Source organism: Sus scrofa, chromosome 2 (assembly GCF_000003025.6).
Source record: "Sus scrofa isolate TJ Tabasco breed Duroc chromosome 2, Sscrofa11.1, whole genome shotgun sequence".
Taxonomy (NCBI): domain Eukaryota; kingdom Metazoa; phylum Chordata; class Mammalia; order Artiodactyla; family Suidae; genus Sus; species Sus scrofa.
In genome coordinates, this window is record NC_010444.4 from 6803375 (window position 1) to 6862976 (window position 59602).

Consider the following 59602-nt stretch of genomic DNA (forward strand, 5'->3'; position numbering starts at 1 on the left):
ATTTGGCAACATTTTCTTGGACATGACACCAAAAGCACAGGTAACAAAAGTAAAAACAGATAAACTGAATTACATCGAAATTAAAAGCATCAAAAGACACAATCAATAGTGAAAAGGCAACTCTGAAATGGAAACAATTTTTGTAAACCACTTATCTAATGAAGGGTTAGTATCAGAATATATAAATAACTCCCACAAATCAAAACCCAAAAAACCTGTTTTGTTTTTTTTGTAATGGGCAAAAGACCTGAAGAGGCATTTCTTCAAAGCTGATACACAAATGACCAACTAGCATTTGGAAAGATGTTCAACACCACTAATTATGAGGGAAGTTCAAAGCAAAACCACCATGAAATCCTTCATACCCATCAGGCTGCTATAAAGAAACAAGCACTGGTGAAGAAGCGGAAAATGGGAACCCTTGTCAACTGTTGGGAGGAGGGTAAAATGGTGTAGCTGTTATGGAAAACAGTATGGCAGTTCCCTCCAAAATGCAGCAATACCACCTATATACCCCCAAAGAACTGAAAGCAGTGTCTCCAAAAGGTATTTGTACACCCATGTTCATAAGCGCATTATTCACAGTAACAGAAGTGGAACAAGCCAGGTGCTCACGGATGGCTGAATGGATCGATAAGACGTGGCGCGCGTACCACGGGACGCTCTTCTACAAAGGGAAGCATCTTGATATGTGGAATAACACACACGAACCTAGAGGAGATCACGGAGTAAAATAAGCCAGTGCCGACAAGACAAACACTATATGGTTCCACTTAATAAGAGGTGCCTAAAGTTGTCGAACCCATAGAAACAGAGAAGTAGAATGGTGGCCGCCAGGGCTGGGGGAGAAGGGAATGAGGAGTTTCAGGGGCACAGAGGTTTCAATTTTGCAAGCTGAGAAAGTTTCGGGGATTGGTTATATTCACAACAACGTGAATAAACTTAACGCTACTGAATTGTACACGTTAAAATGGTTAAGATGGTGACATTTGTGTTGTGTGTATTTTACCATACAATAAATAAAACAGAAAAACCTCACATAGGCAGTTATGAAGGGAAACAGATATTCTCACAAGAGCAAGTGCAAGGTTTCTAGAGCAGCTGCGAGGCTGTGGCAAGAGTTCTAAGACCACACATGCTCAGTGACCAGGCAAGGCCCCCTTAGGGAACAGGCAGGATGTATGTATTTGTACCAATACATATTTAGATATTTTCACAAAATTTAGAGAGATGCACAATCACAGCAGCACAAGTGAAAACAGTCAAAACACTTTACACCTTAAGAAATCAGTTCAACATCCCACAGTGTAAGCGCAACGGATACAGTAACACAATTGTTTATTGGTGATATCGAGGTCTTGGACCCCTTCAGCAAGCTTATGCTTTCCATCCACAGGGAAAAAAATATTATATATATATATATAATATACATACACACATATACACACACACAGTTTCAAGCACTTACAGGCCTCTGGAAGCCTTCCATGGAATTCCCGCGGAAGAATTAACAGCCCTAAGAGCCATTTTCAATGCATTTGTGGACTCCGCTGATACCGGAAAATGTGAATGGAAACAAAACTGAGAGTAAAACCGGAAGAGGCCAGGACAGGCCCACAGACTCCCACTACCTCAAAGGCCCAGAGCAAGGCAGACAGGCCACTAGAGGCTGGGGAGAGGGACCCGGGAGGAAGCGGCTGGGTCTGAGGCTGGCCAGTGAGGGAGAGGAAGCATCGCTGCGACACTGAGTGAGCAGTCGCTGTGCACCAGATACACGACCTTCACCCCCACTTCCCGGGCGTGGCCAGGCTCAGTCATTTGCTCCCAGTCGTAAAGCTCCCCAGGCAGGAGTGGAACCAGATCTGTCCGTCTGCCCCTGCTCTTGGCCACCCGCCCTCGACCAGGGCTGCCTGATGGTCTCAAACGTTAAGATGAGGTGGGTGCCTGGAGAAAGCAGGCTCAGGGGTTCTGAGGGGGCATCAGGCCTCCCCAGCCACACACACAGGCTGCACTACAAACTCCAGGTGGATTGTGTGTTTAAATGTTAACAAACTGGACCGTACAAGTGTCACAAAATAATACAGAGTAAGATTAACACACTTCGGGGGTGAGTGATCTAAGCATAGCACGAGCACAGAAAGCATAAAGAACAACTTCAGAAAAAAGTAACTTTTGTTATGTTTGAAACACAATACACCAATGAAAAGGCAATCTGTAAACTGCAAAAAATACCTGCATCAACCATAATGCACTGTTAATACATATGCTTTCACAGATTAATAGAAAAATGAGCCATTAAGAAGTGGAAAGGCACACAGGTGCACAAACAACACTGCAGATGTTCAGGTCACAGCTGTGCCCACACCCACGGGTAACGCCTGGACCCACCCAGGGAGCAAAGGTTCTTAGCGCGCTACCCAGGCTGAGGAACGGGGAGACAGCGCTGGGTTCACCCCAACAGTGAGAAGCTCCCTGAGAAAACCCCTCCCAGGAGGACAGTTTAACAATATGAACTAAAGTCTTAAGAAGGTGGACAAGGCAACTCACATGCAGAAATGCATTCATGTCGCCCAAAGAAAGATCACCCGGTGTGATACAGTTTGAGCTACAGGAACAGTCAGAAAGCCTTACTTCCTAAGGGGGCAAAAAAAAAAACTGGAAAATGACTTGTCTGTCATCTAAACAAGATTGTTTAAATGGATACAATGGAATATTACGACACCACAAGAGATGTTTCCAGCAACAAGATACTCATTGTACATTAAGAGGAATTGCAAAACAATTTACAGCAGAATTCCTTTTTTGTTTAAAAAGGCATATAACCTATGCATAGGAAGAAAACTCTAGAAGCAAATATGCCAAAACAATTGTCAATGGAAGATTACTGAGGATTTTGCTTATAAGTTTTCTTATTCGTAAACCTCACAATAAACTTCCTTCACAACAAGAGAACTTAACTGAGAGTTATTTAAAAGAAAAGAGCTTCGGCGGTACAGAGCTGCGGGGCTCGGAGGGCTTCCAGCAGTGTCCTACCTGGCCAACCAGGTGGTCAAGGCCACACTCCCTGAGACACACAGCTTCACATCTTCCTGATTTGGGGTTATTTTGGTATCTTCCTCTTGCCACTTCCAGACTGCATCACTCTATTTTTGTGTTAAATATGAACACATAACACATACCACACACATCTGAAGCCTCATTTGGCCTTTCATTTAATATCAGCACAGCACAAAAACAAGCACTGCTCAAGGCGAGAGGTTAACATGTCCTCCAGAAACTTGATCTGTAGAGAGAGAAGAGGTCCTAGGAGGCCCCGGCCATGGTCAGTCAGACAAACCAGGAGCAGTCAATAGGGTGTGTGTGGTGGGGCCGTTACCGTCCAATCCCTTCTGTAACACAGGCCATTTCTGCAGTTTCTACCCATGGCTACAACCCCCCCTCACTGAATTTCACCGCACCATCCGCCGCCTCTGGGAGTTGAGAGGAAAGGCTGGATTCAGATCGACGCGTGAGCAAGCACGCTGCTTAGCAAGGGCCCACACAGCCAACACCTGCTACCTGAGGATAAGTGGGGGTGAAGACCGGGCAGAGGCCTGGAGGGCGCACATGCAGCTCTCAACTACCTGCCCTGGTCCTGTTAGCAGCCCCGTGTTATAAGCCCTTCCAATGACAAACATTTACACCCCTGCTGGGAAATTCTTTTCTCACTGAACACACGCAGTCCCTAGGAGACGGCACACAGATGTTTGTAGCAGTGTCCGTCAAGGTTGGAAGCAAGAGTTTAGGAATCACTGTATCAGGACCAGGGGAGAAACAAGCTCTGAAAAGAGGGCCAGGCAGGTGGAAGGCTGGGCAAAAGGCAAAAAGGTAAAGGACGCAGGAAAGGAAGCCTTCAACTGTGCTGGGGATCAAGGGACGGGCCTGCGAGCACGGAGGGGCTCCCGGGACCTGGCCAGCGGCACCCACTCCCAGCAGAGCCACGCACCCTGACAGGCAGCTTGCTGGTGGGCACCCAAGTCATTTCTCAGCAGCAAACACATGAGGGCTCACGAGGACCGAGGAGGCCGACAAACAGGAGGGAGTGAGGCCGACAGCGCTCTCCCACCTCCTTGGGGTGGTCACGCCTGGCTCATGTCAGGTCTTTCTTCCCCTTCCCACGCCCTTGGAAACAAGCCTTCTCAGCAGAGGCTGCCAGTGGGTTTTCTTCTGAGCCCTAAGTTGGTCACCTTACAGCCCTAAAGAACTGCAGCAGAAGAGCTCCCAGGACGCAGGATCAATCTGGTCCAAGTGCTTCTACTCACACCCTCTTGGCCAGCTTAGCACAACAGTTACACAACTGAACCCAACCCCTGCATCACTCACCCAAAAAAACTTAAGCCCAATCCTTCAGTAAAATGAGAATTATGTGCTTAAACCCAAACCCCAGGTACATGGTAGGCTCCCCAAAGACAAATATAAGTATTATATTGTCCTTCCTACTCCTTGAAGCCAACAGGAATAGAGGTCCTCCTTCGGACGATACCACCTGGAAATATGACCCGGTGGAACTCCAGGCCACTAGAAAGTGCCCCCCACCCTGACAGGCCCCTCATTGGCTTGGCGGGGTGACGTCACATCCTGCAGAATCTTCACACACCCGCAGTGAGCAGAGCTCCCTCCCCACCCGCCCGTTTACAGACCTTTCAGAACACACCAGCTCTGCTGGAGGTTCCCACACTCCATTGAATGACCTCAACCTGGAGCTACTAAAAAGTGAATCCAGGCCTAAAGCTATATTAATATGAAGATACGTTCAATTCACGATGAAGGCAACTTGATACACAGACAAGATCAAGGTGGAAAAATATAACATAGGGATACAATGCCAATGAGTTTAGAACTCAAACCTTTATTTGTGCTGTGAAGGGGAAGAAAAATGATTAGTCATCATACATGATGCAACAGGACTGGTTCTCACCACACAGAGCAACAGAGACGTGATTTTCACCACCTACTTTTACAGTTTCGATTTCACAACAGCATAACGCAACATATTTCCCGACACGCGTGACTGGTGCTCTTCAAATTCCAATGAGTCACCGCATCATGCCCAAGTCACAGGTTAAGAATTGAACTACATGTCAACATATTTTTAAACATCACCAAAGAACCCAGAAGACGTAACTCCCAAGGGTAATAAGTAGTGGGGATTTAAAATTTTCAAAGTAAATTTAAGGGGAAAAGGGAGATGATAAAAAGCCACAGCTGTTACTTTACCAATTAAATAGGTGCATCTCAGAAACAAGTATCATAAGAGTTCAGATCTTCCCCTGGATTTTTACAGACCGTATCTAAAGCACTTGCCCAGCCCTAGTTTTGTTCTCATTTCCAAAACTGATTTTGGTTTAATAGTTTCCCACATGAAGTACTGGGTCACTTAAAAAGCACAAACATTCAAACTAAAGATACAGCGGATTATGAACTGAAACCTTATCAAGGATACATGGACTATTTGCTACCAAACATACAGTGACGACAGCGGTCACAAGGTTACTACGTTCTTCTTGTCACAACAAGGACAAAAAGGTTAACAGGAAAAACTTCTGCTGGTACTAGTACCAATCACAAAGACAAGAGATGTGTTTAATAAGGCAGGAGATGACATGCGGAATTCCTCTAGAAACCATTTTCACTCTGCTCAAGTTTTCAATTGCAAAACCTCAGCTAAGATGTTACAAACCCAGAAAAGTCCATCTGACCATCTTTTAAGTGCACACCAAAATCTGAAACATAATACTTCAAAAGCCCCCAATTTGGGTATTTAGAGTCTTAAGACTGCTCGGGATTCTGCACACATTCAGATAAACCACTTTGAAGTTTGCAAAGCGGTGAAAGATGTTAATCTGCTGATGCAAGTTCCTGACACCAGTCTTTCAAGTGACTGATAACCAGGCTGTTACCTTTCCCAGTCCTCCCCATCTTGCAAAGCAAAACAATTTTGCTTTCCTTCCTGCAATTAAGAGTTCTAAGCATTTTAGAAAATTTGCAAGCAACTTTTGCGCTTCCAAGCAACAACTAGTGTTAACAATTTACTATTAACTAACATTTTCTTCTCCCACGAGCTCTACGTAACTCCCCAGAGCTCTGCCTATTGATATTTTCTCCAGAAAATTCCCTCCGACCCACACTCCCAACCACTCCCACCCTACAGAACCCACATCTAATCGCAACCCTCTCCCTTTCTTTCCCCCCCTCCCCGTCCCCAGCGCCAGGGCCAAATCATCCCCTCCCTCCCAATCCCTCACCTCCGGGTCCCCTCATTTGAAGACTAAAATTACTTTGAAATCTAATCAAATAAAATTCAAGTTAAAAAGTATATAGGCCAAGATGGAGCAGAGATCACTATCAGTACCCTGACCACACCCTTCTTGTAGTAGGGATGCCCAAACCAGACCTGCATTTCCATCCCCACTTAGGCAGCACCACCTTGTACCCTCCCAGACCACAGCACAACACAATGACCCCCTCAGTTTGCCAGGTGGCTTCCTGTGAGTATTGGCCTAAGGCGTTTCAACAGTAAACACTTTCTGGACACACAGGTTACATCATCACACTAAGAATTCCTCCGACCGAGGCTGGGGCAGGCAGGTGAGTAGATGACAGGGTCCCTGGGCTCCATCTGCAAGCTCCATCTACCAGGCATCACTCTGCGTTGAGGCATCAGCGTTAAAATGTTCTACATCTTAAGAGTCTTCTGGAGGCAAGGTTCGTAGCACAGAACTAGCATGACAGGAAGCATTAGAAGACGCAGCCATCGGAAAACCTCCACCCCCGAACAGGAGAGGTGCCTGCTGGCATTCAACGTGCCCAGAGGTTGGTGCTCCGGATCAAACACTCAACACATCTGCTGACGACCCCGGATGCATCTGCTTGGGACTTGGAACCATCACCCTCTCACAAGCTCAATGACACCCTTAAAGGGTGGCCTCCTGAATACAGGGCTTCCTGAGCCAAGGCCTGGACACGGGACATTGGAGAACTTCCTCCTCCTAAGCCTCTGGAAATTCAATCTGCAGACATCAATTTAGGCGGGCTCTCTCCTCCAGGGTCTCCCCTCCTGCACTGCTAGGACTCACACTGGCCAGGGGCTCCATCCTCCTGGTGCCATCAGCTCGCCATGATGAACACTACAGCAACAAACCACCATCTATGAGGGCATTTGCGTAGCTTTCAGCTGGTACCATGGCCGCGGGCCCACCCGGGGGGTGCACATCCACGCCCCACCCCCTCCACCTGCAAGCCACCCACCCACCCAGAGTCTCAACAGGGGAGGCCTCTCCTCCTTCAGGATTACCAGCAGTACCGACTCCAACAGGGACTGGAGCAACTTCCCGGGCTTACCAGATTACCAGAAGCAACGCTTAAGCCAATGGGGAACCTCGAGGGAGTTAAAGGGAGGAGGAGGAGGAGGAGGGGCAGAGTGAGCTCACAGAAGAGGTTAGCACGGAACCTACAGGAAAAGTCCAAAAGGGAGCACTGCCACCTGGAAAATAAAGCGTGGGTCAATTTTGTCCACCTCCAGCCCCTGCCTGTCAAGACACACACGAGGCGCCACCGCTCAGCATGGCACCTTACCTCCTCACGCAGTCCCTAGACCCCCCTCGCACCCAGACCTGGCCTCCGCCAGGTTGGGCCTGGCTGGACCCTGTCCCAGGTCGAGCCAGAATTACATACCGCCCTGGGCCGGAGCTGTCAGCCCCGCGAAGCTAAGGTCAGTTGCCACCACACCAGGCCTCATCCCCAGGCGGGCTCACACCCCTTTGTCTGGAAAAAAAGGGGGCGGCTGGTATTGACAAGTTCAAGTGCTGCCTTCCCAGCCTAACTGCGACCCCGCACCCCACGGCCTGCCTTCTTGCTCATGTTCAGGGCATCGACGGCCAGATATCGCCTCCAGCAAGGGTGGCGAGACCCTCAGCCTCCTCCAGTCTCTGCCTCCCTCCTTCAGACAAAGCAGGGCACAGGGGGCCGCCCAGCCTACGCAGAAGCGGCCCCCTCCCAGGGGTCAAGTTCCCCTTCTCCAGCGGGCAGCAGCGACAGCCAGGCCTGGAGTCTGCTCCTCTCCCTGGGTTCCTGCGGGCCCTTTCGAGGCAGCTCTGCCCTGCAAGACTTCCCTAAGGTCTAGTCTCCCCTCTAACCTGCCTCCAGCAGGCACACTCCCACCCCCAGCCCGCCAGTATCTTCTGACTCTGTCACCGCCCCCATCTGTCCCCTGAGGCCCTAAACTGCCACCTCCTCCCCCACAACTCAGCCCGGGCCCGCGGCCCTCCCTGTGGCTAACTCCTGCTGGACGGGCCACAACTTTTGCTTTTATAGCCCCGGCCGCGTCACCCGGGGCATTGCTCAACGGGACGATTCCTCCACCGCCACCGGAAAAAAAGTCCCTCCCTGACCCTGTCTGAGGAGACGCCTCGGGGTGGCACCGGGTGTCCCGGGCTGTCCGCCCTCTCAGACGCCCCAGTTATCCCCGCCCCCCTTAGCAGTGCTTCCTGAGATCCACGACCCATCTCAAGGTCCCCTTTGGGAGGTGGATTCCAGGGGGAAAAGGGGAGACGTCCCCTTTTCTTTCACGGGCCCGGGGAATTAGGGGATGGGTAGGGGAGGTGGCTTGGGAGCTGCCCTCTCAAGAAGAAGGGACCGCCCGGGGTTGCCTCAGGTCACCCTTTCCCGAGAAATCCGAAAGAAGGGCCGGCAGAGCGTCTGGAAAATTCCAGGCGGCGGCGGCGGCGGAGGGATCTCTGCAGAGGACGCATCACTCCCGGGAGAGGGGGTGGGGGGGCGCGTGACTCCTCGTGATCGCAGGTGACGTCAGCGCCAAGGCGCGCGGGCGGGGGCGGGGCGGCGTCAGGCCCGCCAGGCTGGAGCCGGGGCCCCTCCGGAGGGGAGTGGGCACTGTTGGCAGGTTGGCAGCTGGGCTGCCTGTGGAGAACCGCACCCGCAGCTGTGCTTAGTGTCTGTCTCTGGTTAAGAAGCCCTGTTGTGATTTTTATTTTTAAAAGTTAATTAAAACGTTACATTTCCCCCCCCATTGCCTTTTGATAACTTGAGGGGCATGTATCATGGCTTTGTTATTCTCAGTTAACCAAGGCCTTGGAGGTTTGAAATGTTTCATCAGAAAAGATGTTCTTGTTGGGACAGAATACTTTATGATTATTCATTATGTAATAAATGGAAAAAGGCAGTTGCAAAGTAATGAAAAGCAAGATCTTGTTTGTGCAGAAAACAACACACGTGTCATTTCTTGGCCATCTGTTCCCAAGGGTAGAGATAGACATTCAATCCCGCTTTACTTCTGGATTGGGAAGTGGGGAAAAAGAGTTTTTGGAAAAACTAGTTTGTCCAGGCCAGTTTGCAGTCTGTGATGGGGGCCTGTTTGAGGACTGCTGCTGGGGAAGCTGCCTGCTGTCTGCCCCCAGGGAGTAGGCCCCCAGGCTGGGTCTCCTAAAATAAGGCAAAAGCAAGCCAGGCACGCTCTGATCCCCTCAGGCCCTCCCCAAGGGCCTGAGCGCTTGGGGAGAATTTCAGAATTGGTAGTTGGCATTTCCTGTGCCAGTGTGGGGCTAGAAGAAAGAGGAAGGACAGCTCCCCTCCCACCCCCCGTATGGCCTCCTTTCAGCCCTGGGCCCCTTCAGCAGGGCGTTGGAAGGACAGTGGTCAGAGTAACCAGAACTGGGAATGGCTTCTCTGACCAACTCCTGCCAGAGGTCGCCTCCCAGAATACCCTCCCACACCCCAGCAAACTGCCTGTGATGACAGGCTCCCTTGGCAACAAGGGGAAGATTTTTTTTCCCCCCTTGCCTCTGCAAGATGGCATCTGCGGGTGGGGCAGGCCAGCTGCCACACCCGCCCTGTGTTCTCAGAAAACTGGTGACTCTCATGTGACCCTCCTCCCAGAAGGTCAAGTAGGTGACAAGCCAGGGCTTGTTCACAGGACTGCTCAGGGAAAGATTCTGGCAGTTTGCTCTTCCCCAAGATCTTCCTCATCCGTCTCATCCTGGCAACATGTCCAGGGGTGGGTCGAGGAGACTGGGCCTGAAAGAACAGTGTGGAAAGAAGGACTTGCCTGTCAGAATGTTCTAGAAAGGCTGGGAGGTGTGTGTAATCCCAAGCAAATGCCTTCCCTGCTGTGTCATAGTGCCAAGCTGTGGGCTCAGCCCTTTATTTATCTCCTAGGCGCCTGAGAGGAGGTAGTCACTGCGGAGTGGCTTGCTACTTTTTTTGGCCACGTCTGCAGCAGGCAGAAATAGCTGGGTCAGGGAGTGAACCTGAGCCAGGGCAGTGACAACGCCGGATCCCTAACCCACTGTGCCACAAGAGAACTCCTGTAGCTTGCTTTTTTCTCTCTCTGGTCTAATTACCTTCCTCATCCACACGTCATTCCCAAATCCCAGGAACAAACTGTATTAGATTGTATTTTTCAAAAGAGCAGGAGTAGGTGGAATTAGCAATGCACAAAGCATTAGGATTCTGCGCTGCTTAGGACTCTCCAACACGAAAGGAACTAAGGCCTTCCTTTGTGCCCCTGTGTCTGGAGGGGTCCCACCACCCACTCCATTTTCAAGGATAAATTGGCACAGTGTCCATGGGCCCTGGCTTAGAAGCTCTCCGGGCAGCATGGCTAGCTTTTGTTGGAGCTGGATTGTCTCTGAGGAGGAATGAGGGTAGAAAGCCACACAGGGACCTCTCTGTCCGGCCTTTGGGGCCAAGGCTGTCCTTACAGTGAGATGGACAAATGGAAGGCTCGGGTCCTGCCTCTTTCTGCAAATAAGGCTGAAAATACCTCGGGAGTATTTTTACAGAGAGGAGGGCAGGGCAGCCAGTGCGTCAGCAGATTTCTCCTGAGCAAAACAAGCTGTTCCAGGAAACGGCAGTAAACAAGAGAACTTTGGTCCCTGGGTGGGGCTGGGTGATGAGAGGCCTGCCCCACCCGGGGGGTGGTTGAGACCTGCTCTTCCTGGGGCAGTGCCCTGAGGGGCTCATGGCTGGGGGGACGGGGGGGGGGGAGGACCCCTTGGGCAACATCCGGATTTCAGGGTCAGGGCCAGGGCTCCAAGTCCTTTCTCACAGCCAGGATTGCCTTCCCTTCTCGTTCTGAAGCCTGCTTAGTTTTGTTTTCCTGAAAACACATCAGCCCAGGACGGGTCCCAGGAGAGAGAAGAGGGGCGAGAAAGGGCTGGTGCTTTAGGGTCAAGATGGGTAGGAGGGTGATGATATTGCTGCCACCACTAGAGAATGTGCCAGAACCCTGCTCCCGTCTCTCACAGGCCCAGTACTAGAGCTGTGGCCTCCTGGGTCACCTTGGACTTGTAACGGAGCAGGACCCTGGGAGGCCTTCCCAGAATAGACCCCCACTCATCTCCTCCGCTTGCCTTTTTAGCTATAGAAAAACTTGAACGAACCAATTTAATCAGGGAATGAAAAAAAAAAAAAAAAAAAAACAAAGAAAACAGTAATAACAGCTCAGCCATTCAACAAAGTCAAGGACCTTCAGTTCCTCAGAGACTTTAGATAGGAGTTCCTATTGTGGCTCAGCAGGTCAACAACCAACTAGTACCCAGGAGGATGCAGGTTCAATCCCTGACCCCGAGCAGTGGGTTAAGGACGTGGCATTGCCGTGAGCTGTGGCTGAGGTCACAGACTTGGCTCAGATCTGGCGTGGCTGTGGCTGTGGTGTGGGCCAGTGGCTGCAGCTCTGATTTGACCCCTAGACCGGGAACTTCCATATGCTGTGGGTGCAGCCTTAAAAAGAAATTAAAAAAAAAAGAAAGATAAAGAAAGAAAACCAAAGCCTATAGATAATATTTTGAGCCATGACCCTGGAGCTGTTTTGCAGGTGCTGAAGCTCCCACCGTTTGGAAGAAACCACCTAACTCGATGCTGCCCACAGCACGTAGACCCCAGACCCGATGGAACCAGCACGTTAAAGCTGCCGACTCCCAATGACCTCCCCACCCACCAATCAGGAGCATGTCCAGGAGCTGACCACGGCCGGCTCCTCGGACACTGTAGGACTCCTCACAGTCCCCTCCGAGGGCGGCACCAGCCTGCTGTGTGTTCCCTCTTTGCCTGGCAGTTAAAGCTGCTTTTTCTGCTTCCTCCAACTGTCTCCGTGCTTCTGTCTGGCACTGGTGCCGAGATTTCGACTCTCCCCCTCCCAGGAGCCCCTCGGCCTGGGCCTCTCCCTTCAGAGCCCCAGGGCCCGGGTTTCAGGGCCTGGGTAAGGAAGTGCACAGTCACTGCGTGCTGGCCGGGAGCCCTTCCTGCCCTGGCTCGCCTCCCAGCGGCCCAGCGGGAACAACCCGGACCTCCGCCCAGCCCCCACTGGCCTCTCCTGCCCTGGCAGGAAGCTGGGCCCCAGCCTGGTCTGGCCCACCCTGCTGCAGGCCCCCGGGCAGGCCCTTCGTCAGCTCTCCAGCCGGCTTTCCCTGTTCTCACCTCCTCGCTTTAACAAAAGAGTCTGCCTGGAAGCACTTAACCCAGTGGCTCTGCCTGGAGGTCACCTTCCCAGTGAGACTCCATCCCCACCCCGTCCTGCTGGGACGTGAGCTCCTCAAGGGAGGGCCTTCCGTCTGTTTGTCCTCCCCTGGGCCTCTGAGCTGGCAGTCCCCGAGACGGCCCTGGCGTGGAGCGGATCTTGATAAATGTGTTGACCAAACAGTTGTGCCCACTGTGAGGCTCTCGGTCAATATTTGTGATGTTTCTGGGCTGATCGGAGGAAGGAAATGAGTTCCCAGGTCAACAGCAGGCCCACAAAACAGGTGGCGGGCCCGGATCTGGGGTCCCGTCCACCCCGGACTCCCAAGTCAGGACATATGGAGAGGGTGGTGGGGTCGGGGTGGGGGGACTGCTGTTCCCTGTGGCCGGGGGCCCAGCAGCTCCCAGGAAATGGCTGGTGCAGCTCAGGGAGACAGGGGAGCCTCTCTTGGCGGACGTGGCAGAAGGCGTTTGAGGGGGAGGGTGTCAGGGGTTGGTTCTCCCGGTTTATAAGGCAGAGGAGGAAGTGGGCCAGTCCACCTGCATTTCCTGCTCTCATTTTGGGAGCCCATGTGTGTCCAAAAGAGAGAGGGACAGGAGTTCCCGCTGTGGCACAACGGGATCCGGCAGTGTCTTGGGAGCACTGGGTCTCAGGTTCCATCCTGGCGCAGTGGGTTAAGGATCCAGCATTGTTGCAGCGCAATTTATGCTGTGACTGCATCTTGGATCCGATGCTCCCTGGCCTGGGAACTCCATGTGCCTTGGGGAGGCTGGAAAAGGAAAAAAAGAAAAGGCGGGACAGGCAGGGAGGTGATCCTGTTAGGAGGGGGCTCTCATATGTGTGACCTATGCCTCCTCTGGGGTTCCAAGGGCCCCCCAACTGGGAGCCCCCTGCTTCTAGCGCCAGGCCTTGGGCGAGCCGTGGCTCCAGGAACTAACTGCAACGCCATCAGTCGCCTTCATCCAGCTCTTTGGGACGCTCTGCCGTGTACAGAGGCATCAGGGGGGCCCTGGTGCCCAGCCCCGCTCCCCAGCCTTGCACGAGCCGGCCTGCTGCCTGGAGCTCACGTTGCCCTTTTCCTGCCAACTCCTTCACTGGCTCATGGTCGCCTCCCTGTGTCCAGAAAGCCCTGCTCACCAGACTCTCTTGTCCCCCCTCCCGAGTGCCAAGCACCGACGGGGAGCAGCAGGAAGGCCTGTGGAATGAGGTACCCGGTCCCACAAGCCTTGCCTCCCTGGACCACTGTCGCCCCACCAGTGGCCCCAGACGTCCTCGGGCAGGCCCCCTGTTGCTGACGGAGCAAGTCCCAGCTTTGGGGGGCCCCACCCTTTGGCCCGTGTCCATCTCACCAGCCTCGCCGCAAGCCTCACCCACCAGGAACCTTGGTGACAGCTCCTCTGGGTGAGCAACCTGGTGGTGCTGAAAGCCGCCCCTTCCCAGGCCTAGGTCTGCACAGCCCCCCCAGGGACCCTCTCCTCCCAGGCTGCCTGCAGCCCCCCACCGGAGCTCACTTCTGCTGGTGTCCCTGAGGCTGGAAAGGTCCCCAGGCCTGAGCCTCTCTCGCCCCCACAGTGACCCCACTGGAGCACGGGTTGTTCAGACCACCCTTGAACCTCTGCCCTTTTCTGTTCTGACTCCCCTAGACCTGCCCAAGTGGCACCTGTGAGAGACCCAGGTGGTGCCGGGGCTTCTGTGGGCAGCGTGAACCCCTGAGGGGTTCATGTGCCCCTGGAGGCTGCCGACCTTGAAGCTGTGGGGGAGGCCTTTGCTCCTACCAGCCCGGAGCGTCAGCGGTCACCACCCCCTCTCCACCAAATGCCAAGATCAAACAGGCCGGCGACATGGAAGTCCTGGGAAGAGCTGGGACTGTTATTATTCTCCCACTTGCACATTATACCCGTGACGAGTAGAGTGAAATAGCTGCGGGGAAGGGGAGGATAAATGAGGAGTCTGGGATTAACATATACGCACTCCTATATGTAAAACAGAGAACCAACAAGGACCTGCTGTATGGCACGGGGGCCATGCTCAATATTTTGTAGTAATCTAGAAGGGAAGAGAATTCGAAAAAAAATATATACATAATAATATTATACATAAACTATATATATTATAAATACATAAGTTATATTATACATGGGGAGTTCCCGTTGTGGCTCAGCAGTTAACAAACCTGGCTAGTATCCATGAGGACGCGGGTTCGATCCTTGTTCTTGCCCAGTGGGTTAAGGATCCGGTTGTTGCCATGAGCTGTGGTGTAGTTCGCAGATGCAGCTCGGATCTGGTGTTGCTGTGGCTGTGGCATAGACCAGCAGCTACAGCTCTGATCAGACCCCTTGCCTGGGAATCTCCATATGCCACGGGTGCAGCTCTGAAAAGCAAAAAACAAAACAAAAATAATAATAATAGCTGGGAGTTCCCGTCCTGGCTCAGCAGTAACGAGCCTGACTACTATCCGTGAGGATGCAGGTTCTATCCCTGGCCTTGCTCAGTGGGTTAAGGATCAGGCCTTGCCTGAGCCACGGTGTAGGTCGCAGATGCGGCTCAGGTCTGGTATTGCTGTGGCTGTGGTGTAGGCCGACAGCTGCAGCTCCCATTCAACCCCTAGCCTGGGAATTTCCTTATGTCTCGGATGTGGGGGGTGGGTGGAAATAGCTGGAGGGGTCCGTATGGGTGGGGGAGGGGAGGTGCTGGAAGAACTGGACTGCTGGGCAGGGGGAGGGGCCTGTTGGCAGGGGCCTGGGACTGTCAGCTCCTGTGGGCAAGGGGCAGAGCAGGAGAGAGAGGAGTAGCTCCAAGGGTCTACCCACTCCACTCAGTGGATTCCCCCCAACAGCCCTAGGTTTTTAATTTTTTTGGGGGTGCAACATGAAGAAGTTCCCCTGGCCATGGATTGATCCGGAGCCATAGCAGTGATAAGGACAGATCCGTTTTCTTCTTTTTTCTTTTTTTTAGGGCTGCACCTACAGCATGTGGAAGTTCCCAGACTATGGGTTGAATTGGAGCGGCAGCTGCCAGCCTATGCCACAGCCAGAGCAACTCGGGATCCAAGCTGCATCTGCGACCTATGTCACAGCTCACGGCAACACTGGATCCTTAACCCACTGAACGAGGCCAGGATTGAGCCTGCATCTTCATGGATACTAGTCCGGTTCTCAACCTACTGAGCCACAACAGGAACTCCAAGAACAGATCCCTAACCTGCCAAACCACCAGGAATTTCCCACCCCTAGTTTTAAATATTTTGACTTGGTTGTCATTTCACAAAGCCCCTCCCCCCAAAAAAAATTCCAAAGCAGAATCTGTTTTGGGAACATGGATTCTGATCTTTGGAAAAAGTGGATCCTCTCGTCAACTGGGAATGGGGCGGGGGAGGCAGGTGCTTTCGGAGGTTCAGGACCCCCGATCATGGCCCAGAGGCGGGTGGTAGTGGTCAGGAGCCAAGGCACCCGCTCTGAGAGGGGGGTGGGCATGTAGTGCCAGCCGCCAGCCCCCCTGACTCTGCCCTGGTTCATGGCTGCATAGATCCGGGCAGGATCACAACCTCTGCAGCTAAGCTGGAGGAGAAAAGGGCAGGCTCGACTGCCCCCTGCCGGCCACAGCTGGACCCACAACCTGTGGGCAGTGACTTGCACTAACTCCCAAATCAAACCCCGCCCTCCCTCCCCCTTTGAAAGGCCGGGAGCCACGGGGCACCAGGCTTGCTATTTAAAACAGAAGTCCTGGAGTTGCCTGGTGGCTCAGCGAGTTAAGGATCTAGCATATCGCTGCTGTGCCACACGTTCAATCCCTGGCCCAGAAACTTCTGCATGTTATAGCTACAGCCAAAAAAAAAAAAAAAAAAAAAAAACACATTCCCGGGCCCTGATCCAGGCCCCAGCACCCCAGTTCTGGGTGATGTTGGGTAACCTGCCTCCCTTCTCTGGAATGAGTTGATTTTTGTCAGGGAGAAAGTGCTGGATGGATCTGAAGCATCCTTCTGGCCTGGGAGAAGGAGGAGCAGTGAAAGTCTGTTCTGAGGTCTGCACTTCCTTGGCTTGGGGCTTTCGGTGACCATCAAGATCAAGGTCACGGTCAGGCTTTGCTTGGCTCCCGTGTTCTACCCCTTGCCATCTCACTCTGCTCCACTTGTCTCTATCCTATCGAACCACTCAGGCCCCCTCCCCCAGGAAGCCTTCCTTGATCTCTGGCTGCCACCCCATCTGTTGTCTGTTCCCCTTTGTCTCATGTTAGGTGTGGCCTGCACAGCTGTCAGGGCCATTGTGTATGTGCCAAGTAGCTTGATTTCCTGCCCTTTGTGTTTCCACCCCCAGTGTCCCCTTGAAAAGCTGACTGGACTCTTGAGCAACTTGGTCCTGAATTCTGCAACTCCCTGTGCAGGGGCTTGGAGAACTTCTCACCAACACTTGTCAGAGGTCCCTGGCACCGTCACTCCAGCCCTCTCCTTCCCGAGCTTTATCTGATCTTGTCCCTTGGGCTGTTGTTTTTTCATACTGAGGGCATAACCTCCCTGGGTTCCCCAGCTGCAGCCTTTCTGGATCCAGTGGGACTCTGGCCTCCCTGGATCTCCCAGCGTGCCAGCAGCTCCTGGGCCACGCAGCACGAAGTGCCAAGCCCTCCTCCTGTGGGTGGCTCTGAGTTGGCCTCCTTTGTGTGTGTGTGTGTGTGTTTTCTAGGGCCACACCCACGGCATATGGAGGTTCCCAGGCTAGGGGTCTAATCAGAGACGTAGCCTCTGGCTTATGCAAGAGCCACAGCAACGCAGGATCTGAGCCAAGTCTGCAACCTACACCACAGCTCACGGCAATGCCGGATCCTTAACCCACTGAGCGAGGCCAGGGATCAAACCCGCAACCTCATGGTTCCCAGTTGGATTTGTCAACCACTGAGCCACGACGGGAACTCCTCTGAGCTGGTCTCCTGATGGGCTGCAGTGTGGCCTGAGCCGCCTGTGCCAGCTTGCCCAGAGGCCGGGGTTGGGAAGGCCTATGGGCGTGTCCCAGAGGCTGTAAGTGGTGGTGAATGACCCAGAAATACCCCAGCTTCAGAAGGAACAATGGGACCGCCTGTGGTGATTGTTCTAGTGAGCTCTGAAGTTAGGGGGTGTCTGGGGACTATGAACACCAGACCCTGTCTCACTGCCCTGGGACAGTGGGCATCTCCGCTGGGCGTCCTCTTCTGGTCTGGGGGCCACTGGAGCCAGTGCTGGTGGAGACAGGCTGTGTGTGGCCGGCTGGTTGGGATAAGCCTCTCCTGCTTCTCCATGCAACCCAAGAGCAGCTGGTATTTTAAAATAAACTTTTGGCGTTCCCTTTGCGGCTCAGTGGTTAACAAAAACTCACTAGGACCCATGAGGATGCAGATTTGATCCCTGGCCTCGCTCCGTGGGTTAAAGATCCGGCATTGCTGTGAGCTGTGGTGTATATTGCAGACGTGGCTCAGATCCCACGTTGCTGTGGCTGTGGTGTAGGCCAGGGACTGTAGCTCTGATTCAACTCCTAGCCTGAGAACTTCCATGTGCCATGGGTATGACCCTAAAAAAGACAAAAAAAAAAAAAAAAAAGGAGTCAGGGGTAGATGTGGAGAGGGAAGGGGAGGGCTGGTTGTGAGGACCCCACTCGCCTTCACTGGCTTTGAATCTGGAGTTGGGGTCACGGGCCAAGGAAATGGATTCTCCCCAGAGCTTCCAGGAATGCAGTCCTGCTGATGCCTTGATCTCAGCCAGTGAGACTCACTTCAGACCCTGCCATCCAGCACGGGGCGTGGGCTGGTCTCGCAGCCCGAGGAAACTAGCAGAGGCGGCGAGGGCCGAGGGGCCTGCCCGAGGAGGGGAAGGGCCCCAGGCTGTTGGCGCTCCCCCTGCCCTGACCAGAGTAGGGGTGTCCGTGCCATCGGCAGGGCCCGGCTTTGCACGTGGACCTCACTCTCCGTCAGCCTTCCAGGGACGGGGCTCGCAGAGATGATGAAAACAGCTAACGCCTGTCGCGTCAACGCCGGCCCCCGGGAGGTGGGTACACTTCTGCGTCCCACTTAAAGGTCGAGAAGTGCAGGCTCAGGGCGCGTCTGCTAAGTGGCCTCACGCCATCCTGGCCAGGCGGAGGACCCTACCCAGTGCCACACAAGTCCAAGGGCGCCCTAGTCCCAGGACCTATTATGGGGACACAGGGCTTGCTCCTTCCAGCTCCAGAAATGTTCACAGCGTGAACCCCAAGCCCCCACGGTGCTCACCCTCTAGGGCCAAAGCCTGCAGTTACGGCTCCTGCTTTTGGTGGGGCTCCTGGGTCTCATGCTGTCCCCCTGCAACCCCAGGATCTGTGGGAAAGCAACCACCTCCTGGCCAGGACGAGGGGAACTCTATGAGCTGGCAGGAGAAGGGCCTAGACCCCTTGGGTTCTCTGACCTCTCCTCTGAGACACTGGTGTCCTGACTGTAAAAAGGAAAAAAAAAAGAAAGACAGTGGGAGGGGGGTCCCTGAGATGTGAGATGGAACCTGGCGGCACAGGGTCCTGAGGGCCGGGCCAGGTAGGCTCACAGGGCGTGGGCAAAGGCTCTAGCCCACCCAGTGGCAGCTCCTTGTCCCCCTGCCTCCCCGCCCCCTTCGTTCCCACCAGGAACCCCAAAACCCCTCGTGGGCCTTCCTACCCTGGGGTCCCTGACAAACCCACCAGGACTGAGGTTCTCCACCTGTGTCTGCTCAGTGAGCCCGGAGCGCTGAACCCCTTAAGGTATGTCTGTTTTTTTTTTTTTTTTTAGGGCCACACTTGCAACATATGGAAGTTCTCAGGTTAGGGGTTGCATTGGAGCTGCAGCTGCCAGCCTACACCACAGCCACAGCAATACTGGATCTGAGTGGAGTCTGCAACCTACACCACAGTTCATGGCAACGCCAGATCCTTAACCCACTAAGCGAGGCCAGGGATCGAACCCGAATCCTCAAGGATTCTAGTCAGATTTGTTTCCGCTGTGCCATGACAAACTCCCAACGCAAGTTTAGTAAAAAGGAAGCCTGGAGCCTGCCATCAAGGCCCAGAGCTGTAATCAACACTCTCGTTATTTCCTATCATAAATTACCCCAAAGTTTGCTGGGAATTGGTTTTATTATTAATAAGTCACATGATACAAAAGAATAAGAATATTCAAAGGGCACTCAGTAAAATACTGCTTTGTCCCAAAGGGCAGGCAGAAAAGGTTAAGGCACAGTGACTGCTTAGAAAACAGAAAAAAGACGCCGAAGGGCCAAAACGAGTCATCTGTGTACACACAGCACACACCCCAGCCCCTCGGGCCCTCAGCCCATCAGAGGGCAACGCATCTGGCACCACGTCTGTGAGTGCTGCCAGACAACCAGAGGGCGGGGCCGGTGAGGCTGAGGGACTCCAGGAGAGATGAGGCGCCCCCTGGCTGGGACATCCCAAACGACCGGAGACAGTTGTTTATTATGACAAGTGACAAAGCCCCTGCTGCCGGAAGGCAAGCCCACCTCAGCACACCTGGAGCGAGGCGGTGGCATCCGGAGACCAGAGGCTCGCGTTTCCTCTCCCACCTCCTCCACTGGGAGGGGGACAGAGCCAGTCTGTGCTGAGCCGGGCCTGCCTCCTTCCTGCGGAAAGTCCTGGGAAGCATCCCCGGGGGCCCCCTCGAGGCCAGCTCAGTGGGGGGAAGGCCGGAGGGACCGGCTGGGGATGAACCGCACCAGCCACCGCCAGCCTCCCTGCCAGGTCCCGGGAAGGAGACCACTCCCGTCCGTCCTGGGCTTCCCTGAGCCTGGCCCGGCCCCCAGGGTCACGCCAGGTGGCACCACAGCACCATCCTGGAAGGAGAGCCGGCAGCTCTGAGGTTGGTGGGGTGTCCTCCAAAGCTGCCCCAGAGTTCAAGGGCTTCATGGAACCAAAGCAGATGAAAAAGAGCAAAACTAAAACCTGAAGCCGGGAGTTCCCGATGTGGCTCAGCAGAAACGAACCCGACTAGTATCCAAGAAGATGGGGGGTTCAATCCCTGGCCTCACTCAGTGGGTTATAAAGATCCCGTGTTGCTGTGGCTGTGGTGTCGGCTGGCAGCTGCAGCTCCAGTTGGACCCCTAGCCTGGGAACCTCACATGCCTCGGGTGCAGCCCTAAAAACAAAACAAAACAAAACAAACCTGAAGCCCAAGGGGGGCTGGGTGCCTCTTCAGGTGTGGAGTGCGGGCCTGCGGGTCCACAGGACAGCCACGCCCAGCACAGCGACGTCACCGAAGCTTAGCAGACACACTTACAGCTCCCTTCTGGTCAGAGCGTCTCCTGCCCACAAGGCAGGCCTGGGTGAAGGACACGGGGGGCCTCCCGTTCCATCCAGCCAGGGCGGGCTTGGTGGGGGCCTGGCCTGCTCTGTCCCTGCTCTGGTTCAATCCAGGGGGCCCCCTTCCTGCCCCCGCAGGGCCACGTCCCAGCCTGAGGGCTTGGGCTGGAATGAGGCAGAAGGAACTGAGGGGATGTGGTCACCGAAGTCCAGGGAAGAGACCAGAGACACCCTATTCCCGAGCGTCCTGAGCCCTACTCCTCAGCCGCCTGCCGCCACGGGGGACCTCAGGGCAGGGGACACTGTCCATCTCGAGGGAGGGGGCAGCCAGACCTGGTCAGGTTGGTCCTGAGACGGCAGCAGGGCCCGGAGTCCAAGGGGAACGCGGGGGACCCGACACGGCCCCCTCCCCCAGCCCTGCCCTGTGCCCTCCCGCCCTCAGCCCTGCTCCAGGCTGTCGCTGGGCTGCACCACGGTGTAGCTCCCCTGGCCCAGGGAGAGCTGCCGGCTGAAGAAGGACGTGGTGCGCTTGGGCTTCACCCGCTTGATCTGCTCGCCTGTCGGGGGACAAGAGGGACGCGCTGAGGGGAGGGCTCCCCAAGAAGGGGCCCGGTCCCAGGGGGATCTCCCTTCCTCGCTCCCGCCAACCTCGTGAGCCTCAGCTCCCATCCCAGCTCTTCCACCAGCGGGAGGACCGGTGGGCGCCCGGCCAGCCTCCTGAATCAGAGGCAACCAGGGTGTGTGTTTGCCACTGGGCCTGCCGTGGTGTCTACACCTGTTCAAGAAGAGACCAGACAGAAGTCCGAACTTCCAGCTACAAAATGAGTCACGGGAGGAGTGGCTCAGCGGGTTAAGAACCCGACTAATGTCCATGAGGCTGCGGGTTCGATCCCTGGCCTCGCTCAGTGGGTTAAGGATCTGGCATTGCTGCAAGCCATGGGATAGGACAAAGATGTGGCTTGGATCTAGTGTTGCTGTGGCTGTGCGGTAGGCAGTGGTTACACCTCCAATTCAACACCTAGCCTGGGAACATCCATATGCCTCGGGTGTGGCCCTAAAAAAGACCAAAACAAACAAAGACACAAAGTCATGGGATGTAATCTATGGTCAACAATACTGTGCTAACTCTGTACGGTGACAGATGGTAACCAGATTTTTCATGGTCACCATTTTGTAACATAAAAAAAATGTCAAATCATTATGTTGATGTGTTGAATCACTATATAGGCCACACCATATGATATATTGTATGCCAACTCTGGTTCAATTCAAAAAAAGAAAAAACACACCCAAACCACAAAATACCTGTAACATGTGCCACTGGCTGAAAGGTCACGTTCCCCTCAGTGAGATTCAAAAGAAGCCTTGGGGGAGTTCCCGTCGTGGCGCAGTTGTTAATGAACCCCACTAGTATCCATGAGGATCTGGGTTTGATCCCTGGCCTTGCTCCGTCGGCTAAGGACTCAAGTCTTGCCATGAGCTGTGGTGTAGGTCACAGACACGGCTCAGATCCTGCATTGTTGTGGCTTGTGGTGTAGGCCAGCAGCTATAGCTCCAATTCGACCCCTAGCCTGGGAACCTCCATGTGCCATGAGTGCGGCCCTAGAAAAGACAAAAAAAAAAAAAAAAGGCTGCAGACTTTAGGGAGTTCCCTGGTGGTCTAGTGGTTAGGACTTGGTGCTTTCACCATTGCAGCTTGGGTTCAATCCCTGGTCTGGGAACTGGGATTCACATCAAGCCACTGCTCACTGCAGCCAAAAAAACTTCCAAAACAAAACCCCTAAAGACTTTATTTAACAATACTGCATTATGGAGTTCCTGCTGTGGTGCAGTGGGTTAAGAATTCAACTGCAGTGGCTCGGGTTGCTGCAGAGGCACCAGTTCAATCCTCAGCCCAGCACAGTGGGGTAAAGGGATCCAGCATTGCTGCAGCTGCGGCTCAGACTTAATTCCCTGCCCCAAGAACTTCCATGTGCTGCAGGTGTGGCCAGAAAAAAAAAAAAAAAAAAAAAAAAAAAAGATCTCCTTGTTGTGAAAAATTTAAATGCTACTGGAGTTCCCTAGTGGCTCAACAGGTTAAGGCTCTGGCATTGTCACTGCCGTGGCAAGGGTTCTATCCCTGCGCCGGGGAACTTGCACATGCTGCAGGCATGGCCAACCTCCCACCCTCCAAAACTGAAAACAACAAAAAACATAAATGCTACAATGAAGCACAGAGAAGAAAAGTAAAAGTTACAGCAGGCGTCTTTCCCTCCCTGTACATGGGGATGCCGGCTCGCGTGCTGCTGCTGTCCTATTGCCTGATTTTTTTCTACTCAGTGCTGTTTTGTGAACATCTTGCCATTTAAAAAAACCCAAGCTTTTTATTTTGGAGTAATTCTATACTGATAGAAAATGTTGTGCCGATAATACAAAGAGCTCCTGTATATCCTCATAAGCTTCTCCTGCGTTCACCTCCTCTGTTACCCTGGTCCCTTTGTTGTAGCTGAGAAATGCCCACTGGCGCCGTTTTATTAACTAAGCTGCCAACTTTTGGCTTTCACCTCCACAGGGCCTGCTGTCTGTTCCAGGACCTGATCTAAGACACTGCAGTGCAGAGGGACATGTGGCACCTTTCCCAGCTGCACTGATTCTGCAGGTGTGGGCCCCTCGGTTCTGCACCCACACCTCTAATACCAGACACTTGGTAGGTTCCAGTTTTTCACATCTGGACACAACTGTGGACGCAGCAGTGAGAAAGGACGGGAAAGGGCTCTTATGCGGCCAGAGCCCCAGAGGCCTGGAGTTCCCTGTCACAGAGCTCCGAAGTCCTGCCGGCTGGGGGCTCACTCACGGGGTCTACCTTTGCTCCCCGCCCCCCGGATGCTCCCCCAGGCATGTGAGCATGCACGCAGATGCGTGTTCTACGAAGGGGGCACTCACCCTCCTCGACGTAGTCGATGGTGGCAAGATGCTGGATCCGGCTGCACACCACGCTCCCCTGCCTCCGCAGCTGCGGGCGCCGCGTGGGAAGCGGTGAGGGCCCGGGGGCCGGGGCCGGGCCGGAGGCGCTCTCCTGGGCGGCGGCGGGCTCCGAGGTCTGGTTCAGCTCAATGCAGTACTCGATGAGGCTGCTCATCAATTCAGCCTGGGGGGAGAGGGGGCTGCCTGAGGCCGGGGGCTGGGCCGTGGCCCCGGCTCACCTCCCCACACCCGCTGCTGCGGGGCGAGACGAACCAGCCCCGCAGTCCCCTGCCCTCTGCTGGGGGAGGCAGGTGACAAAACAAACACCATTTATACCCGATAGGAAGGAGGGCTGCTCTGTGGGACGGGGCAGGGGAGGCATCCCGGTCGGGGTGACTTCAGAGGTGGGGGGGGTGGGAAAGAAGGGACATTGCGGTTAGGAGGCGCAGGCGGGACGGCGAGGAGGGCCGGCTGAGAACCACAGCCCGGGAGGCCGGGGCCAGGTCACTGGGGCGGGGCGGCGCACATGCTTCACTAAGTGACGCCTTCTCCGACGGTATGCATGTTGACATAGAAGGTGATGTGACCAAAAATCAGTGGGCGTGGCCTGGGCAGGAGATGACAGGGGCAGCGGGGCTGGCAGAGCCACGGACGGAAAGCTGCCAGCAGGTGGCGTCCCTCGGGCAGCTGGTGTTTATGAGGTGCCCGCCCGGCAGTACGGGCCCAGGGGGACACATGCCTGCCTTGTGCCCCCCAGAGGGGAACCCACTGCGGAGCAGGGTCAGAGATGAGGGGGCGGCAGGCGCCGGCCCCCAACCCTGGACAGCAGGGCCGACACAGCCCACCCTGCGGAGGGCGCACAGGCGGGCCCACGTCTGCCTTCTGTTCTCACGGAGGGACCCCAGTAAGCTGAGGGGGCGGGAGGAGGGGACGGGCCGGGCTGCAGGCACAACAGGGAAGCCCTCAGAGTTCCTCGAACCCCGCCGACGCCCCCGAGGTTCGGGGAAGCTGTCAGTAACCTCAGCCTCATCTGGCAACACTAGATATCCACTCAGGATAAAACTCAGCGAACGAGACGCGGAGGGGAACCTCCTTAACCGGGTGAAGGGCATCCAGGAAGGACGCGCAGCTAACAGCACACCGCTCAGAGCAGGCCTGAACGCTTTCCCCTTGGGTCAAGGATGTCTGCTCCCACCTTCTCACCACCAGCCCTGGGGTCCCAGGCGGGGCTATCACGCGAGACAAGGGAGTGGCTCACAGACTGGAGAGTCAGGCCACAGACAGCTGCCGCTGTTCACAGACAACCTGACTGCCCACTGAGAAAATCCCAAAGAATCTGCAGGAAAAAGCTACTAGACCTGCTGAGTGAGTGTAACAGGGTGAGAGGATATAAGGTTGACAAAATCAGCTGCAATTCTATATACTGCAACGAATAACTGCAAACTGAAACGGAGACAGACCATCTCTGAGAGCACCGCAAACAAGCAAAACACCACCATTAGACGGGTGTATCTAATACAAGACCTACAGGATTTGCGTGCTGGAAACCACAAAACGGTAGTGAAAGAAACCCAAGACGAACCTATGGAGACAGAAAATAAACGGAGGAGGGCCCGTCGTGGCGCAGTGGTTAACGAATCCGACTGGGAACCATGAGGTTGCGGGTTTGGTCCCTGCCCTTGCTCAGCGGGTTAAGGATCCAGCGTTGCCGTGAGCGGTGGTGTAGGTCGAGGACGCGGCTCAGATCCCACGTTGCTGCGGCTCTGGCCTAGGCCGGCGGCTACATCTCTGATTTGACTCCTACCCTGGGAACCTCCATATGCCGCGGGAGCCGCCCAAAGAAATAGCAAAAAAAGACAAAAAAAAAAGTAAAATAAATGGATTGGAAGATTCTAAGAGTCTCTTTAAAAGACATTTTTAAGAAAATAGAGGAGGAGTTCTGTCATGGCTCAGTGGTAACGAATCCAGTTAGTATCCATGAGGATGCAGGTTGGCAGACGTGGCTCGGAACTGGCATTGCTGTGGCTGTGGTGTAGGCCGGCAGCTGCAGCTCCGATTTGACCCCTAACCTAGGAACCTCCAAATGCCATGGGTGTGGCCCTAAAAAGCAAAAAAAAAAAAAAACAAAAAAAAAACCCATAAAGGAGAAATGAGCTGAACAGACATTCCATCAAAGAAGAAGTATGGGTAGCAAATAAACACACAGATGAATGATCAACATCATGAGTCATTATGAAAATGCAAATTAAAACCACAGTGACCTATCACTACCACACAGCTGTTGAAATGGCAAACAAACAGGGAGTTCTTGTTGTGGCGCAATGGAAGTGAATCTGACTAGAATCCATGAGGTTGTGGGTTTGATCCCTGGCCTCTCTCAGTGGGTTAAGGATCTGGTGTTGCTGTGAGCTACAGTGTAGGTCGCAGATGTGGCTCGGACCCCACGTTCCTGTGGCTGTGGCACAGGCTGGCAGCTGTAGCTCCGATTTGACCCCTCGCCTGGGAACTTCCATATGCTTCAGGTGCAGCCCTAAAAGGCAAACAAACAAACAAACAAAAAGACAAACAAACAAGAACTGACAACACCACGTGTTGGGCCAGGATGTGGAACAACTGGAACTCTCAGACATGGCTGGTGGGATGGCAAGATGGTATGGTCACCTTGGAAAACCATCTGGTAGTTTCTAAAAGCTGGCCACAGGTTTATGGTCCAGGGACCACACTCCTAGCTATGTAAACAAGAGAAATGAAAGTATACACCCACACGACAGCCTGTGCACAAGTGTTTTGAACGGCTGTACTCACAAAAGCCCCAAACTGGAAACAACCCAAACATCCTGACCTGTACTGCATCTGCACGGTGGAATACTATCCACTAAATAAAAAGGAAAGAATTGTTGTACCATGAAATGCGGACAAATCTCGGGAGCATGAAGCTTCGTATAAGAGGCCAGGCTCAAAAGGCTGCACAGAGTACACAGACTGTAGGCCTGAACCACTGTTTATAAGTTTACCTGGTCACCAGTTGATGGGCATTTGTGTTGCTTCCACTTCCCTGGTTATGACAAATAAAGCTGCTAAGAACATCTGAGAACAAGTCTGTGTGTGACTTGATGTCTCTATTTCTCTCGGGTAAGTATGATAGGTGTGTATTTTTTTTTTTTTTTTTTTTTTCTGGCCATGCCCCTGGCATGACGACGTTCCCAGGCCAGGGACTGAACCCACACCAAAACAGTGACTTGAGCCACTGCAGTGACAATGCTGGATCCTTAACCCACTGTACCACAAGAGAACTCCTGCTAAATGTGTTTATATGATATTCTGCAGAAAGCAAAACTCCAGGGCTAGCTGAGCGGTGGTGTTAAGCTGAGTCAGAAATCAGAAGAGAAAGGTACAGGAGTTCCCATTGTGTCTCAGAGGTAATGAACCCGACTAGAATCCATGAGGATTCAGGTTCTATCCCTAGTCCCACTTAGTGGGTTAAGGATCCAGTTTTGCCATGAGCTGTGGTGTAGGTCCCAGAGGTGGCTTGGATCTGACATTGTGGTGGCTGTGGTGTAGGCCAGCAGCTATAGCTCTGATTGGACCCCAAACCTGGGAACCTCCATAAGCCACAGGTGCAGCCCTAAAAAGACAACAACAACAAAAAGAAATGGACAAAACAATTGAAGAAAAAAAAGATAACCCCAAAGAAAAATTGGCAAAACAGGTCAACAAACAGGATTTCTAGATAGCACATACATACATAAAAGGTGCTCAAACTCATTAGTTGGGGAAGATGGATGCCAATTATAACCATACAGAGATGTGGGGGTGATGAAAATAAGGCCAATAAAAACTGGGTAAAAGATATGAAGAGACGTTTTGCTGCTCAGAGGGTACTCGGATGGCCAGTAAGCGGCTTCACAGCTTCCCTGTGGTGGCAGCGCCCGTAAGAGCGTGTGACTCACTCTTAAATGGGTACATTTTATTGTGAATTATACCTCAATGAAGTTGACTACAAAATAAAGGAAAAAATACAAGGGGATAGTCCTTCTCAGCTCCCACAGTGGCTGAAGCGACACGACTGACAACCCTCACCGCTGGGCAGCCAGCCCGGACTGCAGCTGCCGCCGCCACACCCACCACTACCTGCTTGGAGTAGATCTTCAGGAGCTTGTTGACTGGTGTGCCCTCGTGGTCCCCATCGAACTCCAGCCACAGGACCGACTCCTCCTCCTCGGGCGAGGTGTGGTCCCACGACAGCTCCTGGAAGCGCAGGCCCAGCAGGACGTGCTGGCCAGCGGGAGACACAGAGCTCAGACTCCCCGGGCAGAGGCCCGCTCCCCTGCCCCGTCCCAGCGGGGGTGACTGGGAGGGGGTATCTCTCGGGAGAGGAAGCCCCAATTCCATCAGCCCCTCACAGGGGGCCATAGTCCAGGGAGGCTGAGAAGCCAACCGCAACATGCTCAGCAGTGGGTCAAGCCCCCGAGAGCTGGGGGGCAGTGACGGGGGAAGAGGCGGTAGGGAGGGGAGACCTCTCCCCTGAGATCAGCCAGGGAGCATCTCAGCAGGAAGCTGGGGCTGGGCCCGGCACGTTGGGCAGATGCCCGGGAAGGGCTGGGATGTCTCTCTGGGGACACTCACAAGCCTCCCCAAAATTTTCTGCTGGCTTAGGAGGGACTCCTGCCCAAATGCAGAGAAGCTGTCCTCTGTGTGGGCTGCTCACACCACCTTCCACATAGGCAGCGGGGACAGCCAGCGCCAAATGCAGGAGGAGCGGGATAAGCCAGGAGGCTCCAGTCATGGGGCTTTTCTGGAAAACCCCCCCAGCTAGTCTCCAGCCACTGGCTGGAAGATCAGCCAGGCCCTGCCAGATTCTCTCCAGCAGCTGCAGCCTCTGCCTGTCCTGGCCACCCCTCTGCCTATCGGGCTGGGCAGAAGAGCCCACCCAGGAGTTCCTGTGAGGGCTCAGCAGAAATGAATCTGACTAGCATCCACGAGGACGAGGTTCGATCCTTGGCCTTGCTTGGTGGGTTAAGGATCCAGCACTGCCGTGAGCTATAGTGTAGGTCGCAGACACGGCTCGGATCCTGAGTTGCTGTGGCTGTGGTGTAGGCTGGCAGCTACAGCTCTGATTAGACCCCCTAGGCTGGGAACCTCCATATGCCATGGGTGCCACCCTAGAGACAAAAAAAGAGAGAGAGAAAAGCTGATGCATGGCAGACGCAGGGAAGCCTCTGGGAAGCCAGTGGAATGCCATCCCTAGGAACACCTGAGGGAGGCCAGAGAGGCCACTACTCTGCCCCCGGGCCAACCACAGGCCCAAGGGAATCAGGAAAGCCTGGGAAAGGGCCCCACCCCACCCTGCGCTCCAGGTCCCACCCCTGAAGGAGCTGGAGGTACCTTCTCCCTGCTGTCAATGACATGCACGCCCTCCAGACTGATGGCCACAGACACTGGCTTTCGCCCGCCCCGGTGCAAAAAGCCCTGGGCCGGCTTGTCAATCTCGCCGTGGAAGAAGGCGCACCTGGGGAGAGAAACTGGCGTTAGCTGGGCCCTCCAGCACCAAGGTCAGAGGCCCAGGGTCTGGGTTCACCTGCCAGCAAATGCTCTGGCCAGGCCCTGTCCCGGGCGCCTGCAAAGCTTAAGCTGTTTGGGTGACTGGCGGCTGCACAGAAACCCACCCCAGGGGAGGGGGAGAGAAACCGAGGCGGCAGGTGAGAGGGGCGATCCATGGAGGTGGTGGCATCTGAGCATTCAGTCAGAGGGAAGAATCAGCGTGCAGGGAAGACCAAGTTATGTGCAGGGAACGGCATGGAGCCCAAGGGCTCAGGGGCTGGGGGCTGAGGCTGCTGGAGGCTGGGAGCAGCTTCAGGACTTGATATGGAGAAGGGGCCTATGGCCTCAGGACGCCCACCCACGGAGCCACCAGATCTCCCACCTGCCCCTCTGCGGCCTCTGCCACTCCTCCTGCAGCCCAGAGGCGGGGACTGGAGACACACACACTCCACCTTCAGGTCCTGAGAGCATCCCGAGCACTGCCCGCGGGCCCACTCCGGAAGCCTTCCCCGGGCTCAGTTCAGGGCCCCGATGCTTCTCCACGGAGGAAACTGCAGCGACTAGAAGAGCGGCCACTCGCCTGCCCTCAGCTCAGCTTTCCTCTCCCTGTTGGATCCTCCCTATCAGCACACGCACGTCTCACCCGCCAGAAAAACTAAAGACCCTCCGCCCGCTGCCCTGCCTCTGGGCTCCACCCACCGCGCAGCTCCAGACAGCTGGTTACACGGGCTCCGATCCTCCTCCTCACTCTCCTCCACAATGCTGGAGCCAAGGTCAACGATCCGCCACACGGGACTTGACCCTTTTTTTTTTGTCTTTTGTTTTTTCAGGGCCGCACCTGCGGCATATGGAGGTTCCCAGGCTAGGGGTCCAATCAGAGCTACTGCTGCCGGCCTACGCCACAGCCACAGCAACGCGGGATCCGAGCCGCGTCTGTGACCTATGACACAGCTCACGGCAACGCCAGATCCTGAACCCCCTGAGCGAGGCCAGGAGTTGAGCCCACAACCTCTTGGCTCCTAGTCGGATTTGTTTTCCACTGCCCCACAGCAGAACTCCTACTCCCTCCTTCTCAACAACACCCTTCACTGGGCTGACAGAGACCCTCCCGCAGCATCACCGGCCGGGTCCTTCTCTGCCTGAGCCACACCTGCCTCCCTGGCCAGCTCTTTGGGCTCCAGTTTCAAATAACACCCACATGCAGATAATTCCCTAACCACCAGACTTCTGACTCCGAAACCCACATGCCCGCCAGGAACTGCCACCTGGGCATCTGGCGAGTGTCTCAAAATCAACATATCCAAGGACAAGCCCCTGACCTTTCCTGACCTGATCCGCCGTACCATCCTGCCTCAGCTGATGACAAGGCCACCCTCCAGCTGCTTGGGCCGGACACCTGGAGTCCCCTCTGCCTGCTCGCCTTATCCTCTCCTGTGTGTCTAGTAAATTCCTTCAACTCCCCGCTCGACATCTCTGAAAGCTGACCAGGCCTCACCTCCTGCGCTACTACTATCGAGCCTGAGCCACATCACCCTCCCGAGTGGTGTCGCTGTCCTCACGGGTCGCCCCGCCCACCCGTAGTCTGTTCTCGGCTCCACCTGCTGTCTCTCTCGCCCCTAGAATGGCAGCTTCGGGGGCTGGGATGAGGTCTCCATCTCTCCTGCTCGCTGAGGTGTCTCTGGCACCCAGCAGGTACAAGAGCCATAGGCCGGATGCACCTGCCTGAATGAGAGCTGCCTGAAGGAGGCTGGCGGGTCCGAGGACCACGTGGCTGTGAGACCTGCCCACTGTCCTGGCCTGTGTCTGGGGTGAGGGAGGAAGCGTGTCCAGCCGGGGACCCCGCGGGGCCTGAGGTGCTGGCATCCAGACACCTGGCGAGAGGAGGGAGCTCAGCAGGAGCGGAGGTGGGGAGGGGAGCCGCTCACCCGTAGAAGGGCAGCTCGTGGCACTTGAGGAGGTAGGCGCGGTAGTGGGGGCTCAGGGAGGCCTCGCTGTTGCCCACATCCTGCACCCTGCGGTAGGCGTCTAGCAGGCCTTGCTCCACTGGCCCGGCCTTGGCCCCACGGCCCCGGAGGGCGGCAAAGAGCCCGTGGCCCCGCTTACAGAGGTGGGCGGGGAGGAAGGAGTCCAGCTTCTCCCTGTGGAAGAAGGAAGAGGGCGCCTGGCATGAGGACTTGCCCTGAGCCCTCGGGCTGGAGAGGGCAGAGGATGCCCTGGGCATGAAGCTCCGGAGAGCCCACTGCCGCGATCCCAGCAGCACAACTGGTTGGAGAAAGGCCTGAAGGAAAGGTCAGGAAAGCAAGATAAGAGCCAAAACTAAGCCCACCTGGAATCAGCCTGTGACCAGAGGGTTTCCGAGCAATGCCTGTGTCACCGAGTCAGGAAGGTCTGAATGAGTGGAGCCTTTACAACCAAAAAAATGGTACAAGTGGAGTTCTCATTGTGGCTCAGTGGTAATGAATCCGACTAGGAACCACAAGGACGAGGGTTTGATCCCTGGCCTCGCTCAGTAGAGATCCGGTGTTGCTGTGAGCTGGGGTGTAGGCCGCAGACACGGCTCAGATCCTGCGTTGCTATGGCTGTGGTGTAGGCCGGAGGCTACAGCTCCGATTGGACCCCTAGCCTGGGAACCTCCATATGCCACGGGTGTGCCCCTAGAAAAGGCAAAAAAAAAAAAAAAAAAAAAGAACATGGATCCCTACTCACATGGACGGGCGCTGGCACGTGCCTGGCATCTGCTGGGGACCAAACACCACTGAAGTTGTCATTCCACTAACACCCCGGGCCAAGGGGAGGGGTGGCCGGCACAAGGAAGGAAACTGATGCCTGCGCGGAGAGGCCCATCGCAGGACGCCATGAGGAGGGGCGTCCAGGGGGCTGTCCCCACTCCTCAGGGCTGCCGCGGGCACGTCCATCATCTGTCTCCTCCCAGCCTTGCTTCCAGCTACCACCCCGACTCGTCATCTGGAAATCCCGCCTTCCCATTCTCAGCCCAAGGGGTTTGCCCAGGTTCACAGCGGCTCCCGAGGGAGGATCTGGGCCTCAGCCAATCAGCACCCTGGCCACTGTGTTTCCCTTGGGCAGACCTGGGCCCATCAGAGGAGCCTCAGGGCTCTGGTCACGGGAGGGACAAGGCCTCTTCTCGCCAATGTGTAACCATTGTGGCCACTTGGGCACTGCAAGATGAGAGCCCAGAGGGCACAGGGCTGGGTGAGGAGAGCCAGAACTGGGTCTGGGGGCCCCACCGGAGCCCCTGCACCTTGACCACCCCGGACCTGCCCATTACTTGACAAAGTCCCTCAAGTCCAAACAGGTGGAGTTGGGCTTGCCGTCACTTGCAACAGGAACAGACACGCTAATCACGAGAGCCAGGATTTCTACGGCCGTGAGCCTCAGAGCTCAGCTGGGCGCCCCCAGGCTCCGCTGTACCCGGGATGGCCCCTCCTGGGTCCCAGCTGTTAGTCACCCAGCACAGGGCCTGTCTCTGCACACTCCTCCCCACGACACACCCCTGCACTGTAGGCCAGGCTGGGGAGGAGCCCTCCATCTACAAACAGGCTGAGCTCAAAGTTCATCTTCTCTGAACCGTCTCCAAACCCCCAGAGCATCGTCCGCGGAGGTCAGAGACGGGCCTGTCTGCTTCCAGGGCAGTTCCATCATCACGGCCCCAGGCCCTGCCAATTCTTTTTTTTTTTTTTTTTTTTTGGTCTTTTTGCTATTTCTTGGGCTGCTCCCTCGGCATATGGAGGTTCCCAGGCTAGGGGTCTAATCGGAGCTGTAGCCCCCGGCCTACACCAGAGCCACAGCAACGCGGGATCCGAGCCGCGTCTGCAACCTACACCATAGCTCATGGCAACGCCGGATTGTCAACCCCTGAGCAAGTGCAGGGACTGAACCCGCAACCTCATGGTTCCTAGTCAGATTCGTTAACCACCGCGCCACGACGGGAACTCCGGCCCTGCCAATTCACACCGCAAAGAGCACAGCTTCCCGAGAGAGGCGTGGGGAGCACAGAGCCGGCATGCACTGGAGCTTCTGGGAAACGGGCCTTGTCCCTGGCGTTCAGGACTGAGTTAGGCCATCGATGGCAATGGGGACTCAGTATTTGGTCAGTCCTTGGCTGCGACTCCCAAAAGGACTCCAAGTACACCCCACCTCAGACACCTCTGGTCCTCTCAAGGACGTCACTTCTCTCTCATTGCCCAGGCAGGCCCCTCAGCCCAGAGCAGATGAGGAGAAGGAAGCCCAGAGAGGTGGGGTAACTCACACAAGGTCACACAGCATCAGGGCCAGCCTTGGACTCAGGTCTCCTGACTCTAGGACCCGGCCAGACCACTTGCAAGGGTTCTGGGGCAGCCCTCCCGCCACGGGCCCCTGTCTCAGGTCACACTGGCCTCACCTCAGGGCACAGGCGGTGGGCTGGCCAGGCTGGTAGGGCCCGAGCTGCATACGGCACACCAGGGCGCCCAGGGCCTCGCAGTCCTCCACGTCACATGGGTACCGAGCGGCCAGCAGGTTGCCCTTGGCCTCCTCGTACAGCAGCCGCAGGACCTCCTCGTCATGGATCTGCAGGCCGGTGCACAGGGAGGGGCCACTCAGCTAGGCTGGGCACAGTGTCCAGGGCCCTAGGGCCAAGGGGGGCTGGACACAGCACCGGACCTGGGTGGGACCGCCTGGGGCTCCTTGCCTCACCTGGAGCTCCCGCCGTTTTGGGAAAAACACATTCCTTCGGAATTGCAGGGAGGGCTCATCTGGGGAGAAAAGAGGGGCTCACTGCCAGCTCAGCCCCTCCCCTGAGGGCCAGGTCTCCAGTCCCCAAGCCGCCTCCACCCCTTACCCAGAAAACCCGAGGGCTGATCAGAGATTGGGGGGTGTGGCTTACTTTAACGTGTTCGCTGTGCCCCCACCCACCCCTTCCTGGGCTCCCCTGGGGATCCCTCCCTACCCAGGTGGGAGAGGCCAGCCCTGCCCCTTGGCCAGGGCAGCACCACCTGCTCCAGACCCAGGTGGGCCCCTGGGACAGGGATGCACGGGTAGCAGCACTGACCCACGGCCACGTCATCGTCCGGGGCATCGGTGAATCGCAGCAGCAGTTCTGGCCATTGGCGGCCCAGCTTGTAGGGCTGGTGCTTGGGCTTCAGCTGCACCTCTGGGGGACGAGAGGGAAGCAGCCATGAAGCCGTGGCCGTGAAGCCCCAGCCAGTGCAACTGCTGCCCGCTTACAGCGGCAACAATGCCGGCAGTCGTGGCCAGTATTAACCAAAGGAGGTACTAAGCATCCAGAAAGAACTATTTCCAACGGTTCACAGCACTGGCCCTGCAATAACGCTACCCTTATTTCACAGGAAAAAATGAGGCCCAGAGAGGTTAAGGAGTCACAGAGCAAGTGAGAGGGAGTCAGAGCCAGCCTCTGACTGTTCCCTGCAGTGCAAGTGTGGCTGAGAGGCTGTGGCAGATGGAAGGAGCTGGGGGTGGCAGTTCAGATGGCTCCGGAACTGCCGCTAGGGAGCAGAGTCCAAAGCTGGTAACTGAGGCCCAAAGGCCCAGAGGCTGTTCTCCCTGCTCCCGGCACTGCCTGGGTCCCTCCTTCGCCAGCCCTCATCCAGCATCTTCCCTGGGGGCTCCAGCTGACCTTCCATCCTGCGAGCTCCCCATCTCCACGGCCCACAGGCACCATGCCATCCAGCTGCCCAAATGCATTTCCTTCTCTCTCTTCCTCGCCACTCTGCTCCTGCCTTGCTAGCTTTCTTTCAACATTCCAAGGGTCCCTGTTGGTTTGTGCTTCAGGGCCTTTGCACATGCAGTTCCTTCTGCCGCTGACACCCTTCCCCCAGATCCTCCGATGGCTTGCTGGCTTCAAGTGTCACTTTCCCTGGACCCCTAACTAAGGCAGCCCCTTCCTGTTACTTGTCACACTAATGGCACTTTTTTTTTTTGGTTTCCTTTACCACTACTGGGGGTCACTTCACCGTCTCTGCACCACTCACAGCCCCTCATCTCTGGGCTGCCAGCTGGCCCAGGGCTGAATGCCCCAGGCCAGGAAGGACAAAGCAGGTTCATCTGACGGCCGCAGTGCCCCTGGCCTCTGGGAGGTCTGAGGCCAACTCTAAGTCCATGTGGAGATGAATGCGGATGGCTGCCGAGGGCACAGGAGCCGATGGCAACACCCACACCCTGTACCAGCCACCCCTTCCCTCTGACCTGTATCTTCCCCTTTACCCCTCACCCCTAACATCGGAGGGCTGGGTGCCTTGTCCTGCCAGCCTGATGCTAAGGATGCTCATCTCTGTTCTTTGAGCTTCCATCTGGACCCTGATCTTTTTTTTTTTTTTTTTTTTTTTTTTGGCTTTTTAGGGCTGCACTTACGGCATTTGGAGGCTCCCAGGCTAGGGGCTGAACTGGTGCTACAGCTGCTGGCCTGCACCACAGCCACAGCAACTCAGGATCTGAGCTGTGTCTGTGTCCTACACCACAGCTCACGGCAACACCAGATCCTTAACTCACTGAGCGAGGCCAGGGATCGAACCTGTGTCCTCATGGATCCTAGTCAGGTTTTTAACCCACTGAGCCACTACAGGAACTCCTGGACCCTGACCTTAGTCCAGGACAGCAGTCACAGGCTCCAAACTGGCCTCCTCCCTGCCTACGACCCCTGCATTCCTGCCGCCCTTACACCTCTTTCTTCCATCATTTCCCTGATTCAGAGTTCCCAGCAGCCCTCATTGCCTCGGCCACACCCATCTGTCACCACCCCTGCCCAAGCGCTCCCAGGAGGGGACGGTGCCACCCGAGTGCTCTCTCCATCTAGACACTCACAGGGCGCCGGGCCGGGAGGCAGGGGGACCATCCACTTTAGAGGCGGGAAACTGAAGCCCAAAGAGGGACAATGTCCGCCTGAGGCCACCAGAATCAGTGGCTCCACCAGGAACTGAGCTCTGCCCCACCACCAACTTTAGACTTTGAGTCCCCTGAGGGCAGCGACACCTGCAGTCCTGTTCCCAGCGGACCCCCCCCCCGCCCCAGCACCTAGATCTCCGCCCAGCCTGAGGGGGGGTGGGGCGCTTGCTCTGCACATACTTGTGAGATGAACGAGGTGACGGGCTAGCTGGGACCCCTGGGACGTGGTGGGGAGGAGGATGTGGGGCAATCCTATGGCTCAGCCCCACCAGCCCTACACCCGGATCCCCAGCAGCTCAGAGGACTGCCGTGATCAGACCGCGACTGCGCCGGCCCTGTGGTCCCACAGTTCCAGGTGGGGCCTTCCTGCCTGGAGGCTGTCTGTCACCGGGATGAGACTGGCAGTCCCTGGAGCCCTGTTCCGTGCAGAGTGACAATGCCACTGAGAAGGTCAAACCCTCCCAAACATCTAGCTGGAAGGGCGGCTCCAGCAGATGGTACCCCCTTGCCCTGGGCCCTGGGGCATGTGTCACTGCTACACCCACTCTGCGGGTGGCGCGGGTCCAAGAGTTCTGAGGGGCCTGAGTCAAAGCTGAGGTGGCCTTTCAGCCTTTCTGAACCCAGCCTGGGAACAAAGTGGGCGCTGACTCTGTGCTGGGGCCTCCTGGACAGGGCGGTGCCCCAGGGCGACCCACCAGCTACACAGGCAGCCCATTCATGTTCTTGCGGCGGGGCGGGGGGCAGGAATGTGAAGAGGAGGGTGTGGGGGAGGAAAGAAGCTGCCCAGGACAGGGCCAGGGAGCACGAGGCAGGGCAGGGGCGGTCATACAAAACCCCCTGCCCTCGCCCCCAGCTTTCCAAAGACACAAGCCGAGGGGCCCACAGTCCTGACCAACAGCCAGAAGGTTGAAGGAGGGGCAGCTGAGCTGGGAGGGGAGCGGCCGAAAGAGACCGGTCAGCAGGAAAAGGGTGGGCGAGAGCAGCAGCTGGGCAGGAAGCACCCACTGGCGGGTGGGGGTGGGGAGACAAGCACACCCTCCCCCGTCCAGCCAGCAAGATTCTCCCCCAGGGCAGAGGCACAAGGCCCTTCTGGCCCCTGATCCTCTTCAAGGGAGAACATTGAAGCTCAGAAAACTTGTCAGGCCCCCACATCATTCGGAATATCCTCTCCCCTGGTCCCTTCCTGCCCAAGCCAGCAGGCTAGCGGCCCTGTTCTGAGGCCCCAGGCAGCTCCCCGCCAACCCCCTTGCCCCTGTCCCCCAGGCCTGAGGGTCTGGAGAGCCCCCAAGCCCACTCCACCCCCGCCTTGGGATGGCAGCCTCAAGGGGCAGTACAGGGTGACCACCAGCCACAAACCAGGCAGCGCTGGAGGCCCCTGCAGAGAAGCTGGGCTCCCAAGCATCCTGCCTCCCCACCCTCAGGAAAAGTCTCCTCCTGAGGGGTGGCTGCATCCCAGGCCAGGTCCCACTGTCCCTCCTGCCCCCAAAGGGCAGGATGCAGTTCTGGGGGCCACCCAGGCTTCCACTCTGATCTTGGTTCTACCACGCACTGGTCAAGCCCTCCGAACCTCAATTTCTTCACCCGCATGACCAGGCTGATCCAAAGGATAAGGTGAAATTATCTGTAAAATGCCAGCTCAGGTTGTGGTGCTGACCACATGCTCAGTGAACGTGCACCCCTTCGCTCCCGGGCCCCCAGGTCCTGCTCCCCCTGATGCTCAGGCTCCATCAGTGCTGAGGCTGAGGGACGGGCTTGGCCCCTCCTGTGCCACGGGCAGAAAGAAAGGAGGCAGGGGCAGAGGGGCCAGGGCTCTGGGTCCTGAAAGTCATGGCCGGCTCCAGGACACCCACGGTCCCACCTTCCCCTGAGAAGACAGTGGCCAGAGGTTCTGGAAGTTGCCTCCTCTTCCCCACTGGTCAGCGCCCTCCAATCCTCCCACCCTGGCCTCTCACTGCCAGGCCTCACCCAGCAGAGGGGAGACGAGCCAGAGCGCGAAGGCATCCAGGGCGATGTCCGGGAGCTGCAGGACTTCACGGATGGCACGATGCAGCTCGTGGGCGCTGAGCGAGGGCAGGTTCTCCACGGCCAGGGGCACCACCGAGTCATCCGCCAGGTACACCAGCACGTCCGCTGCTGCAGTGAAGGCCAGGCCGGGTCAGCTGAGCCCAGTCACAGGCACAGGCCTGCCAACCAGGCACCCTCCACTCGCCCCCAGCCCCGGGCTGCAGCCCCCACCATATAGTCCTGGGCTGACCAAGGCTGCACCTCGAGGCAGAGGCCCAGGATCCCCAGAGGATCCTGGAAGAGTGCTGTCTACGCAGACTTCCTGGAGACCCTCAAACCACCCCAGAAACCCAGCACCTCCAGCCCGGGGACCAGCCTAGACCCAGCCTAATCCCCAAAGGTTAAAATGAGGGCCGGCCACTGCATCTCCTCCCACTCCCCTGGCAGCCCCAAGGACTCTGGTGTGCTTCTCCGCTGAGGAGAACAGCCTGCAGGTGGAACTGAGGCAGAGATTGGCTGAAGCCATCCCGAGGTTAGAGGTCAAGCAGGGAGGGGAAGAGCTGGTGACCCCACTGTTCTCCTTCTGCGAGTCACTGTCCCACGCTAGCCCAAGCTAACATGGAGACAGAGGCTTCCCAAGGCCACTCCAAGGTGAAGCAAGTTCCAGGGCTCAGCTTTCTTCGCACTCTTCAAGCCTCGGGACTCAACATGTTGGCCTTTCCGGTCAGAAGGAGCACAACCCAAAAAGCTAAGTGTTCCTTGTGACAGCCAAGAGAGACCTCTGCAAGAGCCGTCATCTCCAGCTCCACTGCTGGACCCGCAGGCAGCATGAAGGAGCACTGTGCTTGGAGGCCAGTATCCCAGAGTTCAGATCCTAGCTGGCCTCTGGCTAGTTGACTGACTTCAGCACGTCAGTTAGTTGCCTCATGTGCAAAATACGGCTAATACCCCTCCCCTCACAGAGTGGCTGTGAATCAAAAGAAGTGAAGCCTGGAGTTCCTGTCGTGGCTCAGTGGTTAATGAACCCGACTAGGAACCATGAGGTTGTGGGTTCGATCCCTGGCCTTGCTCAGTGGGTTAAGGATCTGATGTTGCCATGGGCTGTGGTGTAGGTTGCAGATGTGGCTCAGATCCTGCGTTGTTATGGCTGTGGTGTAGGCAGGCGGCTATGGCTCCAATTCGACCCCCAGCCTGGGAACCTCCATATGCTGAGAGAGTGGCCCAAGAAATGGCAAAAAGACAAAAAAAATAAAAAATAAATTAAAAAAACAAAAGAAGTGAAGCCTGTGAAAGGCAAAAGCACAGTTTAGTTTACCATCCACACAGGTGAAGGTGTTCGTTTGGATCCCCGGTCTGCTTTGCTCTAACAGCTACTTTTTTGAGAGATCCTAACACAGTGCCCAGGTCATAAAATTCAGACCTGCTTTTCAAGCAGGGAAATCTGGAGGAGGGAAGACTCCAGTATCCTGTGACTTAAACTCTCTAGGGCCCAATTTCCTTCCTATAAAATGTAAATAATGATCCCTGCTTTCAAAAGGCTATTTATCAAAGAAAGTGCACGTCATTTTTCATCCACGAGCTTTCACTTGAATTTCATGGCCATGTAACATTTTAACAAGTGAGGAAATGGAGATTCAAGAGTCCCCAGTTTGATCGGTAGCCTAGTGACAAGAGTCCAGGTCCTTGGACTGACGTCACTTTTCCACACCTCAACATAACTTATTAATTAATCAATAAGTAAGATTCTCTTTAAGGAAAGCGATGACAAGCCAGGGCCCCTTCTTCAGGGCTGGGGTCTAGGGGGGTATGGCGGGGAGGAGATGGGGGACTGAGACCCACCTCTGGCTCCCATGGAGGAGACACTGCTTCGATGCGACCGATCAGCGGGGCCGGGCTGTCCGGCATTGCCTTCCGTCCCGTCCATCTGCAGAGAGAAAGAGAAAAAGCAATGACGGGTGGATCCAGGGATGGGGTGCTGGGTCCCTCCAAGTTCCCACTGAGGAAGGAAGGGGGCCCGAGCTGATCTATGAAGGTAGAACAACCGGGGCTGGAGGCACTGTGAGCAGATTAGCGGGGTGAGGGGTGGGGGTCCTCAGCCAACTCGAGGTGGGGGCTGACGGAAAATCCAGGACCGCGGCGGTCAGAAGGGTCAAACTCGGTGCGCCGCGGTGCCCAGGCAAGGCACGGCGTACCCCCGTCAGGCGCGGGGACCCGTGCAGGGCGTTGTCGAGCTCTCACCTCGCAGGGACTCAGTGCCCGCCGCCTCAGCTTAGGTTCCTGTCCTAACTCTGGTCCCTAACTGCCGCTCCCGCCTCACTGCCGGCGGGAACTCAGGACCCCGCTCCGGCTCCAGCTCCCAGGGCTGCAACGCGGAAGCTGAGACGTAGGAAGCGCCGTACTCACGGCCCCGCCTCCCTGAGCCGCGGGAGCCAATCGGAGCCCGGGCTTCCGCGCACGCGCCCTGCCTAGTCCCCGCGCGTTCTCGCCCCCCCCTTGTTCACGCCCCCCGCTCCCGCTTTTGGTCACACCCCAGTGGTGTGGCGGTCGCGTTGGGAAACCGCACCACCACCTACTCCAGTGACTGGGGGCGTGTGACACCACACACACACACACACACACACCCACACACACACACACACACACACACACACACACCCACCCACGAATGTTGGCCTGTAACAGTGTGGCGAACTGTCAAGGCAGTCGGGGCGCGAGCTCTGGCGCTCACGCGTGTGACTTTGGGCCGGTCCCCTCACCTGCAGAAGGAAGATGCTTCATGGGGGCGTATCAGGAATTCACACTGTGCTTGGAGGGGGTGTGTCAGGGACGCACACTGCTGGGCGCTGGGTAAAGGTGATACAGGCAGCCGCCGGTACTGCAGTGCTTTGAGGTCGAGAGGGATGGTCAGGAGATAGGGTCCCTGTCCTGACTCATCCTAGACAAGCCCTTCCCCTCCTGGCCTCAGTTACCTCTTCTGTAAAATGGGAATGACCGCCTCCCATGTCCTCAAATTATGTGTCAGAAATCCAGGCGAGGCACACTTGCGATTCCGGGGAGCAGTCACATGAGCCTTCGCTATCTTGACACACAGCCTGGGACACCTTGCGGCATTCCCAGGCTGGGAGAGGTGTGGGGGCCCTGAAGAGGCAGGTGTGAAACTACTTATCCCCAGGGTCATGTCACCAACATGTCCCGGCATGACCAGCATGTGTGTGCCTGAGGTGTAGATCTCAGGGGGAAAAACAGGTCCATGAGGCGCCTTCCTGATCCAGAGGAGCCAGAGGTTGCCCCAAGTGACAACAATGGGCTGGGGATGAGGAAGGTGGGCGGGGGTGGGGGGGAGCGGGTTCCACTGGCACTGATTCCCCCAGGATTGGAAGGCAGCTCCAGCTCCTAACCCAGTCCATTTCTTCAGTGTTTGAAACAGCCCTTTGCCTGCCCCCAGGCCCCACACTGCCTGACCATTGGTCCCTTATGTCATGATTTCTTTCTTCGCCTGAGCTGTGAGAACAGGCACATCCCTCTGGGTTCTCAGCTCGGGGACAGGACGCAGTGGCTCGGTGGCCTCCCTAAACTGGCTGGACTGAAATGTGAACCCACTTCGGTGTCGTTGGATGCTTACTGGGTGTGGGGCCTGGCCTAGGGCAGGGGGTGGAGGTCTGGGTGAGACACGGCCCCTTCCCCGCAAGAAGCTCGTGTTATGGTTTCACTGGGGAGTGGAGAGAGAGAGGAGAGAGAAAAAAGCACAGGAAATGCATGGTTAAAGCTACATAAAATGAGGGACGGTCCCGTCGTGGCTCAGCAGAACCAAATCTGACTAGCATCCATGAGGACGCAGGTTTGATCCCTGGCCTCGCTCAATGGATTAAGAATCCGGCATTGCTGTGAGCTGGGATGTAGGTCACCGATGCGGCTTGGATCTAGCGTTGCTGCGCCTGTGGTGTAGGCCAATGGCTGCAGCTCTGATTCAACCCCCATCCTGGGAACTTCCATATGCCTCAGGTGCAGCCCTAAAAAGACAGGAAAAAAAAAAAAAAAAGAGCTACATAAGATGACAGAATTGCCTGAAGAGCTAGAAAATGCCACAAGCAGGAAGAGCAGGGTCCTTGGTTCCTTGGCACCTACTGTGTGGGAGGCCCATTCCCGTGTTCCCTCATGTCACCCTCATCGACCCTGTGAGTGGAAATAAGAGTAATAGTAGCTGCCATCTGTGGAGCGTGTTCAACGTGCTAGACTCTTTTCTAAGCGCTTTAATCCTCATACTAAGAGGCGCATATTCTGTCCTCATTTTATGCTGAGAAAACAGGATCAGAGAGGTTTGATAACCAAGCTGACATCTGGCAGTATGTGTGGTGGTGGTGAGGAGCCTGGAACCCAGGTCCAGAGAGGAGGGGCCCTGAAAGACATTCCTGAAGCGGGAGCTCCGGGAGCAGGCTTTGAACTTGGGGAAGCCTTGAGAAATCAGAAAAGAGCAAGTGAGGGAGTTCCCATTGTGGCTCAGTGGGTTAAGAACCTGACTAGTATCCATGAAGCTATGAGTTTGATCCCTGGCCTCACTCAGTGGGTTAAGGATCCGGCATTGCCGTGAGCTGTGGTGTAGGTTGCAGACATGGCTTGGATCTGGCGTTGCTGTGGCCGTGGCGTAGGCTGGCAGCCACAACTCAGATTAGACCCTTGGCTGGGAACTTCCATATGCTGCAGGTGTGGCTATAAAAAGAAACAAACAAAAAAAAGAACACAGCAGGTCCTAAGACGGGGTGGCCCTGGCGGCAGTGGTGGGGAAGGGGGCATGAGCACCAGGGGGAGGGTGTGTGGCGGGTTTGGCAGTAGGTGAGGACGTTTTGCAGGTTGTGAGTAGTCAGCATCCAGATAAGAGCTCTGTTCCGCCAGGCAGAGGGTAAGCTGCTGGCACCGGCAGGAGGAGTGGAGAGCTAGCCAGGGCTGGGGCTGTCCTTCTGCAAGGCTCGGAGGAAAGTCAAGGGCAGGGTGTCCCTTGAACTGGGGAGGTGTAGCGGGGCTGGAGCAGAGAGTGGGGCCCTTCTGACATGACAGGGCAGCCTGAAGAGCTTTAAGAGCCAAGAGGCCTTAGCCGCCTCGAGCTGCTGGGCTGGTCCCTTACTTTTGCCCATCATGCAGCCCCGCAGAAGGGATTGCCCAGCATCACTTGGGGAGAGCAAGCTGCAGGACGGGGACTACAGCCCAGCACTCCAGCAGAACCCAGTGCTCGGGAGGGACTTTGGGGGCAGCACAAGGAGTCCCAGGCAGCTCCGGGGGGAGGAGGTCAGAGATGGAACCCTGCTCCCTGGAGCCTGTCCACCCACGAGAAAGTAGTGGGCGTGGATACCGTGTGCTTTGGCAGCAGCGGGAAAGGAGAGGGGAGAGTGGGACTTGCCCTTGGGCATCTGAGGTGTGACTAAGAGCCGCAGTGAAATCTGGACGGGCAGGTTGGGGACATTGGGGGAACTTTATATTCTTTGGGGCCCTCTGGAGATGAGGACAGAGAAGTGGAGACCCAGGGCTGGCTGCCAGGTGGTCCACGAATGCTGGTCCCTGATTTGTTCACTCATTCATTCCTTCAGTGAATTTTTTTTTAGGGCCACACCCTCTGCATATGATAGTTCCAGGGGTTGAATCGGAGCTGCTGTGGCTGCCAGCCTACCCTACAGCCACAGCGATGCCAGATCCCAGCTGCCTCTGTAACCTACACTGCAGCTCGAGGCAACGCTGGATCCTTAACCCACTGAGGGGCCGGGGATCGAACCCCCATCCTCATGGGTCCTAGTTGGGTTCTTAACCTGCTGAGCCACAGCAGGAACTCTCTGAATTTGTCGTCGTCATTGTTGTTGTTGTCATGCCTGAGGTATGTGGAAGTTCCCAGGACAGGGATTGAACCTGAGCCACAACCCGAGCCACAGCAATGATAATGCCGAGTCCTTAACTGCTAGGCCACCAGGGCACTCCTTAATGAATATTTATTGAATGTTTGCTCTGTGTCATACACTGTTTTAAGCCTTCAGAAGAACGTTAGCGAACAAAACAGCCAGAGAGCCCTGTCTAGACAGACAGGTTAATGGCATAGTGTGTCAGGAGGTGATGAGCAAGAGACAAGGTTGGGCAGGGGAGGGGCAGCAGGAACACTGGGCAGGCGGAGCAGATGGCAGGTTCAGGGAGCCAGTGAGGGCGGGCCCAGGGTGCAGGCCGTGCTCGAGGCGAGGCCAGACAAGGCCAACTAGAGGAGGAAGCGGTCAATGTGACAGCCTGGAGGCAGGGGCCTGCCTGAAGAGAAGGCGGCCAGGGTGGCTGGAGGAGGGCAGGGGGCAGCACCTCGAGGGCACCTAGAGCAGAGGAAGTCTCTGGTTTTTTGGGTTTTTCGTTTTGTTTTGTTTTGTTTTTGCTTTTTTTTAGGGCTGCATCCAGGGCATATGGAAGTTCTCAGGCTAGGGGGCAAATCAGAGCTGCACCTGCTGGCCTACACCACAGCAACACAGGATCCAAGCCTCGTCTATGACCTATACCACAGTTCACAGCAACACCGGATCCTTAACCCACTGGGCGAGGCCAGGGATCAAACCCACAACCTCATAGTTCCTAGTCGGATTCATTTCCACTGCGCCATGACGGGAACCTATGGTATTTTGTTTTTTGATTTTTTTCTTTTTTGGCCACCCCAAGGCATATGGAGTTCCCAGGCCAGGGATCAGATTCAAGCCACAGTCTTGACCTAAGTCACAGCGGCAGCAGCGCGGGATCCTTATCCACTGTGCTGGGCTGCCCTGCGTCCTAGTGCTCCCAAAATGCTGCCAATCCCGTTGTGCCACAGCGGGAACTCCGAGGCTTTGGGTTTGACTCCGAGCAGGGAGGGGCCTTTGAAGGGTGCAGGGCAGAGCAGAGACATGGTCTGACTTGGATTTCAACTCCATCCTGTCTGCAGTGAGGACAGAGCAGAAGGGGCGAGGGGCAGGGAGGCCAGCTGGGGGCAGGAATCCAAGTGGAGGCGCTGGTGGCTTTGGGTCAGGACGGTAGCGGGGGAGGAGGCGAGGAGGGGTTGGGTTCCGGATGCGTTTTTTTTGTTTGTTTGTTTGTTTTTTGTTTTTTTTTTTTGTCTTTTGCCATTTGTTGGGCCGTTCCCACGGCATATGGAGGTTCCCAGACTAGGGGTCTAATCGGAGCTGTTGACACCAGCCTACGCCAGAGCCACAGCAACGCGGGATCCGAGCCGCGTCTGCGACCTACACCACAGCTCACGGCAACGCCGGATAGTTAACCCACTGAGCAAGGGCAGGGATCGAACCCGCAACCTCATGGTTCCTAGTCGGATTGGTTAACCACTGCGCCACGACGGGAACTCCCCGGATGTGTTTTGAAGCTAATGGGAACACAATTTGCTCATGGACGGTGGCAGGGCTGAGAGAAAGGGAGGGGTGGAAGCGACCCCAGGGGTTTGCACCACATTTGGGGTCTTTACAGTTTTCTCTGGGCAATGGCACCTGAGTCCTGGATCTCTGTGCCCTTGAGGGAAGAACCGCCCCCCACCCCAACCCCACCCCAGGCCCCAACTTCCCAGCATTCCTGAGAAGAGAAATCTGACCATATATTTTATGACTGACCATGCAGAAAACACGTCACATCTGTGCGCGGCCACGCTCTCCTGACACCGCATCCCTCCTGGTTTGCAGCCAGACTTGGAGGCAGCCCCTTGCTGGCACCCACGGGTCTGCCACCACCGTGCTGTGCCTGTGTCCCCATATCCCAACCCCACTGCTGTCTCACAGGACCGTTCCTCCCAGGGATCCACATGCGTTTAACAGAGACGGGGGCAGAAACATGGCCCTGGGTGATGGGATTCTGAAAAGTGGACCCTGAGAAAAGCCATGGTCACATATTAAGTCATGGGGAAGTCATTCCAGTTGCTACAGGAGTTAATTTATTTCTTTTGCCTGCACCTGCGGCATGCGGAAGTTCCGGGGCCAGGGATCAAACCCAAGCCAAGCCACAGCGGCGACCCAAGCCACAGCAGTGACCTTGCTGGATCCTTAACCCACTGCGCCACCAGGGAACTCCCACATTATTTCAAATGTTATGCTAACCTAAAACAGCCTGCTTGTGGCCTGTCAAACATACATTGTACATCTGCTTTAATTATTAGAGAAAAGGGTGCATTGACCAGATGTAAAAAAATCCATGTTAAAAATAAAGATTTAAGTGCTTTTCTTCCTGGGACTCCAGGGCTGGTCTCCTTCAGGGGTAAGACTCCCCTCCCAGGTGCCAAGGCCATACTGACTTGCTGATCTGTTTTGTTTTTTTTGTTTTTTTTTTTTTTGAAACCTTGAAGGATGTATCCCTGACTTGTTTGATGTTCTTTGTTCTGACAAGGTGTAAAACTAGGCTGAAACCCATGCTTCTCTGGAGCAGTTGCTCAATCATCTGAGAGGCTGTCTTCTGGCTATTGTCCTCAGTTTGGCTCAAATAAAACTCTTTTCTATTCTTCTTATGGGTTTATTGATGCTTTTCTGATGACAACGCCAACATCTGGAAACCCCCTTTGACGGAAACTCCCAAATGACATGCGAGCAGAGAGCCTCAGAAAGCATGTGCCTGGCCACGGATCCCGACCAGGATCCAGCTGCGCCTGGAACCCCCTCTTGACGATGCCAAAGGCCGGGCTGCTTCCACGCCATGTACACTGCCCCCTCTGAGGGAGAGAGAGATGAGAGAGTAGGCAAAAATAAAAGTACCAGCCACTTCTGGAAAACCTAGCATGTGAGCAATCACCAGATTTATAAAAAGATGCAACAAATTTTTAAATGATATGAGGACATTCCACTCGTGGCTCTGCGGTATCAAACCCAACTAGTATCCATGAAGACACGGGTTCGATCTCCGGCCTCGGTCAGCGGTTAAGGATCCGGCGTTGCCGTGAGCTGTAGGGTAGTTCACAGATGCAGCTTGAATCCCAAGTTGCTGTGGCTGTGGTGTAGGTCAGCAGCTGTAGTTCTGATTCAACCCCTAGCCTGGGAACTTCCACATGCTACGGGGGCACCCCCCAAGAAAAAGATTTAAAAAAAATTAAATGATACAAAATATCATTTTCAAAACAAAGAGTGAGGAATTCCCTGATGGCTCAGCAGGTTAAGGATCTGGGGTTGTCACTGCTGTGGCTCGGGTTGCAGCTGTGGTACAGGTTCAATCCCTGGCCTGGGAACTTCTGTGTGCTGTGGGGGCAAGGCCAAAAAAAAACAAACCAAAAAACCCCCCACCAAACGCAAAAAACCAAGAGTGAGTGTGTTTCACTATATGCAGCTAAGAGAGCCAGCGGGTGAGTGGAATGGCCCCGCTCCAGCATGAACGGGCCACAGAAGGTTGGTCTGAGGAAGCAGAGGAAGAGACAGGAGCAGGTCCCCCCACTGTCAGTTTGGGCTGTTGTCCAAAGAGAAATGGGTGGTCATAGCCCAGTCCCCCCCAAGCAGAGAGACACCCACCCTCTGTACACTGAGCGCCTGGCTTTCCCCTGGGAAGGAGGCCAGGAGAGGAGGAGGCAAGGGAGGCTGCTTGTGACACACGAGGAGTCAGTCGTAAACAACCCAACAACCCGGGGAGAAGGTGGCCTTCCGGCCCTGGTGAGTCACTGCTCAGCCCTGGACCTGCCTCCTGATGGCCAGGCCGCACCCTGCCAGCCCCTCTGCGCTGCCGTCCCGGGGTGAGCTGGCATCTCACTGCGTGGTGCTGTGAGCACGAATGGGAGTTTGGGCCAGGCCGGGGCCTTGCTCTGAGCAGGCTCCTTAAACCCTTGCTGACCGAGGCAGCACTGGAGGGGCCCGGCAGGGCCTGGGCTGGGCTCCCAGGCCTGGTCATGCTGCCAGGTCGTTGTGGGGGGGCCCGGCCACTGTGGGCCATGCCCTTGTTCTGTGAGATTTCACACTCTGCACATCTCCAGCCCACCAGGCCACCCAAGCCGCCTCACTCCCTGTCCTAGTGCCTGAGGTCTTGGCACCGGGACTTCGCCCAGGGTTAAACATTAGTAGCGGATTATCAGTCTGGGGGCCGGGGAGGGTGCGATTACACTTTCACCCGCGTCTCTTCTGCTGGAGCCACCAGCACCTGCCCCTGCTAGACAATGCCCGTGGAGGAGTTTGTGGCCGGCTGGATCTCCGGTGAGACATTTGTTTTTCTTCTGTCCTATCAGTCCCAATTGCCGGTCACTTCTGGGGAAGGTGGGTGACACAGGAGGAGCGGAAGCCAAAGCCTTGGTGGCCCTGGAAACAGCTGTCCCAGAGCCTCCTGGGAGTTGCTGAGGGGCGAGGAGAGGAAGGTGTGGGTGGGCAGGTTCTCAGGTCCTAAGGCTCTGCCGCCAGACACCTGCCAGGTGTGCTGCCAGACACCTGCCGAGAGGGGCAGCCAAGGTGAGCGCTTCCCAGATGTGCCTACAGCCCCGGCTTGGCTGAGAAAGGAAGTTTACCTTTGACCTCACCTGCTGTCCTGCATGCCCCTTAGGGCTTCTGCCCTACCTGGCAATGGGCCGCATGCCCTGAGCCCAGCTGTGCTGTGGCCCTGGCTCACCTTCTGGGTGACATTTCTCTTTGGAAAAGGAACATTCAGAAGCTGCCTTCCGGGGACGGTGACCTTGCCCAAAGCTGCAGGACCACCATCTGTAATGTAGGGCAAGCCCGGGAAGTGGGAATGCGGCTGGGGGCTGGGTCCTTCTCCTCTGGTGCCAGCAAGGCTCCCCTATGGGCCCCAGCTCTGCACTGGCGGCTGCGGGGCAGAGCGCTGGGAGGGCAGTGCCTGGATCACGCCCTGCACTAGATATGGGGCAGTAAGTTGAAGGAAGGAGGGAGCAAAGCTGGCAGGGGGGTGGGAGTGCTGGAGGCCCACAGATGGGTCAGCAAGATGCACGGGGGGCTCTGTGTTTGGCTCCTCCCCCTGCATGTGTGTCCTCCAGGCAGGGCCGGGCTCTCTCATCGTCTCCCTGTCCCCAGACCTTCCTAGCCCGTGCCCAGTCTGGAGGAGGGTGCAAGGGGCCCAGCTGGCATTTCTTTGGAGTCTGGAAGGAAGGCCCTGCTCCCCTTCCTCCTGCCTGAATCCCGCTCCCCTCCGGGTATAAACTTGCTTCCTCGGCCCGGCCCCAGGGGCCTCACTCACAGCACCTTCTTGTCACCACAGGAGCTCTGGGCTTGGTCCTGGGACACCCCTTCGACACTGTAAAGGTGAGTCTGGGGGAGGCACCTGAGCAATGAAAGATGTCACCTGCCCAGACATTGGGTGACAGCAGGGCCTGACTGATGGAGGCTGGTTCCCATCTCTCCTGCCAAAGGGGCAGAGGGATGGAGTTCCTGTCGTGGCGCAGCAGAAACAAATCCTACTAGGAACCATCGTTGCAGGTTCGATCCCTGGCCTCGCTCAGTGGGTTAAGGATCCCGCATTGCCGTGAGCTGTGGTGTAGGTCGCAGATGCAGCTCGGATCCCGCGTTGCTGTGGCTGTGGTGGAGGCCAGCAGCTGTAGCTCCAAGTCAGCCCCTAGCCTGGGAACCTCCATATGCCACGGAAGTGGCCCTAAAAAGCAAAACCAAAACAAAACTGAAGGGGCAGAGGGATGAGCCAGGCTGGATGCCCAGCCTGCCCACATGCTCGGTGCTCCCTGCAGGTGCGACTGCAGACCCAGACCACGTACCGGGGCATCGTTGACTGTATGGTCAAGACTTACCGCCATGAGTCGGTGGGTGGCCTGCTTTTGGGGGCTTTGGGGCGGGAGGCCTCTGGGCAGTCTGTGCCCACTTCCTTCTCCCCCAGCAGTGCTCTGTCCCTGAAAGAGAGAGAGAAGACCCAAATCTGGGACCACTGGGGGCCTGAGCGGTGGCCGGGTGCCCCAAGGAGGCGCTGAGCCGTCCCCAGCCTTAGTCTGCCTCTGCCTCCTCAAGGCCGGGCCCAGGAGTGGTTTCCAGCCAGAGGAGGCCCTGCCAGGGCTGGAGAGGGCAAAGGGGCAGTCACCACCGCCCCCACCCCTCTAGCCGTGTCTCTCTGTAGCTCCTGGGCTTCTTCAAGGGAATGAGCTTCCCCATCGCAAGCATAGCTGTGGTCAACTCTGTCCTCTTCGGGGTCTATAGCAACGCCCTGCTGGCCCTGACCGCCACCTCCCACCAGGAGCGGCGGGCCCAGCCGCCCAGCTACACGCACGTCTTCATAGCCGGCTGCACCGGGGGCTTCCTGCAGGTGAGGGGGCGTGCAGGGGCACACGAGGGTACACACACACACACACACACGCGCGCACACACGGATGCACGCACGGGCACAGGGATGGGTGTTCACTGCTTTCCCTCCCTGCCCCCTCTGGCGACCCAGAGCTGCAGAGCCCAGGTTCCCAAGGGGAACACGAGGAGCTGTGGGGAAACGGGCTGCTCCTGGCTGCTCCCTGTGACCTGGCCCAGCTGAGCCGTGACCTTCCAGGCTGCAGGTCTGGAGGGGAAGGTCATGGATAAACAGAGGGGGCAAAAGGTAGGCAGAACCGGGGTGGGGGGAGACAGTGCCCAGGAGACAACGCGGAGAAGCAGTTGGTGCCCGCTCTGAGGCTGACCGGGCTTGCCCCCCCGCTCTGCAGGGGGTCTGCCAGCCTCGAGCTGTGGGAAGACCTCTCCCCAAGGTGACCTTTCACCCCGGAGAACTGACAGCCGCCCCAGCCCCTTCGTCTGGCATGGTCCCATCCCCTTCCCCCAGCCCTGCCCTGCTCACCCCTGTGCCCGGTGGCTGCCATCTGTGAGGCTCACGGGGGGCGTCCATAGGTCACACTGGGAGAGGATTCAGGGGTTAATCATTAAGTGACTCTGATCATTTTTGGTTCTCGGCACTTCTGTATCAGGCTCTTTAGGGAGGGAAGAGGGGCCCCCAGGCACCCGGGGGACTCCCAGCTTAGTGGGGTGCCTGCGCCCAGAGGCAGAGGGCATGCACCTGGCTCCACCCCACACCAACAGGGGACCTTAGGTCACCCTCTACCCACCTGCCCTGATGCTCCTGTACGCTTCCCGGGGCAAAGAGCAAGGACAAAGGACAGTCAGGGGCTCCCGAGGTGCATTAACGATCCATGAGACCCCAAAGGTCCTGGCTTTCCTTCTGCCTCTTGTGCAGGGCACATGCCCGCATGTTTCCCAAACCTTGAGAACTGCACCCCCAAAAAACAGGGAAAAGAATGAGCCCCCAGGCCAAGTGGCCTGCTTTAGGCTCAGCCGGGCCCAGCTCCTTAGTCCCCCCTCCCCTCCAGCTCCTCAGAAAGCGGAACAGATGCAGAACTGGGCCTGTCGGGTTGCTGACGGGGACAGGGTCCTGAGACCAACTGGAGCCCAGGGTTGCCGTCAAGCCGCAGGCTCTGGTTCACGGGGTCCTGGAGCGGAGAGTGTGTTCTAGTGAGGAGCTGGCAGAGAGCCGGAAGGGACTGGTTAGCACGGGGCAGGGAACGGCAGCCTCTTATGTGCACCAAAGCTGCTTTCGACTCGGCTGAGGCTCACACCGTCAAAAAGAGCAGCCCTGTCTGAGGTCCCCACTGTCCCTGAGGGCACAGAGTGGGGATGGGTGATGTCCTAGACCACCCTTGCCTGCCACCCTGCCTTTGGCCCAGCCACTTCCTCACCCGCAGGAGCCCACCCCTTGGAGGAGCCCTCAGCTCGGCACTGCCCACAGGCTCCGGAGGGTGACATTGGGGCGCCATCTCACAAGGAGGGACCCCACCCCACTGGCCTTCCTGCGGGGGTGGGGAGTAAGCAAGCTGCCACCCTCTAAAGATCACCACCAGAGCCAACTGCGAGCCTCCTCTGCCATCACCTAATCCCAGGGCTGAGAAACTGAGCCGTGTACCTTCCATGAAAGAAAGAAACAAAAGACCCATAAGCCTGTAAATGACACATAACCTCAGCCTGGAGCTCAGTCCCCACCTGAACTTCCACAGCTGACCTTGACCTGTTGCGTCCTTGATCCCACCTGAGCCTCTCCCCCAGCCTCCCTCCCCACCCCCAACACCAAGAGTACCCGGCATCTGGGTCCTGTCTGCCTCGGCCAGGTGATAAGAGCTCAAGGACCCCCAGCGCCCATCTTGTCACCCTCTTCTGCTGGGACACTCGTGCGTGGGAGTTTGTGAGAGATGCTTCCACACTCAGGGGCCGCTGAGAGAGGGGAAGGGGGTCTATGAAGTTGAGTCCCCAGTGCCATGGAGAGGACCTCCTTAACCCTGGGGAGGAGGTCAGTGCTTTGCTGTTCGTGGGCACAGGCTGAATCCTTTCTTCAACGCCGTGTGCGTGCCAGCAAGTTCGGCCGAGGGGAGGGGCAGTGCTGCTCACTGTCGCCGTGTGGGTGGCGGGGGGGGGGGGCTGATGCTGAGACAGGGGGCTCTGGCCTGTCCGCAGCTGCACAAGGGAGAAGCTGAGAGTGGCCGAGGGGGCGGCAAGGTCCCGCAGGAAGATGCTGCCCTCTCTGCCCACTGCCTTCCTCCTGCTAAGGGGAAGGGACTGTCCCTGCCCCAGGCCCCACCCGGGTCCTTCTTGCTTCCTTCCCTACAGGCCTATTGCTTGGCCCCTTTCGACCTCATCAAAGTCCGACTACAAAACCAGACTGAGCCAAGGGCGAAGCTGGGGAGCCCCCCGCCCCGATACCGGGGGCCCGTGCACTGTGCAGCCTCCATCTTCCAGGCCGAGGGGCCCCGGGGGCTGTTCCGGGGAGCCTGGGCCCTGACACTGAGGGACACTCCCACCATGGGAATCTATTTTGTCACCTATGAGTGGCTCTGTCGCCAGTCCACACCAGATGGCCAGAACCCCAGTAAGTGAAGTGGCGTGGGAGGGCAGGGAGGAGTCGGGGAGGGAGACGCCGCTGGCGGGATGCTTCGTTCCTCAGTCTGACCCCCGCCCCGCACTGCCCCTACCCAGGCTCAGCCACGGTGCTGGTGGCAGGTGGCTTTGCCGGCCTCACCTCCTGGGTCACAGCCACCCCCTTAGACGTGATCAAGTCCCGGATGCAGATGGCCGGGCTGAAGCAGAGGGTGTATCGGGGGCTGCTGGACTGCATGGTGAGCAGCGCCCGGCAGGAAGGACTGGGGGTCTTCTTCCGGGGGCTCACCATCAACAGCGCCCGCGCCTTTCCTGTCAACGCTGTCACCTTCCTCAGCTACGAGTACCTCCTCCACTCCTGGGGGTGAACCTGGCCCGGCGAGGCCAGCGGCTCCCTAGCGAGACCACCGCCCAACTGCCCAGTTTGGAGGCTAAGGTGATGAGCATCAGGACGCGATTCGGATGCGAGGAGAGGCACCTTCAGATGTAGAGGGAGTTGGGGAGACAGTTTGGGGAGCAGGGGGCCTGGGGGCCCGGACTCCACCCAGAATCCAAGGCTAGCCTCAGCCTCCCAGCTCCCCGGCCTTGATTCCTTCACTTCCTGAGTCTGCGAAGTAAACTCACAGCCCGTGGTGCCGGTGCTAGTCCGGCCCCATCCTGTGATCCTGTGACTTCACCCTTTTAAGAGCTCCGGAGCCTCTGCTCAGCCTCCTGCTAACTCGCCACCCCCTGGATTCCAGGGACGACCTCCCAGCTGCCTCCCACCTGACCTCCCCTCTAAGCTCTCCCCGCGTGAACTAGGAGCAGCCTCATATCTCCTTCAGCCCAAAATCCTTCATGGGCTCCATCACCTTCAGGAAAAAGCCCCAACTCCCCCTCCTCCCGGCCCCCTTCCCATCAGCTTTCCTGCCCCTTGGGTCTCAGCAGCCCCACCTGCTCGAGGTCCCTAAACAAGCTGTGCTCCCTCACTGCCTTCCACCTAGAGGGCTCATTCCCTCTGGGGCAGCAGTGGGCAGTGCCTGCAGGGTGACCCCGCCGTGCCTGGGGCTGAGCACCGGCTCCTGGAGTCCTTTCCTCCGCTCGCCTCCCCTTGCTCAGAACTGACTGGGGTTTGCAGACCACACGCCTTGATCACGGCCTTCGCCTGGGCTTTATCACGGTTATGGGTCTGCTTCTCGGCTTCCCAGTTAGACTGGGCGCTCCTCGAGGTCAGGGGTCATACTCTGATTGCTTCCCAGCATGGAGCCCAACAGGTGCCTGGTCCAGGGCGTGCACACCCCACCTCCGTGCCGCCCTCCAACTGCCATGACAACTACCTCGGTTCTGGACCCCCCTCCACCGCCCTGGTGAGGTCTGCCTGCCCGGCCCCACTCAGGTCATCCCAGGGGAGCAGTGCTGGAGTCGGGGGTGCCAGCCTCACACACTCCCATCCATGGCACTTGTCTTTAGTCATTTCAATTGCCAAATGGGAATTAAAAACTGGCTGAAAGATTTCACTTAATTGGCAATAAAGTGAGCAGAATTCGTACCGGCTAATGTCCTGATCTGGTTTGAGATGAACCCGGGCCCCCCCTCACCTGAAAGCCTGAAGTTCCTGCCATTTACTGGGACACCCTATGAAAACAATCACGGTATTAGCACCCATTTGCAGAGGACGGGGCCTTGACTCAAGGACAGTCCCAGGTCTCCTGGCTGGCATGTCACACAGCTCGCCTGGAGGAGTCTGAGCCTCCACCTCCAGAGCCCAGGGACTCTGCTCCCCTGCCCTACCTGGGGCTTGTGACAGTCTCCCATCAGTCACCTACGTTCACCTTCACCCGAGCGTCAGGCTCTGCGCGTGCTCCTCGGAGCGCCTGTTTACCAGATTGTGCGCCACAGACTGCAGTGGTACCCTAAGTCGTTCTTCCCTTCCTCCGTTGTCACGGTGTGGCCACAGGGCCCGTGGCCGCTGAGCAAGGCTACGTTCCCCGTGGTGGGGACTCGTGCCTGGGTTCTTGCTAGGGAGATGTGAGCGGAAGTGATGGGTGCCAGTTGCCCTTCACTTACTTGCAATGAGATTCCTCACTGTTGGTGGGAACTGGCGACCCCGGGGCCACGGCCGGGGGCGCCCAGAAACCAGGGGCTCTGGGAGCACAGCCCACCCGTCTGCCCTGAGCAGCTGCATTCTGACATCCCTTTGGCCTTCACCTGAGCTAACACAGTAGTGGAGGCCTGCTTGTTCTGAGGTCAGGGAGGTTCCCAGTGTGGTTGGAGGAGCAGCAGCATTGGGACTTCCTGGAGTGTGTGTGTGTGTGTGTGGGGGGGGTGTTAGAAATGCAGAATCCCAGGCCCCATCCTGGGTGGACAGAGTCAGAATCGCTGAGGCCGGGGCCTAGGAATCTGCATTGTGCAAAGGTTTCCCTGTGCCAGACAGCTATAGTCAATTAATCTTTGACAAAAGAGGCGAGACTATAAAATGGGAAGAAGGCGGGTTCTGTGCTGGCGCGGCGGTAACAAACCCAAATAGGATCCACGTGAATGTGGGTTCGGTCCCCGGCCTCGGCCAGTGGGTTAAGGATCCAGCACTGCCATGAGCTGTGGTGTAGGTCAAAGACGCAGCTCGGATCCTGCATTGCTGTGGTTGCTGTGTAGGCTGGCAGCTACGGCTCCAATTCGACCCCTAGCCTGGAAACTATCATACACCATGGGTGCGGCCCTAAAAGGGAAAGATAAAATCAAATAAAAACTAAAATAAAAACAAAGCAAACAAACAAAAAACCCAAAAAGACAACCTACAGAACGGGAGCAAATAGTTGCAAATGATGCAACAAGGGCTTAATCTCCAACATAGACACAACTCATACAACTTAACAGCAAGAAGAAAAACAAAACCAAAAATAACCCAGTTGAAAAATGAGCAGAAGACCTGAATAGACATTTCTCCAGAGAAGACATGCCAATGACCAATAGGCATGTGAAAATATTAGAGAAATGCCAGGCAAAACTACAGCGAGGTACCACCTCACACTGGTCAGAATGGCCATCATTAATAAGCCTACACATAACAAATGCTGGAGGGGGTGTGGAAAAAAGGGAACCCCCCTACACTGTGGGTGGGAATGTAAATTGGTACAACCACCATGGAGAACAGTACGGAGGTACCTCAGAAAACTGAATACAGAAATCCCACTCCTGGGCTTACATCTGGACAAAACTTTCATTAAAAAAGATACATGCAGCCCTATGTTCATTGCAGCACCATTCACAATCGCAGAGACAGGGAAACGACCTAAACATCCATCAGCAGATGAATGGATTAAGAAGATGTGGTACAGGAGTTCCCGTCGTGGTGGCTCAGAGGTCACGAACCCAACCAGTATCCATGAGGATGTGGGTTCGATCCCTGGCCTCATTCAGTGGGTTAAGGATCTGGCATTGCTGTGGATGTGGTGTAGGTCGGCAGCTGTAGCTCTGATTGGACCCCTAGTCTGGGATTCTCCATACGCCATGGGTGCGGCCCTAAAAAGCAAAAAAAAAAAAAACAAAAAAAAAAGAGATTTCCCTGTACTTTTTACACATGCTAAAGCTAAAGAAATTGTGTTCTGGATGATTCTAATAGCAGAAATACACTGCCCTTTCAAGCTAAGAAAGTTGTGAGTCTGGAGGAAGTGACTTGAATTCCTGTCTCCAGGGCCTTCACTCCTGCACAGATTCAGGGAGCCTGTTCCTGGTCTTTCCGAAACAGTCACTGCCCTTTCTGTGCCCCAGTTACCTCTGAGATCCCTTCCAATGGGTCTGTCCATGAGCCCCAGTGGCCAGTCCAGGACACCCCAGCGCCAGGGATTGCAGGCCGGTCTCAGCAGAGTTGGGCAGCAGTCCCTGGAACACCTTGAGGAGCTGATGGCTGGCTCAGAGGGGGCACAGCGGAAAGAGGAGGTGGCTCTTAGAAACTGGGCAAGGAGGGGGCAGGAGGTCAGAGTGGTCGTCTGTAGTTGGTCCTTTCTAACCGCATCACTGGTTAGCAAGAGAGCACAATTTAAAAATCCTCTTTTGGAGTTCCCGTCATGGCGCAGTGGTTAACGAATCCGACTAGGAACCATGAGGTTGCGGGTTCAGTCCCTGCCCTTGCTCAGTGGGTTAATGATCCGGCGTTGCCGTGGGCTGTGGTGTAGGTTGCAGACGCGGCTCGGATCCCGTGTTGCTGTGGCTCTGGCGTGGGCTAGTGGCTACAGCTCCGATTCAGCCCCTAGCCTGGGAACCTCCATATGCCGCGGGAGCGGCCCAAGAAATAGCAACAACAACAAAAAGACAAAAGACAAAAAAAAAAATAAAAAATTAAAAAAAATAAATAAATAAAAAAAATAAAAATCCTCTTTTGATGTTGTTTCAATTAAATCCTTTTGCAGGGGCAGTTACCATGCCTGTGAGTGTGGCTTTGCACTGCTGGGCGTGGGTGTCTGTTTCTGGTCTCTGGTTCTGTCCAGACGCATCTTGGAAGGGCTGGTGCTCCCTTCCTTTAGGGGCCTCCAGAGAACCGGAGAGAGTGGCAGCCGCCTCGGGCCAGGCCCTCTTGCTTCCGCTGGCCCAGGGCAAGTGCTGCTGGCTGGGCGGGCAGAATGGTGAGGTGAGGGTTAAGCGGGGCAAGATTAGTGAGAAAACAATTCCCTCCTCTTGGAAAGGAGGATGGAAAGATAAACAAAGATCAGGCAGGAAATGGCTGAAGATATTTTTAAAAAGCCAGATGTTTTTACATCATCGGGGTCTCAGAGCACGCGTGTTAAACTCCTTAAGGAATTAACAGATGTTATTTGCTCCTTGTGACTTGCTCAGATAGGAGTCCCAAAGAACTAGGAAATAGCAAATGAACCTTCTCTGAGATTGAAAATGGGGGTGGTGACTGAGAGTCACAGGTTTATAACTTGGGCAAACACTTTTTTTTTTTTTTTTTTTGCTTTTTAGGGCCGCACCCATTGGCACGGGGAGGTTTCCAGGGTGGGGTCCAATCGGAGCTATAGATGCCAGCCACAGCCACAGCCACACCAGATCTGAGCCACATCTGCAGCCTACACCACCACTCATGGCAACACCAGATCCTTAACCCACCCTTGATTGAACCAGAGACCTCATGGATCTTAGTGGGGTTTGTTTCTGCTGCACCTCAACAGGAACTCCCAGGCATGGACCTTCGAGCATCCCGAAGGTTCTTGGAGTCTCCCAGGGCCAGCCATCTCGGGGGCAGCTCTCCTCTCCTGCGGTCCTCAACTCCTGTTTATCCTGCCTCCAAAGTTTTCTAGGACTCCCTCTCTCTTTGCCAATCCTAATATGGCAGCCGGCAGCCTGGTTCTGTGTGGGGTCTGGACAAAAAACTCTTTTCAAATGCAAATCTGATCAGGTCACTCCCCTTGTCCCCCTCAATAGCCTCCTATTGCTCTGAGGAGTCAGGGCAAGTTCCTTCCCACAGCCTCCAAAGCCCCTGGACAATTCATCCTTTCTTGTTTCCTTAAATAGATCAGGTGCCCCCTGGGCATCTATCCGGACAAAACCGTGTTTCAAAAAGATACCTGCACCCTGTGTGCATTGCAGCATTATTTACAGCAGCCGAGACATGGATACGCATCAATGGATGAGTAGATAAAGAGGACGTGGAGTTCCCTGCTGGCCCAGTAGTTAAAGGATCTGGCATTGTCATGGCTGTGGTTCGGGTCACTGCTGCAGCATGGGTTTGATCCCTCGCCTGGGAACTTCTGCATCCCGCGGGTGCGGCCCAAAACATACATACTCTTGGGTCCCACCTCAGAGTTTCTGATTCAACCGGTTTGGGGAGGATCTAAGAATTTGCATTTCTCTGTGTCCCCAGGTGCTGCTGGTGAGGGCACAGTTTGAGAACCACTGGCTTGTGCCTTTGTATCATTCGTCCCTTCTAGTTGTAATCACATACTTTCATTTGTGCGACTCTATAGTAATTATAACTATCTCTCCTCTAAACGATGAGCTCCACGCAGCAGAGACCTTGACTCTTTTGCTGATCAAAATTGCTATCGTACAGGGAGTTCCCGTCGTGGCACAGCGGAAACGAATCCGAGTAGGAACCATGGGGTTCCGGGTTCGATACCTGGCCTCGCTCAGTGGGTTAAGGATCCAGTGTTGCTGTGGCTGTGGTGTAGGCCAGCAGCTGTAGCTCCGATTGGATCCCTAGTCTGGGAACTTCCATGTGCCTCGGGTGCAGCCCTAAAAAAAACCAAATAAACAAATAAACAAATTGCGGAAGTGCTCAATAATTAGCTGTTGAGCAAACAAATAAATAAATGAATGAAACCTGGCCTTCCTGTCTGGAGCACCAGCCTTGGTGCTCTAGATTTTACATAGAGTCCTCATGCTATAAAGCAACTAGATTCCAGATCCATTATAATAAACATGACAGGTTCCCGTCGTGGTGCAGTGGTTAACAAATCCAACTAGAAACCATGAGGTTGCGGGTTTGATCCCTGCCCTTGCTCAGTGGGTTAAGGACCCAGAGTTGCCATGAGCTGTGGTGTAGGTTGCAGACGCGTCTCGGATCCTGCGTTGCTCTGGCTCTGGCGTAGGCTGGCAGCTACAGCTCTGATTGGACCCCTAGCCTGGGAACCTCCATATGCGGTGGGAGCAGC

At 56.0% G+C, this 59602-nt stretch overlaps 2 protein-coding genes and 1 long non-coding RNA gene across 10 annotated transcripts; 1 reads left to right on the forward strand and 2 right to left on the reverse strand.

The window, feature by feature from the left end:
* LOC100513133 lies at nucleotides 216-8334 on the reverse strand. Its single transcript, XR_115737.4, has 2 exons — nucleotides 7714-8334; nucleotides 216-7522 (listed from the first exon to the last, which is right to left on the reverse strand). It is a non-coding gene; the product is annotated as an uncharacterized LOC100513133 (long non-coding RNA).
* FRMD8 (FERM domain containing 8) lies at nucleotides 19590-40567 on the reverse strand. Of its 2 annotated transcripts, XM_003122562.5 has the most exons (11): nucleotides 40411-40567; nucleotides 40012-40096; nucleotides 38134-38301; nucleotides 34319-34420; nucleotides 33964-34022; nucleotides 33671-33837; nucleotides 31197-31409; nucleotides 29116-29239; nucleotides 27862-28005; nucleotides 23710-23914; nucleotides 19590-21344 (listed from the first exon to the last, which is right to left on the reverse strand). In XM_003122562.5, exons 2-11 carry the CDS (start codon nucleotides 40094-40096, stop codon nucleotides 21226-21228), a joined length of 1386 nt encoding a protein of 461 aa, XP_003122610.2. In that variant the 5' UTR covers nucleotides 40411-40567; the 3' UTR covers nucleotides 19590-21225. The 2 variants fall into 2 exon arrangements, with proteins under 2 accessions (XP_003122610.2, XP_013849553.1); XM_013994099.2 differs by lacking the exon at nucleotides 31197-31409.
* On the forward strand, nucleotides 47727-54512 carry SLC25A45 (solute carrier family 25 member 45). Of its 7 annotated transcripts, XM_013994100.2 has the most exons (7): nucleotides 47773-47789; nucleotides 48107-48323; nucleotides 49333-49376; nucleotides 49814-49885; nucleotides 50194-50379; nucleotides 52710-52968; nucleotides 53076-54512. In XM_013994100.2, exons 2-7 carry the CDS (start codon nucleotides 48287-48289, stop codon nucleotides 53342-53344), a joined length of 867 nt encoding a protein of 288 aa, XP_013849554.2. In that variant the 5' UTR covers nucleotides 47773-47789; nucleotides 48107-48286; the 3' UTR covers nucleotides 53345-54512. The 7 variants fall into 7 exon arrangements, with proteins under 7 accessions (XP_013849556.2, XP_005660764.2, XP_013849558.2 ...); XM_013994102.2 differs by having other exon boundaries at nucleotides 47727-48323; nucleotides 50311-50379; XM_013994103.2 differs by lacking the exon at nucleotides 48107-48323 and having other exon boundaries at nucleotides 47735-47789.

Coding starts and splice junctions, on each gene's coding strand:
- FRMD8 (XM_003122562.5), bottom strand. CDS start 40,096: ATGGACGGGACGGAAGGCAATGCCGGACAGCCCGGCCCCGCTGATCGG. Junction 34,421..38,133: donor GCTCGTCTCCCCTCTGCTGG/GTGAGGCCTGGC, acceptor CTCGTCCCCCAG/AGGTGCAGCTGAAGCCCAAG. Junction 23,915..27,861: donor TGAAGATCTACTCCAAGCAG/GTAGTGGTGGGT, acceptor CTCTCCCCCCAG/GCTGAATTGATGAGCAGCCT.
- SLC25A45 (XM_013994100.2), top strand. CDS start 48,287: ATGCCCGTGGAGGAGTTTGTGGCCGGCTGGATCTCCG. Junction 49,886..50,193: donor AGACTTACCGCCATGAGTCG/GTGGGTGGCCTG, acceptor GTCTCTCTGTAG/CTCCTGGGCTTCTTCAAGGG. Junction 50,380..52,709: donor GCACCGGGGGCTTCCTGCAG/GTGAGGGGGCGT, acceptor CCTTCCCTACAG/GCCTATTGCTTGGCCCCTTT.